This window comes from Narcine bancroftii, chromosome 14 (assembly GCF_036971445.1).
Source record: "Narcine bancroftii isolate sNarBan1 chromosome 14, sNarBan1.hap1, whole genome shotgun sequence".
NCBI classification, from domain to species: domain Eukaryota; kingdom Metazoa; phylum Chordata; class Chondrichthyes; order Torpediniformes; family Narcinidae; genus Narcine; species Narcine bancroftii.
This window is the reverse complement of record NC_091482.1, coordinates 55,754,865-55,826,953: the sequence shown is the minus strand read 5'-3', so window position 1 is coordinate 55,826,953 and position 72,089 is coordinate 55,754,865. Positions and strand designations below refer to the sequence as shown.

The following is a 72,089-nucleotide window of genomic DNA, read 5'->3' as shown; positions in this document are numbered from 1 at the left end:
CAGGGCTTTTTTCGAAGGTTAAGGTCATGGCATATTTCTTGGGAGTGTGAAGGAGTTCTAATCTGTCACTGATCTTCACTTTACCTGATACGTCACTTCTCATGGCTAATGTCACTTTGTCACATAAAATCTACCCATGAAAGTACAAAGTAAAACAGTCCAAAGAAATAACAGAAATGGAAATCAGTGAAGGGCAAAAGATAGGGGAGGAAGCTACATAAATGCTCCAACTTTAAAAAAAAAATAAAAAATATAGTAACAAGTCAAAAGATTTTCCACAGATATTTTTGATATTTAAACTCAACAGTCCATGGCAATTGGTGTTAATCTCACACAATTTATATGGTTCTCCGTGACAAGGAATCGACTGTGATGTTGGACAGTGTAACACAGACGCATATTGGTTGGATTTTTAAAAAGAAGTTGCAGGTGAATAGTTTTGCTGTAAAATATAATCCTTTAAATGTTTTAATATTCTCTTTGCTAATATTAAAATTTAAGCTGTACAAATTAGTCACTACGTCTGCATTTGGCAAAAATATTTAAAAAAATGAATTGAATAATCGAGAAAAATGATGATTAAAAAAACAGCATTACTTTTATTAATGATCTGAATAAACTGAAAAAGGAAATAAAGTACCAAACTTATAGCATATTAAGTGACATAGTGCAGAACTGGTCATTAAAAATTAATTAAATTTAATAAAGGAAATCTAAATTGTTAGAATGATTAAGATCCTGTGTAAGTTTCCAATTGTTTTTATTCAATTGGGGTTGTGAGACAGACCCACAGTCCAGAATGTACACTGAGCAAAATATAACACAGTTTAGACTTGCACAATAAATTTGGAGAATACAAAAATGTGATGTTTTTGATCTACAGGCATTTTATTAATGTTCGTATTATATGAGCCTCGAGGTTGGTCATAAATTAAAGCATAGAATGGAGATATAAATGTTTATGAAAAAGAACCATATATTATGTGCTTAAAAATGAAAGAATTACTACGATTCCAGTCGGCTCAAGAATTGTTTAAAATCCATATTTATTCAAGATGGTTAAATGTAGGTTTCTACTGTGTTGCAAGAAGAGAGCTGTACTTCTCAAGCCAATGGGGAGCTTTCATCTAAGCTACAAGCTGACACAGATAACCTGCTGAATCTAATCAATGAATCAGCACAGGCTGCTTTTGTATTCATTCCTGGGCAGTATTCTCATTGTGCATTGGGAAACACTACTAACCCAGACAGCAGAAGGAAGGGAAAGCTTCGAAATGCATTGCTTACTATTCCATAGAGAGTTTTCCATGAGGAATTAACAAGATGGAAATTAGGGACCGAGTTAAGTTGTCTCCTTTGCTTCGGTCAGACTTCGGCTTAAAACACTTTTGATGTCAAGATCATCCAAAAATAGCTCACTCCCTTTGAATATTTGAAGGGCCAAGGCTGACTCTATTGCTTTGCCTTTGACAACTAGGTGAGGTCTCAATTAAAGTGAACAAAGCTTACAATTTAGGTTATTTCTGGTACACAGAGAACCCAGCGGAAGTGCGATTGAATCTTGAATCGCTGCAGAAAGGCCAGCTGAAATATTCTGGTTTGTTCCTCCCACAGTCCACAAGCAGTTTAGAAATGGCATTAAAAGGGTCATGAACTGTTTGTGTTAAAAGGGCAGTGATATTTTAAAAAAAGAAGTACAAAAAAAAAAGAGAACCCATCAAAACTAATAAAAATTAAGTAGGTGCATTTTGTTGTCACTTTGAACTACTTTGGCACCTTTGGACACTACAGCAGATTACAGTTCAGAGATAATTAACAAAATCTGGCTGTTGCAAATGAATATACTGTAATGGGTAAAAATATTAGTCTGCTGATCTTTACTATATTTAGTGAATGAGTTATAACCATACATTTTCTTTGTAATTATAATCTAAGAGTCTAGAGAGTTGCCTGGGAGAATATGTGCATTGTTTTGTTGAACTGAGTGCAAAGTTTGTTTTATTGAAATAATGCTAGGCCAATTATTGCTATAGTTTTGTGGAGCACGCAATAATCACATCAACGTGATGGAGTGATTAAACGGCTTTAAAATTACCAAAAACCTGAGCATTACTGCTACACTTCTTAGCTAAGTTCCAGGAGCAAGAGCAAGGGGGTTGCAAGTCCGGGCATGCCAGCCTTTATTGGGAAATCCGAGGAGGAACCAAGGGAGGTTCGGACTGGCCAGTCCATACATCTATGCAAATGCCTTTCACCACAAGTTTCTTAATGAGTTGTGCCGATTGAGATGAGGAATGTCAATACTTACATGCCAATTTTTCAGCTTTCTGCTTCTCGGACATCTGAATAATATGCAGTTTGAATTAGGTGCTACTACACCTCACTTTATTAGGCCTTTGGAGCCCAGTCTCAGGATATGGGCTCAGATGAGAAGGAAAAGGCGGTCCTTTATTCAGAAGGTTGTAAACCTTTGAAATTCCTTACCCTCAGGGATTTGGATGCACAGATCGAAGTAAACGTATAGATGAGGTTGATAGATTGTTGGACATTAAAGGTCGTCAAGTAATATGAGGTTTACAACAGGGTTAGTGGCACGCTGGTTTAGAAGAACCATTGAACCAGACATGATTTTGGATCCTCCCATGTTAGCTGGGGAATTTAATTTAAGTAATTAATTGAATCTGAAATTTAATAAAGATCTGGTGTCAGTTACCATGAACCTACTGGATTGTCATAAAAACCCATGTGATTCACCAATGTCCGTCAGCAAAGGAAATCCATTATTCATACTCCATACCCACCTTAACCACCAATGGAAAATACTAGAAGCATCACAGGGACAATGCAGAGGTAAAAAGACAATGCTGGAAAAACTCAGCAGGTCAAAGAGTGTACTTTATCTTCTTTGGCTTGGCTTCGCGGACGAAGATTTATGGAGGGGGTAAATGTCCACGTCAGCTGCAGGCTCATTTGTGGCTGACAAGTCCGATGCGGGACAGGCAGACACGGTTGCAGGGGAAAATTGGTTGGTTGGGGTTGGGTGTTGGGTTTTTCCTCCTTTGCCTTTTGTCAGTGAGCTGGGCTCTGCGGTCTTCTTCAAAGGAGGTTGCTGCCCGCCGAACTGTGAGGCGCCAAGATGCACGGTTTGAGGCGATATCAGAATGTTTTGGACTTGAACCCTTTTAAAGCTTAAAGCAGGAGCAGGAGTCTTGAGTTGGGGGAGAGTGGACAGTCCTGGCTGTGGAAATAGGCATGGAGATGGAGGTGCCAAAAGATGAGTTTGGCATCGTGGCGTGCACAGAACTCATTGTGGTGTGGGCGGAAGGGGACGAAGGTAAGGCCTCTACTGAGGGGAAGGTCAGAAGGAATGGTAAAGACCAAGCAGGAGTCAGTGAGGTGAAGGGTGTTGGGGTGAGGTGGAGTGGAGCGATTGGGAGGTGGTGGGTAGGCGAAGTCTGAGGGGGAGGTCATAGGGTAGAGATGGATGACAAGGTAGGTCAGGAGGGGGAGGTACAGTGGAACAAGGACATTTTTAGAGATTTCTCCTTCTGACTGGATAGTTAGGAATAGATCCAGTCCCAATCAGCTGCAGTTTATTGTCACATTATATACCTGGTTCAATGAAAACCGTAGTTTGTGATGTGAGCAGTCAAGAAAATCAGCTCTAACCTGATACAGAAATACCAAGTAGAAGAGCAAGAGCACATTGATATTCGGTATTGGACATTTTGGCACTGGACATTTTGGCAAAAAAAAAGACCTGTAGGGCTTCGGACATTTTGGTGCTTCCCCAGCAACCCCCAGCATTGCAGCATTTCAGAAATATTTTAGGATTCATTGTTATAGCCCAGCTCGCCGTGGTTTGTTTGGTGCTGGCCCTTTTCCCTGCATCATTGCGATGTTTCCGAAATATTTTGGGATTTATTGCTACTTTTATTAAATATTCACTCATTATAAAAACACAAAGAACCTCACCCTCCTCCTGCAAACATTTCAGGATTTATTGTTAAATGCTTAAGTTCATATTTGGCGCTGGGCCGGCTCCCCGCGGTGTTGCAGCAATGCTTGAACCCCCGGTGTTTCTGAAACCCCAGATTTTAATGAGTGTTTTATTATTTTTTAGGATTTTAAATTCAATTAATTCCATCATATGTAATTGCACTTAAAACAAATATAATAAATATATCACTGCAATTTACCAAAAGCCCTTGTTTTTGATTTTTTCCCCCGACTGTTTTTAATAATTTAAGTATATCGCTATAAAGCTACGAAAAGCCCTTTTTTTCTGGGGGAATGATTTCCTGGGGGGGGGGAGGGAGTTCATGCAATATAGGTGGATCAGGGAGTGCTGCAAAGCTGAGGTTTCAGGCAGAGTGGCGGGATGGAGTCGGCTAGCAGACAGTAGGTGGGGCAGTGGGTGAAAATAACCAGCGCCAAAATGTCTGGTACCAAATTGTGGGCGCCAAACTGTGAGGGTCAAAATGTCCGTCACCAAAAAGTGGGTGCTGAAATGTCCTAGAACCATTAACCATAAGTAGCATTACAGTGAAAGGATGAATTAGCAAGGAAAGCATGAGTTCACTACTGTGAGGTTCATTGAAGAGATTGATGGCTGCAAGGATGTGTTGAAATGCATTCAGCATGTTCTGATCTTGGGAGATGCAGCTCCTGTACCCCATTGTGATGCATCCAGCTAGGATGCTTTTGGAGTGCATCTGTAGAAGTTGTTAAGGGACATGGGGACATAGTAAACTTCTCAGGAAGTAGAGACAACGTGATTGTCACGTTGATGTGGTCAGGTCACAGGAAATATTTACTCCCAAGAACCTGAAGCTCTACTTCAGCACTGTTGATGTGGACAGCAGAATGAACTGTACCCATCCTCATGAAGTTAATAACCAGTTCCTTTATCAGGCTAACTGTGAGAGAAAAAATGCTATCTTGGCATCAGGCACTAGACTGTTTTATGCTTCATTTTTATTTGATATCTGGCAGATGATTGTGGTGTTGTTGGTAAACTTAAAGATGGACAATGGTGAAAGGTGTTGGGGAGTATGTCATGCTTCCTGTGTCAAAGACCAAAGGTAAATCTATACCTTTGTCACAATCTCATTCCATTTATTGGAGCTTTTGTGAAACGAAAAACTGATTCTTGGATACAGACAACTTTTAGGAAAAAAATCTCAGGCAGATTTCAGAAGGCTACAAAAGTTTCGAAGACTTGAGGGAAAAAAAAAATTTTGAAATTGGGTGATAGTTTACAGGGACAGTGGGGTTAAATGTTGTTCTTTGAGGAGTTTGAAGATCAGTATTTCAGAAGAAAGATTAATAATATCAGCTAACACAGGATCCAGGAAGGAAAATTGGATGGCTTTCAATTTTGTGGGAATTTTACCAACAAACATAAAAAGCAGGGAAGATTAATAGATAAATACCAACAACATTGTTTGAGGGAGTTTCATAATTCCAGTGATAATTGTTTCCACTCAGACAGACTGTTCAGGTTCAAGTCCCAATGTTGACTGATGTTCACGTAACAGTGTCTTTGATAAGTATTGGAATGTAAATATTGAAACAGTGCAGTGTTCTATCTCTGAAATCAAATCACTGTGGGTCAGTTTAAGTGCTTTAAATTTGTTTGCTAAATTTTAGTACTCTTTTGGGGGAAATTTATGCTTTGGAATGACCCTCTCTCAGTTACAAGTCATCAAAATATAGCAGAAAAATAATATGAATTTATCAGTTTAAAAAAAACCACCAAACTATTATTTCCTTATCTGCTTTGTGAATGCAGAAAAGAAAGTGAGAATTGGAGGGCAGAAAAAAAATAAGAAGGTAGAGAAATTAAAGCAAAAGATGATAATTGAACAAAACAGGAAGAAACAAATTCCAAACATGAGAGAAGGGCAACTGTGCTGCAGCTAGAAGGGCCACTGCCTCACATCTCCAGAGACGTAGGTTCGATCCTGAGCAGTGGTGCTGTCTGCGTGGAGTTTGCATGTTTTCCCTGAGACTGCAGGGTTCCTCCTGGCGCCCAGATTTTCTTCCACATTCCAAAGACGTGCAAGTTGGAAAGTTAATTTGCTGCTGTAAATGACTCCTTGTGCATAGTTGAGTGGTGTTATCTGGGAATGGTTGATCAAAATCTGGAGTGATAAACAAAATGGGACTCATATGGTTGATAGTTGTCATGAACTTGGAAGGCCATAGGAGGCTACTAGAGTGTTGCGTCTCTCTTGTCTCTGACATTTAATTGTACTGTAAACCCCCTGTATCCGGCACCAATGGGGGAATTAGTAGATGTTGGATAAGTGAATTTTCTGGTTGCTTGAGATTAGGTGTTGTGCGGATTAGTGAACTAACCATTAAGGGAACACCAATGTTAAACATTGGGATTTTGTACCTATTTATTTTCTGTGCTTTTGTTTTGCCAGTTGCTTGAGGCTTACGGATAACAGGGATTTTTACTGGATATGTACGTTGAACTTATGTATATGACAGTGAACACATTACCATCATTAACACTCAACTTGCATCTTGACATCCACTGTGCAGGAATAAGGCATGCCAGAGAGCACTGCACACACATGATCAGGAAGGGAGTTGGCAGCGAAATGGGGGGGAGGGGGGGCGGGTGGCATTGGAAGTAACCGTAAGGATACATGATGACAACAGGGTTTTCATAGTATCCAAGTAGTGGCTTGAATTTCCACCTCAAGAAGTAAGTATTTTTAAGGTTGTCCACTATTTGGGGAGGTTGCTTCAGAGATATTGTGACACGAGAGGTTTCTTTCTTACAGTTTTACCACAAAAGGCTCCCTCCCTGTTTTACTATAATAGCCTATTTCACTGGTATATGATATTTGTACCATGGGAATATACATTCGATTTGCCTGATTGTGAATCAGCAATAATACTAAATTAAGCAAGTGCCCACATGTAACTAGTTATTGGAAAGGTTGGTATTTCCTTTTCATATGATCAGTCTGTGTGGCATCCTCCTGTTTAATTGTGATTTATTGCTATGTTACGAGGAGAAAATTTGAACCAGTCAGATACAACACCAATATAGACTCCACACATCAGACATGTTCCATCTGAAAGGTGACACTGGAAGCCTGAAGCTGGAGTTTGCTGGAAGGCAGGTGCTCGTGTGTTTGTGCAATATTATTGGTGGTGAGGCTGAAGATAAGGGGCAATACTTAGCTGATTTGTTTTGATTTTTTTCTGCTAAAATTGGCCATAGAAGTGCCAACCATTTAAAATTTTAAACGAGTTATGTCAAGTGTAAATTAAGTTTGCACAATATTTATGACTGACTCACATACTGACTTGCCTGAAGGTGGCCTGTCCATGTACCTGGCTGTGTCCCGGAATAATATCTGAAGTGTGGCAGACATCCCTGGGTAAATAAGATCAGAAATTCAATATACAGGAAATGTGAGAATAACCTGCATTCACATTATTAGTGAATATCCCATGGTATTTCTGACAAAGAGTCTGAACTAATCCTATTTCATAACTAAATATTGTCCAGGTTGTTGATTTACAATGACCTAGTAACACAAACTATTTTCATTGTATAAGTGTTATGGAACTTTCTCAGATGTTTAGCAGTTTTCATGAAACTGTCCTTGTTTCTCAAAATTTGTGTTTTTATTTGTCATTCTACTTGAGGTCCAGAGACTTATTAGATTTAGTGTAAAAACACAATACTGGAGAAACACAGCAGGTCAAACAGTGTGATTTATAGAACAAAGATAAAGATGCATAACCAATGTTTTGGACTTGAGCCCTTCCTCAACATATTTTTCCATATTCATTTTCCATATCTTTTCTTTGCTCTATAAAGAACATCAAGTGGTGCAACTGAAGAATATAGTGGGTTGCCTTTATAAAGGAAAAAAATTATACAGAAAACGAAATGGCTCAATGTTTTTTTTTCTGAACAAGGGCTAACAGGAAATATATTTTTTTTTGTATTATCGATAGCAACAGGAACTTTCTAAGCTCCATAGAAACTAAGATTATTCACACAGTGCAGTGATGTAATGTATTATGCTGACTGCTTGCTATTGGTTTTGATTATAGATTGGCTCCACTCAGATGATGCAACTTATCCCACTGGTCAGTAGAGGTGGCTTCTTCTGTTAATAAAAGCCTATAGAATGATACAAGTCTGGTCCTTGCTTATGGCATATCACACAGCAGTGATGAAATTGCATCAGTTACATTTCATTCAATATAATCTGTGTTATATTTATCACAAATTATTGATTTCTATTGGGAAATGGCCATATGATATGGACACTACACGATGAAAAAAATCAGCTGGGCATTAATCTTCAAGCTATATCCAGAAAAATACCTATTGGTGGACTATTTTCTATTATTACCCATTCAGCTCATGAGACAAGCTTTAAGACAGAGATCCCAACATTTTATTTGATTGAACATGTAGCTCCAATCTTACCCGATAGGATCAGCATGTTAAGTACCAGACTGGATATATTGATATCACCAGCAGACTTGAATCGAGTGGTTCTCAACAGAAATTCTGCAAAGGATACTCTTCACTCTTTGCTGGAGAAGCATCACATTACTGGTTCTTCTCCAAGCCTCCCATAGAATCACCTGCTGCTCTCATTGATGCAAGTAGCAGACTTCAGGGGCTTATCCTTTTTTTTTGGAAACTAGGTGAAATTAATGTGTATTTTTTTCTACATTGGCAAACAGCCTGCTGAAATATCGGGTATAGAAGTCCAGAAATTCAGATGCCAGAATTCTGGACCACCTGAAAATCCGGACTTTTCAAAAGCTCAATTAAAAAAAAAATTCAGTGGGCTATTGTGTGCACGTTTAAGTGCCACAGGTACACACGGCAACAAGTGACCACTTTATTTTTCTTTAAAATCACCCATGGTTTGATATATGAAGCCTTCTGTATTTGCAAATGAATGAACTATCAAAATTTACCTGTTCATCTCTTCTTCATTCCTCCTTAAATTTGAATTTTAAAAGTACTGCCGGAGAACCTGGAAAATCCACATATCTGGACTGACCCAATCTCTGAGCAATCTAGATTTTCAGACTTGTACTGTAGTAGATAATTAATACTGAATTCAGTGTTTCATTTCAGAAAACACGAAGATCAGTTATTTTTAAGACCAACAGGCATAGAAATGAAGAAATAATATTTAATATTGGGGTTTAAGCAATCCTTCCATAGTATTACAATCTAATATTTATTCTGAGATATTGTTTTAGCATTTTATTAAAGTTCATTGATAAAGTGTTATAAATAATTTTGGAAGTTATGTCTCATGTATGGAAAATGATAAACATGAATGGAGAATATACAGAAAAACTCATTGAATTTTATTAGAATGGATGTACTTTTTAAAGATATGAATGAAGAACCACCAAAATAATCATGAGGACTTAGATTGTCCAGAGATAAATATCACATCACATGTGCTCTCTCATTTCTAATTTTTTTTAAGAAAACAGTTAATCTCAAAATGCTTAAGGGCAGTATTATAAGTAGTCTTGTACCAAAGAATTCATAATAAACTTAGAATCTGGAAAAATTAAATTGTTAAGCAAAATCCTGCATCTGTCTTGAGTTAATACATTTTTGAAATCTGCAATAAGCTTTTATTAACCCTATTCTCCCATTCTAAGTGGTGACTTCAATGTTAATAAGATAAATTTAATCTTGGTTGGGTGGCCTCATTTAGATCACATTTAAAGCTGTTCTGTTTTATTTAAAGATTTTATTGGTACCTTTGGAACTGAATTAGTACAATTTTACATTTGATTATTTAACCTGACACATGTAAATGTAATTCTATATAAGAACATGTTTTAACTGATGCAGTTTTTAATAATCCTTCGTGGGATGTTATGAGTATGAATGAATAATAAAATAACGTGAAAATTCACAACTGCAGTTGCTCATGTAAGTTTTCTTTCTCATTTAGGTCTTAACATGTCACCTACAAAAAGAAATCTGTGCTTTAGGATGCAGCAAGCCATTTGATTCTGTTTTTTTTTACAGCTTGTAGCTACTTACTGATTAATTGGAAAGTACAATTACTGGTAATGGACCACTGATTCTTTACTCCTTATTTTAATTCCCTTTGATGAAAACTAGGCCTGAAACAGGTAATGACTTTATGGATTGACTGCTTGAGAGATGAACGCATTAAGACACTCCCCTTCCATGCTAATGTTATAACACCATAAAATTAAAAGGATGCTTATCCAAGTATAAGTCCATTTTAAACCCGTTGCTGATCTGTGCAAGAATTTGCAGCTTTGGTTATTCATGTTAATTCAAGCAGCCATGACTGAAATAGATTATTGGCATAAAAAAGCAAAGCTATTTGCAGAGATTAGCAAATAGTTTAAAGTGAACTTAGACTTGGATAAACATCCTTTTTAATTTTGTGGTGTTTAAAAATTAGCACTGAAGGGGAGTGTCTTTGCATTACCCAAGCAGTCAATTCATATTTCCTCAATGAGATTCCACAGTAAAACTCCTTCCAGCTGCTTTTTGTTTATTGTGATGACTGATTTCAGTTTAAAAATATAATTATTTAAGATTGGGTGAGGGTGTGTCTTGAGCTCTCCACACATTCTGCTGTGCACTCTTAGTAAGGCAAATGTGATAATGTGATGCTGAACCTAGTACTCCTGCAGCAGTACCACACAATGCTCTCAAAATAGGGTCAGACTGCTAAAGTGTTTGATCCAAAGCAAACAGAAATACAGCTACAAAAGCAAATTTCTTTAATCAATTTGCAAAGCCTAAGAACTCCGTTACAGCGAGAAGCACAGCCACGAGCTGCTAACTTAGTACAAAGAAGGCTAACTCATGGATTATAAAATCACCTAATTTATAGTTTCTAATCTATAGTTTTTGGAACAGACTGATTCATACAAGTACAAACTTTGTAAAATTCCCTCGGAATTCGTCAGCTAGCCTTCCACCACTCTACCAAATAAGGAGCTACTTATCAGCTCCCAAGTTGATAACAAGAAAGGAATGCAGCACCCAAATGCAGCCTCCTTTTTCTCCTTCAGTCACCATTTTAAAAATTACATTTTTATTATATTCTAAATCCACTTTGTCATGACTGAAACATAGTAGCGGTATCCTCAGCACACTTTGGCAGTCTAACAAGTTAGACACTTAAAAATAACTGCAACAATCTGATGTTAAGATTTGGTATCCTGTGATGTTAAAGTAACATTATTTTACTGTCATTTCCATAATACACAATGTTTCTGGCGTATTATGATGGCTACTTGTTGTCACTAAAAGCCTAGTTTCTGGACCAAACATCAGCTGATACGGTCCAGTGGTTTATTCTTATTTAACATCCTTGCTCATATTTTGTTCTTGCTTCTCCTGAAGATACTGACTCACCAATGGAGGACTGTAGCACTGTGACTTCCACTCCAGTTCTTCTTTTCTGTGGTCATTAATAACGTATGAACTGTGCTGACGTATCAGCCATCTTGTTGACCTTGTAAGGTATCATGACTGGGTTTAATTGTACCTTTGCCTAAGTATCAGAATTGAAGCAGGATGCAGTGAAAAAGCAGCCATGCTATTTCTTCAATACTGTGGGGATTAGCAAACTAATTTGAGCATCTATACCATTGTCTACATTGGTGTATGTTAATTTTGTACTAGTAGAGGATTAAAACTCATTGGGACTTTATGATATTACTTTCCTGGAATGTTACTTTATTTTCTTAAATACAGTGAAATTTCAGATTTATTGTCAGAGTACATACATGACATCAGATACAACCCTGAGATTCCTTTTTTCCTGCGGGCCAGGCAGAATGACCACTTACTGGCAGTGCAAATATTAACTGTACCTAGCGTACACATGGAAACAGATAAAGTAATGTAAACAATGACTGTGCAATACCGAGAAAAAAAATCAATAAAGTGGCAAAGTAAGAATCTTGCATATGAGCAATTCCGATTGTCTTTATACTTGCTTTACTTTGAGTTCTAGAAAATGCTGTAAACATTTCAGCAATTTGGGTGGTATATGTGAAAAGCAAAGTTAAGGATGTAGAAATATATCCCAGTGAGGAGTCAACGTGTACAGGTAAACAGCAGTCTCAGGCTGGTTTCTCTTTCTGGAGATGTTTCCTCACCTGCTGGATGTTTTCCATCTTCTAATTTCCAGCAGCTACAGTTTTTTTTTTCTATTCCTTTATTTAGTGTCATAGAAGCCAAACAAGGCCCTTCAGCCCAACTTACCCACACTCAACCAAAATGTCCCACCCACACTTGCCCACCTGCCTGCATTTCACCTGAAGCCCTCTAAACCCATTCTATCCATTTGTCTGGCCAATTTAATGAATAACACTACCTGTCCCAGTGACCTCCAAGACCGCCCATACTAACTTGTGTGTGTAAAAAAGCCCTCAGGTTCCTGTTAAATCTCTCTATCCTCACCTTAAACCAATGTCCTCTAGTTACCAATTCCCCTAATCTGGGCAAAAGACTATTTGCTTTAATGTTCTTTAAACAAAATGATAGCACAAATGCCATGTTTGTAAGATTCTGGTAGTGAATGAATATAGTTGTGCTTGGATATGTTTTTAATTTCAATCAATTTTATTTTAAAACAACAATATCTTTTAGTATATCACACCTTCGATGTATTTTTCCAAAGCCTTTCACAACTAGACATTTAAGATGAGCTGGAAAGAAGAGATTTGGAGTAAGGACAGAAAGTTTGGTTGAAGAAATGAAGTGGTTAGGAGTGAGATGCCAAGATGTTTACGGGGATACTTTTAGAGTTAGAACCACTTGTTAAGGAACACAAAAATAAGATGTTAAAGGAAATTTTAATTAAATGCTAAGCAAATTGAGGTTCCAAGTAATACTAGCTAGCTCATTTAATTTATTAATGCATTTTGCTGTTTCCTTGAAATTTTAGTGTATTTACTTATTGAATGATGTGCACATTGAATAATATAGGTTTTACAGGACTACAATCTGGTAATTAATTTAAAACAATGATGAAAAGAAAAGCCATTTCTTACATTAACAACTCATTTCACATTGTACAAAAACAACCCGTAGAAGGAAATTTGATTAAAGAACTACTTTTTAATGGACTGATTTTTTTTTTCATCAGAGCTCCACAACTTATACTCGGGCAATGATTCTTTCATAATCCTTTTCAATTGTAAATGAATCAATAGATTTTCAAATTCTTACAAAAACACAGGGTGATTAAGTTGTTCAACACCAGCTGCTTACGCCTGTCAGGTCCATCCATCTATCAGCCTAATTTAGTGGTGTCTGCTTATCTCAGGTGCGCAATGTGTTGAAAGAGCATAACGGCAGTCTGTGACAGTTAATAAACTCTAACATTAAAATCACCATGCTTGTCATTTCCAGTGCATCCTTTGTGATAATGCTTTATGACACCGCCTTGGAGATGGGCATGAGATGCCAAGGCCTTTTGGCCTGTTTTATTTTGATGTGCAAAAAAGATAAATGGCGGGAAGTAATGGCACTCGAGCTGCAACCCATTCCTCCATTGCAGCTTCTCACAGAGAATAATACAGACACTTTTTATGTATAATTAAATCGAGCTGGCTTTCTGTAGGTATGCAGATTCTGAGAAATGATGTATGGTGCAATAGTCTGGTAGGGGCTGATTTGATGTAAATGAAACTAATTAAGGAAATGTCAAACATAATTAATAAAACAGGTTTAAGTTGCAAAACACTGTCAGCTGAATGAATGAGGATGCAATCCTTCCCATTGTTTCTGCTTTATTTAGAGCATTCAATTAGGTCACATATCTCTCTGAAGTACTTTTTCCACCTCACCTCCTCTTAGCCTATTCCCAGAGTGGGGGAAAATAAATTTGCCTGTCTGTCTGGTGACTGAAAAAAATTAATTGCCAAAACCTCATCCTGTCCAAGAATTACATTCTAGTTGCAGGACATTAACATAACCAATTTGCGTGAACTAACTGGTGACTACTTAATAGAGCGCCTGACCGCTGATAAGGCTCAGCTGCAGCACATTAGCATTTTCATAATATAAAAATATTATAGTTGTATGATTTGGCAATGGCCATTCATTATTGATAAGAACAAAGGTTTTATAAATTACAAAGGAGTGCATGACCTATAATTACGGTGAGCAAATTAGGGTGTGCTGTGAAGTCACTTACATTTCCCTAGAAGTAATGATGCTGGAGACCTTTCCCTCCCTTGGGATTATAAAAATAATGGATTCCCCTACTGCTGCAGATGGGGTTGTGAATGAGCCAAGGCTGTCATCTTGGACAGTGTTTATACAGGCTACAGCTCCTGGTTCCAAGCCCCACTGTGCTCCAATCCTTCACCCAGTTTGTTGTAGGGGGAGTGCAGAACACATATGCCCCTCTATTTAATTTAAATAGGAATATCTGCACATAATTTATTATACTCAAAAGCCAATGTAATTGCAGGCAAATTAACAAGAGCAGACTACTGTAAAAATGAAGTATCTTAGCATTAAAGGATTTCACTATTCATGAGGAGGGCTGCAAAGTGCTATTGACTGTTGCAATCTGCAGTTTTACTGTATTACCATTAAGTACCAATAGATTCAAAAATGAAAAGCAGTCAGCGGTTGAATTATTTCATCTTTCAGTAATACGTACAAATGAATTAATAAGAAAGCATGCAGCATTTCTGAAAAATGTTAATGAAATTCCTACCTTGTTAAGTTGTAGGTGTCGGACTCAGCAAAACTGTGGCTTGCGGGCATCAGCAAACAATTTTGTCAGGCTGAATCCCAGATATCACCCACCGTTTACCCAAATATGTGTAATTTAACAAGGCACAGCTTAATGAGGGATCGCCTATTGGATAGGGTGTGAGACACAGTTTCTCGGTAATGAGACCTTCAACAAAGTCATTCTCGCCTCAAATTAACTACCACAAAGTGACAAAAATACTTTTGCTACTTTGTGCTGTGACTCTTGTATGGAACTGAACAGTGCCCTTCTCTCCAGCTAGCAGAATTTTTCAAATTCACCAGGTGCCATTTCAATTAAAAAGCAACACGTGCACAATCTTTGCTTTGTTTTTAAGTGGGACAAATCAAGCATCTCATACACTCTCAGCTCTAATTTGACAGTATGTTTGCTCCTGCCAAGTCTGGAATGGCCATCCATACAGAAGATTGAGATCATGCTTCCGATAGTCGTCTCATAGGGCACTGATATCATGTGGAGTGGACGCTGAAGAATATTTGCAATTAACAGCTTAGTTTTAATCCTGACCCTGAAGTGAATATTTAAACCGCTGTGAATATCTTTTCAAAATATTTCACAGAATTTGTCAGTTTTCAACCCTTCTACCAGATAAAATGTTGTATGTTTAGCTTTAATTATTAAGATCTACAACAAATATTTCAATTTAAATATTAATTCAATTACTTTTAAAGCTTCAGGAAACAATAATCCAGATATAAGTTCAGCTCTTAGGAACAGTGACTTAAAAACACTTGCAGGGTTACGCTGAGAAACTGTAACACACTGGTGAATTCAAAGACATTGAACTTAAATTTAAACTTAGATTTTAAGTTAAAAAGTAATCTGTTTGTTATAATAGTTGACTAAGAAACTCAACTACATTGTTGACTCAACAATATTCCAGTAAAGCTTAGTTTGATGTTAGTCTTGGGCTTTGTTGACATTTATAATCTAAAATACCATCATTAAAAGAAAACAATTAAATTAAGAGACTCATTAGATAGCAACTGTATCAATTATTCTGTAAATATTCAAATTACCCATCTTATTGGAATAACACAAGGAATGATCAGTGCAACATATTTATGGACCCAAATTGTATTCTCTACAGTCCAACCCACTTGTTATATATCAATGTATCAGACACTGTTGGTCAGGTGCTCTTTTATACAGCCTAAGACTAATCCAAATAATAATCTGTCTCTTTTTCAATTTTTCAATCCCATTATTGTTTAAAGTGAAAGATCCTACACTATAAAAGGGGGACAGTTGAGTTAATTTATTAAGATCCGTCTTAGCCATAGGTGACAGAGCTGTTGGTCATTTATCTAATTGTGCTGTGCAGATAAGAATTAATTAGTCTTATTATTTTTCTCATTTTAGATGGCTTTCCCATCTGGATGGTATAAATTCCTCTGTGCAGGTGATTAATTACTTGGACTCTGGCTGGCTGATGTGTATGTTTATACATATTCACACTGAATTGACAAAAGTTTGATCGAGAATAACCATCAGGATAATAAGAACGAGCAGAATATCTTGAAAAAGTATCGATATTACTTTTATGGTGTACTTAATTTGGTTAATTTAAGTTTCACTAAAGCTGGCAATGCTTGAACACAAGTGAAATCTAACAAGTATGACAATACTGGCCAACTAAATGCCAGAGGTTTATCTTTAGCTGCTAATAGGATTAGATCTCTCCATCTAAAGAACCACATATTATAACTGAAGTGTAGCTTTCTGACTGGACATTGAAGCCACACCACACATTTTAATGAATGATTTTAATGTTAAATTACTTTACAAACATTAGGTTGGGATACATTTGGTTTGATTAGTAGCCGTTAGGAAGTATGCCCAAGCAGTTCTGGGTGCCAGTCACCTTTGTACCTCTTATGCTTGTCAACCAATGATGTCCTCTGGTACAAAAAATATCCAAGGGAAATTAGCTATTGGAGACACAATCTACAACCTATGTTTTTCATTCAAAACGATGAGCAAAATTTAAACTAAATTAAGAAAGGAATGAAAGCTAAATAGCTCTCAGTTGGACATTGATGTTTCACTCACATGCCCTTCCAGAATCCTGTTTTTTGGAAGAATTATGTGTTTCAATGTAACCTCCTACTAACACTGACCCTGTGGTACCCTGCAATGGCTTGGGGCCACACATACTGATGTACACCAGGTTATGGTTGTGTGGCTCGGGACATACGACAGTAATGTGTTCCCTCACCATCCCACATCTATAAAGCTTGTAACATGTTGTACTATGGTAGTCATGGAACATGTTCTTTAATGTTGCCCACACTTTCCGATTGCGGGAAGTGTAAACTCTGCAGGTTGCTGCAAGGAAGAATATAGATAAAGTTTATGCACAGGGTTTAGGGTATTTCACTCATATATAGCTTTTGGCAGGCAAATAATTGGGTAGTAGAGGTGCATGCCACCTTAATGAAGGATAGATACCAAATTCTTCACAAAATGAAAAATAAAAACCTGCAGATGCTGCAAAACTAAAATATGAACAAAAAATGTGAAAAAATTCAGGTAGTATCATTCAGGTAGAAACATTAAATAAAAAGGCTCAAAAGGAAAAAAAGAGTTTTTAAGCACGGTGACCATGAGGGTGGACCAGTGAGGGGCTCTGTGGCTGATGGACACACACACACACACACACACACACACACACACACACACACACACACACACACACACACACACACACACACACACACACACACCCTCCAAGGTGTTGTACTTGTTAGAACTATGCACTGGATGGATTCAAAGAAGAGCTCCCAAAGGGCTCTGGGAACTAAAGGCTTCCCCTCATCATGGATTTACTAAAAATCCAATCATAAGATCAAAAAATTCATAGGCCTGGAGGCAGCCAAATGATCAGGACCCCGTGGCCTGCAATCAGACTTTTAAAAGTAAGTGGGTGCAGAGATAGTTGGTTGAAGTTTCTAAAAATTCGCTGAATTTCAGAATGATATGGGGTAAACAGCAGAACTGACTCCCTAGTTCATGAATGGATAAAGGAAAAAGGCAGGAAACTCTCGGTCAGTTTGTTTAAAATTTACTGGCGTGATCCAAGAGTCGATAATCACCGATGAAAACATAATCTTGTCAAACCAAGTCAACTTGGTTTCAAAGTTCAGATTTATTGTCAGAGAACATACATGACATCACATCGGATTCTTTTTCCTGTGGAAAAAGCTGAATTACCACTTGTAATGTACACAATGTAGACATGTAAATAAAGAAATGTAAACAAACTGTGCAATAGACAGAGGAAAATAATCAATAAATGCAAAAGTAAATGAGTTCCTAATTGAGTTGTAGTTGAGGAATCTGATGGGGCGGTGGGTTGGGGGGGGGGGGGGATGGGACTGATAACCTGGTGGTGTGGATCTTGTGGCACTTGTACCTCCTTCCTGATGGTCGTGAGGGAAATCATGTTTTAAAAATGTACTTCAATTCTTCGAGGATTTAACAAACAGATTTGAAAAATGGGAACTTAGATGAGATGTGTCTAGATTTCCAAAAGACTTTGGACATGATGTTATGAGCTCAGAGGACCCATAAACCCAACAGTAGTAGATATTCACCAGGACAAATGGTTACTTCAACAAAAGTTGCTTTTAATTATATTTAAACATGAAAATAGTATCAAACTTTAACTTAACACTATTGACTTACTTAACCTAACTTAACCCCCTTCTATTTGCACCTGTATGTAATTGTGTGTAAGTTCAGAAAAGTTCACAATCCAATCTCACATCTCATTCCTCCAAGTTCACTGGTTGCAGGCAATTCTTATCCTGTGCACAGAATTTAACATTTATAAAGTTCACCAGGCTTTGGTGCTTGAAAAGTAAATGGTTACCGCTCAGGAATGTTCTTGTTGGTTTTCAGAGAGATATTTGTTTTACGATGGACACCCAACCACCTCAGTGCCTTGCTGACGAAACTTGCCCCTTCCAGGGTTCTCCAGATGATAGCCTCTTTCTTTCAGGTCACCACAGAGTTCCTTCTTGTTTCCCTTATTCCAAGTGAAACATTAGACAGCCAGTCCTCTCCTCTTGCATGAGCCACAATGGCTTTGACTAGGCTGAATCAAGCACTTACAAGTTATCTTCCACATAGGGTTTTCCACAAGCTTGCCAGTTTGTCCTGTTCCAGTCCCAGCTGCTGTTGCCGACTATAACACTGTAGAAGTGATCTCTGTCTCTCTCTCTCTCTCTCTCACACACACACACACACACACACACACACACAAGCCTGTTTGACTCTCTCTGCTTGCCAAACCACATGACACCCCCCCCCCCAGAACAGCTCCAGACAGAAGCTCTTTCATCTGTTGCCTTTTTATAAACCACAATCCCTTAGTGAAGTTGCTTGAGCACTCTCCAAAGCTCTTGCAAAAGCTGTGGAGCTGATATGTCTAGCATTAGCAGAGCTTCAAATAAGATCTGTTTTAAAGTGTTTGTATGTGACCTACTCTAACAAACCTTTCCCAATTTATCTTCCAAAAACCTATCTATATACTCTGTCACATGACCAAACATGAGAAATTGGTGCACATGTTAAGAACTCATGGTGTTGGTGGGTGTTAACTTAGATTGGAAGCTGGTAATCGTGGAGAACTGGAATAAATGGGTTTTTTTCAGTTTGGATGAATGAAATGATTGGAGCATCACAAGAATAATTTATTGGTTCTCAGATAGTTAGTATGTATGTTAATGTTAATAATCTAGATAAAAATATCCAAGTTTGCTGAAGGTAGAAAAATAAATGGAAAGACATGTTACAATGAGGATATTTTGTCTCTGCAATAGAGTAGACATAGATTGAGAGGGTGGGTGAAAACATGGCAAATGAGGTTTAATCTGGAAAAGTTTTAGGAAAGCACTGCAGTCATAAGGGAACAGGCAAACTCCACACAGCACCTGAGGTCAGGATTGAGCCTAGGTCACAGGAGCTGCAAGGCAGCAGCATTCCTAGCTGGGCCACTGTACTGCCCTGTATGAACTGCTTTGTCACTGTATGGAACCACCAGGGCTTCCTTTGTGGCTGCACTATTCTGATAAACTGTGTAGCTGAACTTGTCTTCCTTGCCTCTTTCCCCCCCCCCCCCCCCCCCCCACCCACCCTAGCAACTTATGACGGGTTCCCACTCCTTATAGATCTTGGCCACATATTTTGGTTGTATTCTGATTTTGTCATCTGCCGCTAACTTCTTTCCAATTCTTAGCCTAACTTTTGAGTGCACATTGTTAACAGTTTGATAGCATCTGACGTGGAATCACCAGTGAACATGGGTTGATGGATCTAACTGCCTATTCAGAAAGGGTGATGTTTGAAGTGAGGGGTTACATCTATAACCTTCTGGTAGCTTGAGACCTTGAAATTGTTAGTGTCAAAGTTAAGATCAGGCACACAGCCTTGTTTCCAACTGTGGCAAATGGCAATTAGCATAAGGAGTTTGGGTTCATGAATCAGCCTCCATTGATTTGCCTTTGTCCAATTATCCATGATCATTGGACATTTTGTAACCCCAGTTAATACTGTGACTGTTAAAGTCAGAAATAACTGCTCGTGTGGCATTTGGGCTTGGATGCATCATGAACTCAGGAGATTCTTGTTGGCTGGTTACCAGTCTGAAATCTCTCTGATGCTTATTCAGGACTTCAGTCTCTCATTTGTTTACTAATGACGTCGGATTTCACAAAGTTTCTAATAAAAATAGAAAATGCCAGAAGAACTCAACCAGTCAAGCAGCATCTTTGCAAAGAGAAATGGTTTTGGGACAAAGCCCTTCCCTCAGAAGTGTTATTTTCAGATCCGAGGATGGGTCCCTGACTTGAACTGTGGTTTTTCTTTGCACTGATGGATTCTCTCATTCCCAGCTACTTGGTGCTTTTCACACCACTTGCAGATCCAGCAATCAGCCCTCACTCTCCATGCAGATATCAGCAAATGGTCCTGGCTCGATGGAAGTGAGGCCCTTGACATTGCTGGCTGTGACATTCAATGTTGACCCTTGATATTCTTTTTGTGATGGTCCTTTTATCTGAGCTGTTCTTTCAGCCTTTTTGGATATTTTGTGGATCTGTTAAGAAGGATAATGGGGTCAGTGTCAGAAAATCTCCCAAGGCCATCTTGTCCAAAACTAAATCACAAATATATTTCTGGAGCAATAGATAACAATGAACATTTTTACTATTATCAAGCTGCAGAGCTACAATTAATCAAGTAGGAGGTCATTATGTTAACTTCGATCAAATATTAAAGGTATAAAGTTAAAGGTCCCATTATTGTCACATAATATTGTCTCCCATAAGGCAGACAGAGAGTCGTCACTTTGTCCAGTGGCTCTCACAGAAACCTACAGCACCTGGTGCCCCTAGGTGGTTTCCCATCCAAGTACTGACCAGTCCTGAGCCTGCTTAGCTTCCGAGCTCAGACAATCTCAGACGGGTTCAGGCTGTGTTAAGAAGTGTATGATAAATAATGTGAGTACAGCGCAACTTTATTAGCTTCCGAGCTCAGACAATCTCAGACGGGTTCAGGCTGTGTTAAGAAGTGTATGATAAATAATGCGAGTACAGCGCAACTTTATTAGCTTTGCACGAGAAGACCTATTGTAACCTACAACAGGGTCTCTCAGCAAGAGAGGCCTTATGCAGGCCCTTTTATATGGTTTAGCTTCCCAGGCTGTAGCCTGTTCGCAACTATTCACGTGGCCTGTAATCTGAAGACTCCAGCACAAGTTTTGAGAACAGCACGGCCTTGGTGCTCACATCTTGCAGCTGTGCTTGTAAAAGAAAACAATTTTTTTTGCAGACTCATGAAAATATTCTTTTTAAGCCTTTACTTGCTGGTGAAATTTATAGAAAGGAAGCAAATCTATAAAATCTATTCTATAATCTATCAATTACAATTTTGATTGTGGATTAAAACTTTCATTGCAGCATTGCCATTTAACAATAGCCTCTACACACAACTGAACCGAGAATCTTTGCTGAAATCCATCTTGCCCTTGCCTCATTTGTCACCTACATGTCACATTACGTGGCTTTGAACTGGTTGGCAAGAGTGACATTTACAGTTTTAAAATGAAAGCACATCATTTTCACTAATTTGACGCACAAATGTAATAACTATTTACCTTGAGGAAGACAGAGAGTTAGCTTCTTGTGAATCTTGCCATTTGGCACTTATTTTCTCAGTCTGTCAAATAGGATGGGATTAATGGGACAGTTTGTTCAACAAATCACATTAGCTGAAAGCAGACAGGGCAAAGAAAAAGGAATGGCAGAAAGATCCTTGGAGCACTTTACTGATTTAGAGAAGCAGTATGACTGAAGATCTGTGTAAATAAAACATACTTACATGTGACATTTACAGAAGTATATTGTGCAGAGAGAACTGTAATTGCATCCTGCAGCTCAGACTTTTTTTTTAGAAGAACACTTTTAGTCAGTAGGGATTGAAACAAAGTTACAAAACGAAAACCATTGTAACTTTGTTTTCTTGATTATATTTATATAAAGAGCCACTGGTTGAATTTTGAGTCCTTCTTTCTCAGTAGCTACAAAAGTCAGGCTGAAATAGCTTTGTTTTTGATTTATAAAATTAATGGAACCACACTGTTAGATTCAAAATGAAGATAAAAGTGAAAGGAAAATAAGCTGAGACATGCAGTATATTTTTCCTGTAAAACACACACAGAACGCTGGAGGAAGTCAGCTGGTCTCTCAGCGTCCATAGGAGGTAAAGACATATTACCGACGTTTTGGGCCTGAGCCCTTCTTCGAGGAATAAGAAAAGAACAGAAAGGTGTCGGAATAGACTGGCAGGGGGAGGAATCCAGTCCAACTAAAGGCATTAATTGGATATGATAAGAGGAGAGGTGAGAATTCATTTTGGCTCTGTGAAAGGAGAGAGGGGAAAAAAGGAAGAGAGAGAGAGGGAGAGAGAGAGAGAGAGAGAGAGAGAGTGAGCTGGGGTAAAGGCAACAGGGGGAAGAAGAGAGGGTGTGTGGTTTAACAGAAAATGGAGAAGTTGATGTTAATGGCATCTGGGTGTTCAGATGGAAGATGAGGTGTTGTTCCTCCAATTTGCAGGTAGTCTCAGTCTGGTAGTGCATGAGGAGTCCTAGGGATGCTGCATGTCTGGCCGAGCTCCTCCAGCATTTCTGTGTGTTTTTACTACAATCCCAGCATCTGCAGACTTTTGTGTTTCACTTTTGTATATTTTTCCTGTCCCATGTACCTGCTATTTTGGATCTGAACAGGAAATGCACAGTTGAAGATGAGGCCCAGCATGGTTGAGATTTACATCTATCATTCATTAAATCCAATTTTTAATATTCAAAGGGAAATTGGGAGTGTGTGCTCCCATGCAAGGAATTGCATTTAACATTACCACCAAGCAATCTGTGTACCACAGATCCAGCAGTCTGTACAACTGACTTCCACCTGTCATCGCCATCAATGAATTGACTGAATCTTTTCCACATAGAGCTAGATCTGAAGATTAGACATCTTCCACCGAGAGGGTCTTTCGAGCAACCCAAATTATAACTGAGGTAGAAAGCATTGTCACTGACTAACTTAGAATTAAATTTAGCACTGGCCAATGAGAACCTTGCATGGCCACTGGATGCTATTATCCATAATAAACTAACTGTGTATTGTAATGCTCAAGAGACATGCCCATGAATGGTAGTGCTCAACACCAAAGAATGGTCATAGCAGGAAGCCCCTTCACTCTGTGTTCTTAGCAGCTACCAGATGGACCCTCTGGTTATTTAAGATCAGCAGGTCAGAGTGTTTGCCAGTCTAAGCGTCATTGCAATGGAGAGGAAGTCATCGTGAAATAGTACTCACCTCTGCAAGTTTGATTTGCCTCTTTGCACCGTCTTTCTCTCATTCACACCATGCCAGCCACTTAGCTATTTTTCAATTTTTAAAAAAAAGTGCAAACTTGGGATTAGTTTTAATAAGTGATCACTGAAGGAACCTCGGGGAAAAACAAACTTCCAATATTGTGTTGTTCAAAGTTACCAGCTCAGAATATCAAACACTTCCCCATTTTGTAATCTGTAGCAGTTTTTCACCTTTAATCCTGCTGCAAAACAACAAATTTTGTGACTCGTATTCATGGCAATAAATTCTAATTTTGATTTGTTAAACTTCTGGATTAAACTACAATCAAATTCCGAATGATCCTTTAATTCTTAACTTATTTCTGTATCCTCCTAGTAATCTTATTCCTGCCTTTATAAAACAGTGCATTGCAATTTAGAACAGAGCTCAGGAACCTCAAAATTCAAATTCACAAATGGACATGTGAAATGATTACCACTGGGATGACTGTTGGAAAAGTTCTGTCCCATGAAACTCATGCTGCCCAATTACACCGATTTCTCCTCCCAACCCTGAATATTTTGGAGGAGAGGAGAAAACTGGATCACCTGGAGAAAATGCACACAGGTCGAGGAGAAAACTGGATCACCTGGAGAAAATGCACACAGGTCGAGGAGAAAACTGGATCACCTGGAGAAAATGCACACAGGTCGAGGAGAAAACTGGATCACCTGGAGAAAATCCACACAGGTCGAGGAGAAAACTGGATCACCTGAAGAAAATCCACACAGGTCGAGGAGAAAACTGGATCACCTGGAGAAAATCCACACAGGTCGAGGAGAAAACTGGATCACCTGGAGAAAATCCACACAGGTCGAGGAGAAAACTGGATCACCTGGAGAAAATGCACACAGGTCGAGGAGAAAACTGGATCACCTGGAGAAAATCCACACAGGTCGAGGAGAAAACTGGATCACCTGGAGAAAATCCACACAGGTCGAGGAGAAAACTGGATCACCTGAAGAAAATCCACACAGGTCGAGGAGAAAACGAATAAACTTCTTACAGGTTTTGCTGGATTTGAACCCGTGTTGCTGCTGTTGTAATGGCGTTACACTAAACATGTTTCCAAGAACAGAGGCCATAAACTAAAGATCAGGTCTTTGGGCCATTGCTGGGGGATAGATCAGCATGCTATTCAGTGCCTGGGTTGAGATGTTAATGGCATCTCGGTTCAGATGTTGTGGAGGTCATAATCTCTGGTGTGAGCCCAAATCAAGTGGGCCTTGGATGGGCCTTGCATGATCTTTGGGCCTAAAGTGAGCCTGGTGCAAGGGTGAAAGGAATCTCTTTCCAGCACAATGCTGATCTATCCCCAGCATTGGCCCAAAGACCTGATCTTTAGTTTATGGCCTCGACCTCCTAAAGTCAAAGGAACTTCACTAAGATTACTGCATAGTGGATCAGTCAGTGCCATTGACATGAGAGATAACAGCTTCAGAGCAAAGTATTGTCCTTAGTTTGCAGTGGTTAAAATCCCAGGCTTTGTAGTGAAGTCATTGGTCCCAGAAGTGCCCATCAATGGCAACTCTTGGGATAACTTGGTCCAATTTTTCCTCCAATACTTCACATGCAATGATCCATCAAGGAATGTCAACATTCTGTCCAAGACAATTGCAAGAATTGTTCAGGTTTAAATCTCTTGAACATCTTGATTTTTTTGGAGTGTTGTGGTTCATTGAGGAAATCATCCCAAATCTCTTTAATGTCTGAAAAAAAAATCAGAAACATTGTGCTGGAAAGAGATTCCTTCCACCCTTGCACCCGACAGGTTCTAATTACCTTCCAATTTCTAAAACACGACTTTATTGATAGAAAATAAGGTTTGATTTCTGAAACCTGGTTTAGTCGTGGTTTCAGTTGCAGTGCAAAGATGCAAGGGCTGTGGGGATGGCTAATCACTCTAAAGTGGTTTCTTCATGAATAAGGGAAAGCATCGGGGATTATTTATTTACACAAGCTGTGCATGGAACAAAGATAATTGTCAGAGGATAGAGTGAGATAAGTTCTTCAGGTGCTGGAGAAAAGCATAGAAATTGGCAGATGCTGTGATTTCAGTGAAATGCTGGAGGAACTCAGCAGTTCTTGCAGTGTCCAGAGGAGACAAAGCATATTACCAATATTTTGAGCCTGAGACCTTCCTCAGGATATGAACAATACTTCACTTGAGAATCTCCAGGGGTCATCTACTGCATCCGGAGCTCCCATTGTGGTTTCCTCTACATCAGAGAGATTGGACGTAGACTGGGAGATCACTTAATTGAGCGCCTCGGCTCTGTCCACTGCAATAGCGTGGATCTCCCAGTGGCCACCCATTTCAATTCCCCATCCCATTCCCTTGCCGACACATGAGCTGCTAGACTGACACCGCTAGCAAATTGGAGGAACAGCACCTCACATGCCATCTGGGCACCCTCCAACCAGATGGCATTTACATCAACTTCTCTGGTTTCTGATAACCCACCCCTCTATCTTCTCCTTGTTTCCTCTAGCTCTCTCTCTCTCTCCCCTCTTCCCTCTGTCTCCTTTCACAGAGCCAAAAAACTACCCCCTTCCCATCAATTCTCACCTTTCCTCACTCCTGTCCTCTTAACATATCGAATTAACACCATTTGTCTTTTGGTCCAGACACCTCCCCCACCCATTCTCCCCTTGCTTGCTTTTTGTTCACACCTTGAAGAAGAGCTCTGGCCCAAGCCGTCACTAATATTTCTTTACCTTACGTGGATATCTGCTGAGATCCTCCAGCATTTCTGTGTTTTAACTTCAGATGCTGGAACCTTGTGTAAACAATGAAGCACTGAGGAACTCGTCAAGATGCTGCATGACCTGCTGAGCCCTTTTCAGCTTCTCATAAATTAAGACAAGCCATTTGCAGAGTAGGCTGAATTATCTTGATAAAATGATACAAAGAGGGAGAAAGCTTGTCGAATTCGTTCTGGACCCACGTCACCACTTTTAAGAAAATCTGCATAGAACCGCACCAGCAATCATCAAGGATCCAAACCTCCAAGCACAGACTCTTTCCTTGGTGCTGCCATCAGGAAAGAAGTATAGATGGCACAAGACTCACACCGCTAGGTTCAGGGACAGTTTCTACCCCTCTACTATCAGATTCCTAAGCAACAAATTCAATCAGAGACTCTTCTTAGAACTCTTACTTGTCAAATTAATTAATTATTGAATATTTCTGTATTGCACAGTCAGTTTGTTTACATTTCTTTCCATGTTTACATTCTCTTTTTTGTATATGCATCTTTTCTTGAGTACAGTCTGATCAGTAGTAATTCTGCCTGGCCTGCAGGGAAAAAAAGGATCTCAGGGTGATGTCATATATGTACTCCGACAATAAATCTGAACTTTGAGCTTTTGATTAAGCTGGTATTTGACATGAAAAGTTCAATGACCTGCTTTAATAATTTTATTTTGGTTGCTTTTATATATTTACAGCCACGTACTTGTGATCTTAAAGGAACAAGTCACGTAAAAGTGGCTGGGGGGTCAGAATTTGTGTGGGATGACTTAATGTTCTCCCTGGTCCCTATTCTACATCCCTCCTTTCAAATATTCCCATTTCTAAAATATATAATTGACCTGCTTCTATCTCCACAGATGGTCCTGATCTGATAAGAATTTCTAGTACATTTTGCTTTTATTGTAGATTTCGAGCATCTCCAATTTCTCTGGTTCTCTCTGTTGCTCTATGGAACTCCTTCACCTGTTGATCCTGCCTTATTCCTTCCTGGAGTCAATCATCAATAGAAAACAGAATGGCAGACAATGCAAGATAAAGCATATCAAGTCAAGTACAACACAACAAAACAGCGTTCTTCGGTATAAAACATGCAGACATAGCACGGAATACATATGCAGGACAAGTATTTTATCTATACCAAATAAATAAATATTTCTCTGTGTAAATGAGAGTCTCGGGTGGTTAACATGAACGGTACCTTCGGTCGTTCACCATTCTCACTGCCCATGAGAAGAAGATGTTCCTCAGCTGGCTCTGATACTCCTATATCTCTTTTCCAATGGGAGCAGCCGAAAGATGCTGTTTTCTGGGTGGAAGGGGTCCTCGATGAGTTTGGACACCCTCTTCAGACAACAAACCCAGTAGATCATGTCGATGGGAAGGTGGAGGTGGAGGAAGAATCCACTCTAATGGTCCTGTGGATTGACCTCCAGTCCGTTTCTCTGCAGCCACTGTATCACACTGTGAGGCAGCCAGCCAAGATGCTCTCAATAGAGCTCCTACAGAAGATTGACATAACGCTGGCTGGTAGCCTTGCTCTCTTCATTCTTCTCAGGATGTGCAGTCACTGTTGCACCTTCCTGACAGGTGAACAGAGATTGAGTGTTCACAGTAGGTCACTAGTTAAGTGAATTCCAAGGAACTTGGTGCTCTCCACTATCTCTACTACAGAGTTGTGGATGTGTAGTAGAGGGTGGTCATTCCTCATCCTCTTGAGTCTATGATCATCTCCTTCGTCATGCACAATGAGACTCAGGTTGTTACCCTTGCACTATTTCATGAGATTTTCCACCTCTTCTCTTAGTGCGACTCATCATTGTAGCTGATGAGGCCAGCTACACTCTTGTGTCATCTGCAAACTTGATAACACTGTTGGAGCTGGATCTGGTGATGCAGTCATGGGTCAGTAGCATGAACAGGAGCCGACTGAGATGCACCAGAGCTCAGCATGACGGTGCTCGACATTCTGCCACCGACCCATACAGCCTGTGGTCTTTCCATTAGGAAGTCTAGGATCCAATTACAGAGAGGGGTGTTCAGTCCCAGTGAGGACAGCTTCTCCACCAGACTCTGGGGAATGATCATATTAAACGCTGAGCTGAAGTTAATAAACATCAGCCTGACGTTTGAGACATCATTCTCCAGGTGGCTAGGTTCAGCCAGGACAGAGTGAGGAAACAAGGCTATGTCTGTGGAATGGTTCCTTCTATAGGCACATTGAAATGGGTCCAGCATCTCTGGGAGGTGTGCTTTGATGCATTTGATCACCAGGTGCTTAAAGCATAATGGCAAAGGTCAATGCCAAAGGGCAGTAGTTATTGTGCCTGTTATTCTCGTTCAGAAATATATTCTCCAAAAAAAAAGACCTGTCAACTTGCCAGTTTGATTAAAATCATCCACTTATTACAGGTGATACAGCTTTAAATAGTCATGGAGATACCCTTGTAATTCTCAGCCTGTTCAGTATTCACCAAGGTAAATGCAGTTCACAAATAAATTACTGGTATTTGACTACACTCTGCAGACTTTAATAGAACTCTGATAAGGTAGAGGTTTTGAGAAAGCATACCTTGAACAAAATGGTGTCAGGAGGACCAACCACTTGACATGGGCTGCTCGGTGTTAATTTTCTGTCACTTCCCTTCCACTGAAAACCGGAAATAAAATGTCGCCCCTAATCTGGATCTTCGAGACACAACATAAACTGGAACAATGATTTGACGTGATAAATGTAATAATGAAATTGGAATTTATTTTGTATTCAAACAATATATATATATTAAAAAAATTTGGACAAGGAAGTCACTTCTGATGCCAGGGAAATAATTTGTTTTCTTGGAAACTTATCACGACATGGAACAGATTACTATTAAATGTGACAAAGAGGAGTATGTTATAATTACCTAATAATGGAATAAGAGAGTGTCAGCCACAGGGCTAGTTAAGTTCCTGATGTGCTTTGCCATAACCAATAAATATATCCTGAAGTTTGCTTGATTGGGTTATGAAGTTGGGGAAGTATTTCCCAGAGCTGATAGTTATGTATTTTTCCCTATCTTGTTTTACATCCCAAAGGAGGTAGCTTTATTGGTATTTGATGTGTATGATGCATACTAATGGGTATGACCTTTCCCTGCCCTTTTTGTATATTCATAAGCTGAAAAAATATGGCCAGTGTAGATGGAAGCAGGTTATTTAACTTGGATGGTGATCACAGAAATAAAGGACATTAGCTCCAAATGAACAAGTTGTAGTGGCGATGTGAAAATAAACCAGTTAACGCTTTGCGAATTATGTCCTTGGAACCAAAACTGAACCATTATATACAAAAATGCATTGTGGAATATAAATAATAAGGGTTGATGGGAATATGTTGGCTGACAGGCATGTAATTTTGTCCAGCTCTATTGTCTGGGAAGCTATACCTGCAGTCGGTTGATTACTTTGTGACATTGAATAAGCTCAATGTAATTAATCATATGGTAAATCATACTTTCTGGAATAGTTGGTCTAGCTCAATTTCTGGAAAATCTTTCTTGTGCCACACCCTTGATTTGAGGTGATTCGGGTAGAGTGAGGCAAGATTCTGATGAAATATTCAACATTATTAATATTTCTTCTCGATAAAGCCTTGGATAATCTCACCTTGGGTTAACCGGTGTGCTCAGTACTATTGATAGCAAAAAAAAACTGGCTGCATCCAGAAATACAGCATTTGAAAGGAATGGTTCCCTTTTATTTTGCACTCCATTTACTATATTCATTTTCTAAATGTATATGATGTACTTCAAGTTCAATAATGTTTTGCATTCAGTATTCTGTAACCAATACAAAAAAGAATGTCCACAAGACTGCGAGTTTTCAATGGAAAAAGACTTTCCATCAAAATTCAGAATTATAAAGTTGTGCGACAGCCACCACAAGAAAGCACAATCTTTATCTTCCATCGCAGAACTTCCCTTGTGTGAGTGTGGGAGTTTCTATGTCATTGATTGAATATTGCAGTGGGACTCAAGACCGCTGACAGGAAACCTGGATTACCAGCCCATTAAAACACTTCTTTTGAGAGCAGCACACAAGCAGTGTGCTGATGGCCTTTTCATAGGTGCCGTGCATACAGCCACCGGCTCCTATCTCTTCCTGTACACAGCAGCAGTAAAAGTTGTGACCTTGCCTCCTCAGGAAACTGTCTCTGCACTTTGCAGTGGCAAAAAACATTTGTCGGAGGGCCGTTGCCTGACACGTGCTCATATTGCGCTGAAAAAACAAAAGAGGGATGTCTGATTCAAATATAAGGAAATGAATTTGCGAGGCGCAGCCACGACTGGGACTAGGACTCTGTTGCTCAGCCTATTGTTAGAAGAGGAAAAACATGAAATCCTACACATCCTGAGCCTTTCTGTCAGCGGATCGACAAGAAAAATAAACACCAGTGCAATATGAAAGCTGCTTCACTTTTGTTTGGTACAATATTTTTACAAAACCTGTCAGTATTTTAATGGATGAGAGTTGGGGGAGTTAGTCCAGTGTTACAGTTGTTGGATCATCTGGAATTATTTTTCTTTCACACCCTATAATAGGAAGGATTATGTTATGGTTTTAGAAAAGTTGTGGTAAACATCCATCCAGAATCCCCCAGAAAGCTCTCCTTATTTCAGCTTGCTTCTGCAAGTTTTTCAGCTTATTAAAAATAATCTTGCACAATGTTCTTATTGACCTTTATCGGGCTAGTTAGAAAATCCGATAGTTTTTTTTTCCTGGGTGTTTGAAAAATATATTAATCAGATGCTGCATTACTTTAGTTTTTATAACTAAGCTTGCCGCTTTAAAAAATGCCTGGCTGTCGGAATTTTACAGTATCTTCACCACTGTCGGCCATCTGTAAACCTTCTTTCAGCTGCTTGAGCTATTTATTTCTAATTTATTTGCTTCCTTTAAAGGTAAGTAAAAGAATTTGAGAACGTGAAGTTTTATTATAGTTCTAACCTATTAAAAAAATCTAAAGGGTGGAAAAAAGGTTTGGAGCTCTTTTTTTAATCATAGAACATGCAAACGGAAAAAAAAAACCCAAAAAAGTACCTGAACAATACAGTCATTGAGACAGAAAGAGAAATGAGTCAGAGTTTAATGGCACCAGGTGTGTCGCAGAAGGGGGAACTTGTGAGCAACTTTGGCAAATTACCTAACTTCATAATGCTTCACCCCGAGCTTCACCTGACCACGTATGGACCCTTGCCACAGTACTTTGTTTCCCTTCCGCTCCTTTTGTGTGGCCTTTTGTCTGAGTGGTGGATGCAGAGCATGGGAAAATGCACTTAAGAGGGTGGGTAAAAAGAAAGGAAAGCAACAAAACAAGGAGGGAGGGAAAATGAGTCCGATACTGTTTGACCTGAGGTGTTGTGGTTCTCAGAGAAAAAGTGAAACCAGATAGCAGGCATGGCTATGATGTAATTCACAAGAAAGACTATGAAATCCTCTGATAACGTTTAGTTTAGTTTAACCCTCAGGTCATGCACCTGGTAGGTCAATGTTATAGGTTTGTCTTGTTTTGGCTTTCAAACACACATTATTTGTAATCACTTTACCGATAATAATATTTTTGGAAATTCTAATAAAAGTCAGTCATGGTTTTATTTAGCATCTAAATAGGATATCCTAAACTTAGTTTAGTATTAGTGTGAACACACAACAGATGATTACTTTTTTAAAGTCAGATCCATTTGAAGGCTCAGTGAGCAACCCTACATATTGTGCTACCGATACATTTTACAGATTTAATGCTGTGTCCTCTGACTAACAGCCCTTGCTTGTGACTGCAGACCTCATACATTCTGCATTTGCCTTTAATTGGCATTTCACACTGCAACAGCAGTCTGTTTTAAATCCTCCCACTTTTCAACCTTCATCAAGGTCTGGTCATACATCTTGTGATAAAGTTTGTGCTTATTTTCTGATGTGTAACACTTTTGTTCGTCATATTAAATATTGTTCCCCTTCACACCACTACTGCATCCATTTCTGAAAGGTATGAGCACCATTTGTACGTTTCTACAATCTGCTATTTACTGTAAATTTAGAAATTCACCAACATTCTCTAACCTAGATTGCTCAGGTAGATTAGAGATCAGTAGAACTTCAGAGACTTATCTCTGGGGAGCTCCATTCATCAACTTTACAAACGTTAATCCCGATTTTGTTCAACTGAGAAATATGTGTACTTCATTAACAGTAACAGATTGCAAAATGAAACGACACCTTTTTAAAAATATTTTCATTTTCTCAGTTCCCATTCTTCTTCAAAGTTAGTCTATTGGGAATCAAGGATCCTTTGCTTCAACCCCAGTTTAGTGCATTTTGCACTGACAGGTATGGGAAATGTGGAGCTTCATGACAAGAACTGGTGCAGCCATCCAAATGATTTCTTTAAAAGTGACTCTTCCATGCATTATCTCATGCTTTGATCGCTTTGCCCTCAAATCAATAAGCCGGGCCACGGTGAATTTCATCGTGCATATTTTAATTTTCCCTTAAAAAATGAAAAATCCATTTGTGTAATACAAGAACATAACCAGTAAGAGCAGGAAAAAAGCCATTCATGCCTTTGAGCACTTCCGATTTAAGAGGATTATTGCTAATTTTTAACATCAAAATTCATTTTCCTTCCCAGTCCCCACTTCTTTTAATTCAATCCAAAGATCTATCAATCTCTGTTTGGCACACAATTGATGACAGAACATCCACACTCCTCTAGGGTGGAGAATTCCAAAGGTTCATGGTCCTTTGAGAAAAGTAAGTTCTTGTCATTTCATTCCTAAATGGTCTTTGCCTAATTTTGAAATTGCAACCCATGCACTTCTCACCCAAGAGGAACAACCTCCCAGCAAGAACTCTACCAATCCACCCATCTTTGGCATGTATGAAGAAACTAGAGCTGCGCAATGACAAGGAAAACATGCAAACTCCGCATAGATAGTATTCAAGATCAGGATTGAGCCTGGAGTGTTGGAAATGCAAGACAGCAACACTATAAACTGTGATTCTTCCGCACTTGAATTATGGAATGCTTATCCAAGGAACATCTTCACTTCATGGATTAAAGTTGATCACCACCATGTCACGGAAATTGACCGTAAATTATCATATTATCAAAGAAGTTCATAAATTAAAAGTGATTTTAAAAATATATTATTGTTTGAGTCAAAAAAGACTGAAGTTGATGGAATCTGGTGCAACAAAAATAAAACAATGCTGGAAGAACTTAGCAGGTCAAACCTCATCTAATGAGATCATCCTTAGTCCTGATGAAGGATCTAGACCTGCAATATTGTCTACACCTCCATGTCCACAGATGGTGGCTGAGCAATTTGATTCAAAAAAATATTGTTGGTAACCTCAGCATAAAAAATTTCAGACTTTGTCTGAAATATTGGCACAAGTTCTGCCACAAGATTGTTCGTTGGATATATGGGTTGGCACCACATCATGGGCTGAAGGGCCTGTACTGTGCTGTAATGTTCTATGAAAAGAAATTACAAGTTTCTAGACAGTTAAATTATGGATATGATTTTATATATGCCCTCAAGAGGAGAGCGCAGTTGAGTTGTTAATAATATATGTATTTTGTAAGTTAAATCTAAATAAAAAAAATTCCTTTCATTGAGGAATCAGGATGGAGGAAAATTATTATAAATTTGCAGATAAGCCAATGCTAACAAGAAACTGCAAAGTTATTTTTCATGCCAAGATTAGAAAAAAGGTCTCTTCTTTCCCAGTCATGGTTGATCTATTTTCATTGCAATAGAGTAGTCGGAATAGCTGATGAACTGATCTGTATATTTAAGGCAGCAAATCTCTCTCCCATCCAGTCTAACCAATGAATGAATCTAGACAATTCCATGTGGCTAATTTTTAATACTGGAGCTTTTCTAGAACCATCCCTAATCATAAAACTTCACCATCACCTCCCTCAGATAAAGTTGAGCAACCTCACCATATCAACTGTTGACTTTGACCAAGTATATTTTAAAACATAATTTGAGACATAATCTTCACAAAGTAAGCCCAGAATAGAATCTTCCTTTTGTAAATCTACATTGATTATAATGTATTGGATAAGTACCTTAGAGATAAATCCAATGTGGTAATAATTATTCTTTGATAGGACCAAATACTGTTGTTAAACAGAAGAATTTGTAATTTTCCATTTTAGAAATGTCACAATTTTAGTATCAAAAAGTCACAGCTTTAATGATTCATTGCATTTTATGATAACCGTCAGAATTACACACAAACCATTCTGTGCTGTGGAATAAATTCCATTGCAATAGCATGCTATTTGAATATCTTTACAAAACCCATTTGAATCAAGCACAGATTTACTTCAGCCCCATTAACCCAGTGTGACTCAGCATGAGAGAGTCTGTTTTATCCAAATTGTTACAAGCAGTACTACTTATGAACCGAGGAGTGTAAGAATTACATTGAAGAAAGTGTTTTCATAATATTTTTGGAGTAGAATTCACTCAACTGTGAGACACCTTTGGCAATTGTTGGACTGGGGTTAGAAGGACTTCTCAAAGGAATGATAAAACGGGAATTGTGAATGACGCTGACAAGAGTCTCAAATGACAGCTAATCGCTGAATGATTAAAATCTTCCAGTTGTACCATGGGCTTTGTGGTATTTGCTTGCCTTGTTTGTTCATGTTGAAAACAACGAGTCCCCTTGTTTTAAATGGATTGTGTTCCATGTAGCAGTTGGTGGTTCAAATGTTATGTTGCATGTCCAATATCAGGCTGCAAGGGATAGTTTCAGATACCTAATCTCGGGGTGTTAATGCAACAGTGAAAGATTAATGAAGGAGATTAAAATGTCCTTGTGAACTGCACGGCTCTTTCCAGAGCAGGTGGTCTTTTTATAGTTCAATAAAGTTACTCATGGTGGGTTCCTTTTGTTGAAATAAATAATGGAACGACGTTGGTGAAGCAATGAAGTTTTAGTCTCGGAACTTGCACATTTGAAATGTGTTTGAATGGAAGCAGAGAGCACAGGTGGGAATCTAGCTTACTGCCTGCCTTTTGGAACAAATGCACATTCCCTGCAACGAAGACTGCAGAAGACCCATTCTTTATACCCACAGCTGGAGTTTCATGATGACAGAATTAAAATGCTACAGAGAGAAAAAAAATCAAGCAGAAAAATGTAAAAACTGTTTTATTTTGTATTAGAGCAAGCTTCATTCAGTAGTTCAACAAACAAAAGTTTGAGGTTCACTTGCGCCTATGATTATCCGTAAGAATGCGAGTTAGATGAAGGTTCAGGAAAGAAATTCCGCTTCCTGGATGACTTATTCCCCACACCATCTTGAGGAACTGAGTGTATCAGCTGCAGAGGATGATAGGAACTGGGGTGAGGGCTGATCTGAAAAAAATACCTTGGAGAATTTCACTACCAAGTCACAGTTACTTGAAGTTTTAGAAACTAGCCTTAAAACTGTGTGTATGATATTTAAAAAAAACTCCATTCCTACAGATAATAAAAATGATAGCAAGATTATAATTATATACATTACATTCATGTGCCTATGCACTGAAATTCTTCCATGATGCGCGTTTAGAGGTTTGCTGTTGGATTAAGGTGCCTTGGCAAGTCAGTGTGTCTCAGTTCTCTGGGGTTTTGACATACACCATTCAGTCTAAGGAGAGGCTGGGAGGGAAGCAGCAAATCAGGCAGTGTCAATGGGGCAAAATGGTCAGTCAACGTTTCTGGATGGAGCCCGCTCTCAAGACTAAATTGGGAAGGGAAAGAGAATGGGGGAGGGAGTGGGGAGGGACCAAGAGCCAATAGGATACTGAACAAATGAAGGTGGAGCAATTGCGAGTAGGACACTGCCAGGGTAGAAAAAGTCAGAACTGGAGCAAGTAAAGGACAGATAGAAAGACTGAAACCTGATCAGGGTGTGGATTATATCAAAATGGAGAATATAATGTTCATGCCATGGGGTTTTAGGCCACACAGGCAGATATAATATGTTTTTCTTTAATTTCATATTTGGTCTCACCCTGATAATGGATAAGGCTTAGAACTGATATACCTGTGAGGAAGTAGTGAGTTCAAAATGGGTGGCCTGAGTGTAAAGCCCTGCAAAAGGTAGTGGACACAGCCCAGGACATCACAGGGAGCCTTCACTACTATCGAGAACATCTACAGGAATATAGATGACATTCTCCTTTTTCTAATATATTCTCATTTCAAAGTGTCATCTTCCAAAGCGGGAGCTGGAAAATCCCAATTTTCTATCTCTTTAATCCAACAATCAAACTTTGTGGCTGTTAATTTATGTAGTTTTAACTTGTTGATAAAACAGATAAACATTTTTCATAGCTTTGCTATGACTTTCATAATGTTGAATAACAAAGCATTTATGTATGCAGAGATATAAAATACTAAGAGATACAAACGCCTATAGAGATACAAAAATTCAAAGCAAAATTTCTCGTGCTCACGCTTTCCTCACATCTTGTAGAATGCGAGAGCAAACGCTTAGCCTAGGTGAATATTATGACATGTTACATCATAGTCACTATGGTAACACTACAAACAATAGTTCCCTTGAAGAGACAGGCACAAAATTAACTAAGAATTAAAACCACAAGTTTTTAACCTTTACAAGGAATCATCAAGGATCCACACCGCCCAGCACATGCTGCCACCATCGGCAAAGAGGTCTAGGTGGCACAAGACTCGCACCATCAGGTTCAGGAACAGCTGCTATCCCGGCACCATCAGACTCCTCAACGACAAACCCAATCAGGGACTCATTTAAGGACTCTTACTTGTGCACTTTATTGATCATTTTCCTCTCTGTGTTGCACAGTCAGTTTGTTTGCATTTCTTTGTTTGTTTATTTGTGTACATTGAGTACAATTTATTTTTGAGCAACCAATAAGTGCTAATTCTGCCTGGCCCGCAGGAAAAAGAATCTCAGGGTTGTTTGTGATGTCATGTATCCACTCTGACGATCAATCTGAATATCTGAATCTGAATGTGGCAACTGTAAGTTGCAGCTTCGCTCTACAGCCTGCTGCTCATTCTGTGGAAGTCATATCCCATGTTATAAATGTTCAGCGGACACCAAAGGCACTTTCCATCCATATCGATTTTTTACCCAAACTAAATACAAGTCAGGTGTTTGTGAACCAGCCCAGTAGAATCAATGAGGGAAAATATGATCTCATGGGCTCTCTGGTTCAAGATACAAAACAAAAATGTGCTCAGGATGAAAATAAATAAGACTGAAATTCGATTGATTGCATGTGATTTTCCTCATTCATGCAATATCCTTTGTAACTGAAGACAAGGCAGCCTTGTTGCAGTTGTAGTTACTGGAAGATTATAGTTTACTTACCAGTCATTATCTAAAAGAGGATTATTATTCCCCACTCAGGGTCCACTCTTGGAGGTTTCTAGTTCCCCATCCCCAGTGCTCATGTGGAGGTTAAATATTCCCATCCTAGTCATTGATCATGTTTCCCCATGCGTGGTTCTCCTGTAGTGGGTTATGGTTCCCCAAATTTAGTCTTCCCGTCCTTCTCACCATCTTGCAATATATCCAGTGGTTGCATTCATTGAATGAAATATTTATTGTCATGGGTAACAAGATGCAGTGAAAAACTTTATTTCAATACTCTGCAAGTAAGCCAAGCTGTACATACAGTATTATAGATGGTAATGCAAGAATAGGAACAACAGTGTAGGGAATAGTGTTGAAGAGAAAATTAGAGATAAACAGTGCAAGCCATCATTGTTTTACCAGTAGGAGGTCCATTCAAGGGCCTGATAAGAGCAGGAAAGAAACTGTCCTTGATTTTGGAAGTTCATGTTTTCAGGCTTATGGAGGAGGCAGTAGGAGAGAGTGTAACTGGGAGGGATGTGTTATTTAAAATGCCCCTATCTTTGCTGTTTGATAGGCTGAGTTTCTCCACCATTTTTACTTCAACCACGATGTCTGCAGACTTTTGTGTTTTACTTCCATTATTTAAAATGTTGGCTGCTTTTTCCTTGGCAGCGGGAGATAAGATAGAGTTGATGGAATGGAGGTTGGTTTTGCATTATGGTCTGAGCTCCATTCCAGATTGTCAGAGTATATACATGACATCACACATAAGCCTACGATTCTTTTCCCTCCGGGCGAAGGCAGGATGACCACTTACTGGAAGGGCAAAATAAACTGTACTCGACGTGCACATGTAACAAATAAAGAAATCTAAACAGACTGGGCACTAGACAAAAAGAGAAAAATCAAAAAGTAAGTGTCCTTGAATGGGTCCCTGATTTGGTTTATTGTTGGGTTAGGGTTAGGGTTAATGTCTGATGGTGGAGGGGTAGTCATTTTTTTTTCTTGCAAACTGGCTGCATTTTCTTTGGTGCATCTAAAAAAAAATTGGTAAGGATCACTGGCAACTTGCCGAACTTCCTAAGTCTTCTGAGGAAGTAGAGGCGTTTTTGTGGTTCCTTGATGTCTTCAGAAGATCTGAGGATACAGACCATGCTTATGCTCCTCTAATATACTGTGTGAAAGCACATTCCTTACATGAAATAACGTTGTTTACTATTAATTTTAAAAAACTGATCAATGTAACTTTGCCAGGTAGTAACCAAGCTTCATGTTGGCTTAAGGTTTACAGTGTTTTTATATTATAGATATTGTTTTTTAATATAAAATAATGGTATTTGTTTACAATTTGTCAAATTTTGTTAAATAATGCTTCTATAAATTGCTTTGAAATTTTTTGGTGTGTTAGTGGCATCATTATTACTGTAGTATGAATTGAAAGATTTGCAGTAAAGAGATTCAATTTTGACTGTATCTGTGGTCCTCTGTCCAAATACCAGACATTTGGTGATTTGGCTTTGTGCTTGGGATTCTCGATATAAAATGGGCAGCAGTTTGTATTCCTCTGCCAAAACCTGTTGGAATTCATTTTCAATCCATCTTATGTAAATAGAATATGTGAGATGATATTTCCTGCAATTTTATGAAGATATCTGTAAATGTTGTACTTGCTCTGATCACTAGCCGTTCTCTGAATCTAAATCCTGCAATTCTCTGCTCAATCATATTGTAGATGCGTCTTCAACAGAACGACTGCAGCAGTTCAAGAAGGGGGCTTCATTTCATTCTATTAAATTTTTGTTGTGTCAAACATAGCTGATGTAAAAAAAATATATATTGAACTAATCTATACCTTACATTCATAATATTTGTCATGCAATCTCGATGTAGATCTGACCATCTTTTCTCATCAATTGTAATATTCAAATCCAGCTTCCACCTCTGTCTAGATTTATAGGTTCTGTTTAATAGTTCCTGTTTGTAATTGCAAAAGTAAATTTCTTAGTATTTCCATTCCTAATAAGAATTTCCACCTCAGTACAAGTTGGTAACAGCATCAATGAACCTAACTTTTCCCTCAAATATCCTCTCAGATGAAAATAACAAAAAAAGATCATTATTAGTTATTCCATATTTTTTATTAGTTGTTCAAAAGACAGCAGTTCACCTTGTTCATAACAATCTTCAATGCTTTAATGCCTTTATGAAACCAAATAGCTGTACATTGATTATCCTTTGAAAAAGGTACCAGATAATTTTGCATCAGTGGCATCTTGGGTGATATACTTCCTTTTATTCCAATTTCATCATTTATCTTGTTCCAAACAGTAATCAAATGTTTCAACAATGATATTTATTTAACACCAATCATTAATTTTGAATCCCAGTTGTATATAAATTCCTCGACTAATCTCTCTCCTATTTTATCCAATTCTATTTTAACCCATCAAAGAAAGATATGAGAAATCCCATTTGAGCCACTTGATAATAATTCTAAAAGTTAGGAAGTTGTGGGCCTCCCAATTCACAATTCCATGATCAATGTTTTAGATGTGGTGAAGAGACCAGAACTTTCTTGCATTCAACTTGGCTATGTCCCAAGGTTATGGCTTTTTGGATGGACTTGGGGAAATTTTTAGAACAAGTTATAGGCATTATATTTCCACAAAGCCCAGATTTATTTCTATTGGGAAATATAGAAGGAACAAATATAAGTTGAAACTATCAATATACCAAATGAAATTTGTTAAAATAACATTAACGGTGGCGAGCAAGTGTTTTGCAGTGACTTAGAAGTTAGATTCACATTTGGGTATGGGAAGATGGAATGTAGAAATTCAAAAGTGTAACCACGGAGAAAATTGCATATGATTTGAGAAATAAATATGATATATATTTGCAAATTTGGAGCTTGTATATGCTAATATGTAATGGTGTTCTTCCAGCCTCTTGAGACCTGTGTTAATCTTCATCCCGAAATTGATCATATAAATCTTAGTGGAGTCCTGTGTGTTGGAAAGTGATCCTCTGAGCAATCCATGAAGTTATTTTTTTTTTTTTTTGTATTACTATATATCCTTTTTTTATATATACATTTCTTTGGGGTTGGCGGAGTTTAGGGAGGGGGAGAAGGGGAGGAGTTATATCCATCAGGTAACAATTGAAAGTCTCTTAAATTTAAATTCTTATTGTTTTATACTATTGTACATGTATGGAAAAAAAATGAAATAAAATATTTAAAAAAAAATGGAGGCTTCACACCACATTCTCAAAGGTAATTATGTTGACCTTGTCAGGAATGCCCAGTTTCCAGAAAATGAACAAATTAAAAAATAAAGTTAAATAAACATGAGGCAGCAGGTCGGTGTAGCGGTTTGCGCAACTCCTTTATAGCTTATTACGTGCTCTAAAGTCATTTTGCTTGCATCACCTTCGGCTCCTGTTAGTATTATAACTGTGTTAAGGCACAGCAGGAAACTATTTGGCCCATTCAACCTGTGCCAGCTCTTTACCTGAGTAATCCAGTCAGTGCCGTTTCACATTGTTTTTATCTCGGTCTTGCATTATTATCTTCCCTCGAGTACCAATCCAATTACCTCTCAAAAGACAGAATTTAATCTACCTTGCCCACCCTTTCATTCTGCGTGTGAACACTTGCTATGTGAAAAATAATTTTTTCTTCAATCATCCCAGTTCACAAGGCAACCTTCCCCATTGGTCCCTTCTAAGCTGCATATTTTGTTTGATTAGCTGTAGTTGATTATTAAATAATTAAAAAATTAATTATATAATCATTTTTATGCATTTATCTCCCTTTTTCCCAGCAGGATGAAAACATTAAAATCTTGCCAATTCCTCTGTGCCTGGCAAAGCTGGATCTTGGGCTTGAAAGCAGCTGCTCCGTGTCAAAAGGAAACCGTTATCATCTGCGCAAACTCAGGTATCCTTGCCATTCCTTTTATTTTGGTAATCCTTTGGGGTTGAGAATAACTTTTTTTCTGCTCCAGTACTGTGGATTCTGAATTGGGTGAAGAGTCCAGAAGAAAGTCTGCAGAATTTGCCTCCAGTGGGGTAAGAGAAGTATCATTTGAAGATGTTTCTTCCACTATTTGAACACAACCTTGTTCGGGGAGGGAAATATTCCCTCCCCTGGATGCTGATTCAGAATTTATGATAGACATCTTCCCTAGAGAAATTAATCCCCAATTTAGGGTGAGACCAACTGGCTTTCATTTTTTTTTTCTCCTTAAATCTAATTTTAATCAAAATTCTGGAACACTGAATTTCATGGCATGTTCATGTCAATAAATCCTGATTTTATTCCACTCTAACTTTGTTCAGTGGTGTCCATGTGAATAATTAAACTTTTACATTTAATTTAGACTTGGAACATGGTAACAGACCTTCCCGACCCATGAGCCTGTGATGCTCAATTACACCCTATTGAGTTACAACCTCCATATGTTCTTTGAAGGGTGTGAGGAACCCAGAGCACCCAGAAAAACCTCACGTAGACAAACTCCTTACAGACAGCACCTGGTAGCTGCCGTTGTAACAGCGTTGCACTAACCGCTACGTTAATCTTGCCATCCCTAGAAATGCTTTTTCTCGTATTATTTTAAAATGTTTTTATTAATATTTTATAGTATAAACAATTAAAACAGTATAATTATACAATGTGCTACGAGATTCAAAAAAATTAAAAATATTCTCATAATAAGGAAATTCAGAGCACACTCATGGCAATGAAGTAAAATTTAGAAGCAACCAAAAAGACAAAATAAAAAATAAAAACCTCTTCCGCTAAGCAAGTTTGAAAATTGACACGTATGAATTAAGTAACACCTTCTTGGGAAAACACAGTGCCAAAATTCCAGAAAAACACTAATTCTTGAGTTTATGATAATAGTCCACAATTGCTCCCCATGTCTTTTGGAAATTAAGGGTTGAATCCTTGATAGCATATCTAATTTTTCTCTCAAGTTAAACGAGACATAATATCCCTTAGCCGTTGTGCATGTGTAGGTGGAGTATTATCTTTTCCATTTAATCAGGCTATCAACGAACAAAAAGATAACATTCGGCTTTGAATTGAAGTCAGTAATACATCATCATGTTGATACATTGAGGTGATCCAAAAAGAGCAATTAAAGGGCAAGGTTCCAATTTTAACAAGAATTACCGCTAGTGTTTCAAAAACTTCTTTCCAAAATTCTGCTAAGCTAGGGCAAGTCCAAAGAGGCATCTCCTATTTGTCACATTAAAGATTTATGTCTGAATAAAAATGAGACAATTTAACTTTAGACATATGTGCTCTATGGAAAAATAGATATGTAGTTTTCTAACTTTGCTTTTCACTAATCTATGAATAAGAGAGTTTATTGTCATATACCTAAGTACAATGTACAAATACACACAAATTCTTACTTGCTGCAGTAGCACAAGGTAACATCAACAATAGTTTGAACTAAAATTGCCACAATATTCCATGAAACAGAAACAGAGACAATAAATATTCTCAGTTGCAGTTAGTGCAAAAATAGCAATGTTTCACTAGTACAGACAGATTTTGTTTTCAGTGGTTTCAGCATCATTTATGATCAGTGTTATGGTAGTCTGAGAAGGATCAAGAGCCTGATAGCCATTGGGGAAAAAAATCTGTTTATGAATAAACAGATGCCAGAATTCAGACTTCTGTACCTTCTGCCAGGAGATGGCAATGAGAAAAGATTGTGACCTGGTTGAAATTAAGTCAAGTTCAAGTTCAGATTTATTGTCAGAATACATACATGGCATCACATACAAGCCCGAGATTCTTTCTTCCTGTGGGCGAGGCAGAATTACCACTTAGTAGCAATGCAAAAAAAGTTGTACTCAATGTGTACATGTAAGCAAACTGACGGTGAAATACAGAGAGAAAAAAAATCAATAAAGTGCAAAAGTAAGAGTCCTTAAATTAGTTCATGATTGAGAAGCCGGAATGGTATGCCTTATGTTGCTGGCTGCCTTCTTGAGACAGTGCCTTTGCTGGATAGGAGGTCAGTGTCTGTGATGGACTTGGCTAGGTTTGCCTCCTTCTGTAGATCTCTGCATTCCCAAGCACTTGAGTTCCCATTCAGGCCACGATGCAATCAGCGTACTTTCCACAGTACACCTGTAGAAGTTGAATAGAGTATTCAATGACATGTCAAATATCAAATTTCTTGAAAAGTACAGGCACTGGTGTGCCGCCTTCATGGTTGCCTCTATGTGTTGGCTCCAGCCGAGGTCCTCTGATGTGTGTACTTACCCTCTTCACTGTCATCCCTATATTCTACAGTAACCTCCTTGTTCTTACCATCATTAAGAGCAAGATTATTTTTCTTGCATTGCACAACCAGATTCTCCATCTCCATCTTATATTTTGGATCATCATTATCCATTCATTGGTCAATGACAGTCATGGTACTTGTGAATTTATAGATTCCATTGAACCGAATTTACATAAGAAATAGGAGCAGGTGTAAAGCCTATCGATCCTACTGCACCATTCAATGTGATCGTGGCTGATCTGTTGATAAGCTCATCTCCACCTACGTGCTGTTTCCCTTACTCTGTGCAGATCAGTCACTGTGCTCCAGTATATCCGTGTTACTTGAGCTCTGGGAATTCTTTATGCTGGCGTACTCCAGTGGCCATGTTCTGTTACTTTGCATCCTTGATGTGTATAGTTAATAAATTAAATTTGAAGTTGCTTTCATTTATCTAAACTCATAACATTGTCAGAAGTGAGATGTCTCTGACTTCTCAAGGTTAATGTTTTTTTGTCCGGGAATTGTTATTTTTTTCTGAGTGAGGACATCACAGCTAAATAGTGAATATGGCGGATGGATTCCGGAGGCCTAACATATTTGTCTTTGATGGTATCATCACCGAAAACTAGTAGATCTTTGATCAAGAACATGATATTTTTGTTGACAAGCTAGTCCATACTCGATCATACCTTCTCCACAATCTAGGAGGACTGGAGGCCATTGAATGTGAATGGTCTTTCGTGTATGCGAAAGAAGTGAGAGATCTCGGCGAGAAAGGACCAATCCTCATTCCCGCAGAATCCAAAGAGGATTCTGAATGTCCCAAGAGAAAATTTAGAAAGGTGTGCAACACGCAAACCAACGTTACTATGGAAAGACACAAGTTCAACACATGACATCAGAAAGCTGGTGAGACATTTGACTCATATATCAGTGATTTAAGAATCAAAGCAAAATGCTGCAGCTTTGGAGTTCTCTGTGAGGAGCTTATTAGCGATGGACTAGTTTGTGGTATTAATAATGACTATATGAGAAAGGTGCTACTGTGTGATAGTGATTTGACATTAGCTAAGGCTAACGCCATCTGTCACACTCATGAGGTGATCGAAGAGAACAAAACACTGGCTTCTCCACAGCACCCGGCCACAAATGTTGATGAGGTCCAGGCTAAGTTCATAAGAAAACAAAAGAATGAGACAAAAATTAAGATACAGCCAGAAAAATTGTAACACCGTTTATTGCTAACTGCAATAACTGTGGAGATGAACATGCACCAAAAAAAAACCAGATGTCCAGCGTTTGGTCAACAGCGCCATGTCTGTAACAAATGGAATCATTTTTTAAAATGCTACAAGTCCAAACAACAGAGCTACAATAGGCGGGGACCTAGGAGAACTGTTCACCAGAAAGAACCGGACCAAGCTGATAGCGATACAGATGAGGCATGTTATATCGATGGTATCATTCTGCAAATGGCTGTTGATTCAACTGATGCACAGGTAAAAGAAAATGATGAAGCTTTTGCCTCTGTGAAAGTTAATGACATTTTAGTTAAAAAATGAAAGTCGACGCAGGTGCCAAGTGTAATGTCTTGTCAAAAAAGCCATTTGAGCGAGTAAAGAGTGAAGAACAAATAAGAGCATGTATTAAATCCACAAGCCTTATTGCATATGGGGGTAGCAAAATCCAAACAGTTGGTATGGTTAAGTTGCAGTGCTACCTAGAGGGACGCCTACACACAATGCCATTTTTCGTTGTTCATGAGGATGTTCTGCTACTGTTTGGGCTAAGTGCATTCATTCATATTCAGCAAATCATTCATCAGCTAAGCCACACTGAAGATGATCTGTCACATCAAATTTAAGCTGAATACAGCGACCTTTTCTCTTTGCGAGTTTCAAAAGCTACCTGTAACCTAATCCATGAGACTTGACCCAGAAATGAGACCAGTTGTTCGTCCTGCACGTCGCATTGCTGTGGCTATGAAGGACAGAGTCAAAGCTGAGCTAAAGAGGAAGCAGGAATTGAGTGTCATCATTTCGGTTTCTGAGCCAACTGATTGGGTATCTTCTATGGTTGCCATCAACAAAAAGGGAAAACAAGAAATCAGAAAATGCATCAATCCAAGTGACCTGAACGCTGGTCTGAAAAGGCCACCCTATGCTTACTGTGGAAGAAGTGGCCACACAAATATTGAATGCAACTGTGTCTTCAGTCTTAGATACGAGGAACCCCTTTTGGCAGATTTCACTTGACCACAAACCGTCATTGCTAACTACCTTCAGCATTTGATTTGGTCACTACAGATGCCATTCGGACTCAACTCTGCTTGTGAAATGTTCCAGCGCTCCATGGAACAGTTTTTTGCTGGATATCCCTGTGCAATCATAGTCGACAACATTGGAGGAAAAAATGTTGAAGAGTACAGAGCCAACTTGAGAAAGGTGCTCAACTGTGCTAGAGAAGTGAACTTAAGGCTTAATCCCTTCAAGTGCAGGTTCCGGTTGAACCAGGTCAGCTATGTTGGTCACCTTTTCACAAGTGAAGGCCTCAAAGCCAACCTCTCTAAAACAAAAGCAATCAGTGAGATGTCAGTACCAGGAGATGTCCCAGCTCTGCAAACATTCCTGGGGATGGTCAACTATCTTGGAAAATTTATGCCATTTTCCAGTTATCAGGAAAGATATACAGGAGGAATTGCCGACACATTCTACCTGTTGCTGATCCCGCACCAGCCCAGCCCAGTCTAAGTGACACTGACTATCAGGATACTGGACCTGGGTCAAAAGACTACAACACTCCCACAAGTGCAGGACCGGAAAGGATGGACATTGAGTGGATTCAGGTTGACGTGCTTCCAGCTGAGTCACCCTGAAACACAACTGAAATCTGGATGGAACCCACTCAAGTTGTGATAGTAAACCAAATCCCAAATACAGAAACTGAATCATGTTTTACAGCATATGTATTTGTCTGGCCATAGGAATTGATATTCATATTGTTTACATGTAGCAGAGTGTTTTCTTATGTTTCTCACTTAATATGGTCGTCATTTCACTTAATGAAAGTGCCTGCTAAATATTGGTCATTCTGTGACACTTTGTAAGCACTGAAGCTTAACAAGGTAATTTTGTCATGGTAGCATGAGTTAAGGAAAGGGGATGTAGATCAGACACTGTGTTTATATCTTGTATACCCGGGTTACTAGGGTTCCGGGTGTGATCATGCTTGCATGGCCACTAGCAAGGCCTTGATTATAGTTCCTGTTTTATTAGACTTGGCTATCAGCAGGGGGCAGAGACAGAGATTGCAGTATGTAAGATCTGTAATGGAGGCTTGCAGCCTCATTATATGCCTCATAGGCTGTTTATAACAACTTTAAAGTAAAGAATCTTTTTCGTCATCCATGTGCTGTCTAAGAATCACACATCACAAGATGAAACGCCAGGAGATCCTTTATGCTGGCGCACTCCAGTGGCCATGTTCTGTTACTTTGCATAAACTAGGTTTGAAGTCAATCCACTTACTTTCATTTATCCAAACTCGCAAATCTATCCAATCTTGTCTTAAATATATTTACTGAGGTGGCCTCCATTGCCTCAATAGGCAGCGAATTTCATAGATTCACCATCCTTTGGGAAAACCAGTTCCTCCTCAACTCTGTCATAAATATAGAACATTAAATTTTGAGACAATGTCCCCTGGTTGTCGTCTTACCTACCAATATAAAAAACTTACCTACCTCCATTCCATAGATTCACCACCCTCTGTAAGAAGAAGTTCCTCCTCTACTCTGCATTATATTTACGACCCTGGATTTTAGACTGTCCCTTAATTCTAGTCCCCTCACTAAGGGGAACAACTTACCTACCTCTATCTTATCAATGCCTTTCATATTTTATACGCTTTCATAAGATTGCTCTAAATTCAAGTGAGTGCAATCCCAGACGACTCTATCTCTCCTCATCCCTGGAATCAACTTGGTGTGCCTCCTCTGCACTTCCTCCAAAGCCAGAACATCCTTCCTCAAGTAAGGAGACCAGACTGTATGCAACACTCCAGATGTGGTCTTGGCAGTACCTCATACAATTGAAGCATAACCACCCTGCTCTTAAATTCAATCCCTCTGGAAATGAAGGCCAACATTCTGTTTGCCATCTTGATAGCCTGCTGCACCTGCAAGCCAACTTTTTGCAATTCATGCACAAGCACTCTCAAGTCCTGTATGGCAGCATGCTGCAATCGCTTGCCATTTAAATAATATTCTGATCTTCCATTTTTCCTTTCAAAGTGGATAACCTCACATTTGGCAATATTGTACTCCATCTGCCAAACCCTTCCCTACTCACATAGCTATGCAATTGTGAGTAGACAGGGAATAAGCATGCAGTCTTGAGATATCCTTGTGTTGATGGTAATCGAGGAAGAAGTTATGTTGCCAGTCCACACTGACTGGGGGCTACCAATGAAGAAGTCACTCTGGAGTTCCTTTATTCCACATGTGCATTTTACATTATCTTACACAAATACTCAATTTGCTTTAGTTTCAAATGGACTTATCGTGCAAAGTCCTTGTTTCTCTTTTAATTCTTTCTTATTTCAGTTTATTTCAATGTGATTATCAAACTGACCAATTTCCCTCATCTGTATCTGTGATATGGTAAGAATATTTAATCACACAGGATAACAAAGTTTTTCAGGTTTGCTTCCTGAAAAAAAAATAGGGATTTTGATAGACAACTTCAAGCTGAACTCAAGATAATTTCAGATTTTCTGTATCACTTAGGAATTTGAAGAAACATTAATTTAACTTTTATTGAATTTAGCAAAATAATGCCGACACATTGCTGCTTTACTGGTGAATTTTGTTTGTACTCAGCATCTGATGCCTCTCATTGTCAATGTCCAACAATAGTCGGCCAGCATTGATGGATTCCAGTTGCCCTGATTCCACTTTTCCATGGTTGCAATGTCCTGGTGAAGCTTTCCACCGTGTTCAACACTGACTGCACCAAGATCAGTCCAAGTGTGAATTCAGAAAATGAATTTGCAATGACATGTTCTTTACGCTAAGGGTGGTGGGGATGTGGAATGAGCTTCCGGCAGACGTGGTCGACGCGGGATCATTGGTTACATTTAAGGAATGACTGGATCGTTACATGGAGAGGAGAGGACTGGAGGGGTATGGACCGGGTGCTGGTCAGTGGGACTAGGAGGGTGGGGATTTGTTACGGCATGGACTAGGAGGGTCGAACTGGCCTGTTCTGTGCTGTAAGTGGTTATATGTTGCACTTGGTTTTGAATGCTTGAAGTAGACTTAAAATATGACAGGAAATTACAAAAATAGGTAATATCTAAAAATAATGATACTTGATAGGAATTTTTAAGGTGATCAGCAGCCAAAAAATGCACCCAAAATCTTTGTTATCTCGTGTCACTGACACCAAATTAGCCAGGTAGCAAATGGAGCTTGCAAACTGTGCTGGTTTACAAGAGGGTAAAAGTAAATTTGGCTTTGATAAATAGTACACCACATTGTGAAATGCACATCTGAACTATTTCAGAAGAATGTGAGGGGAACCCGAAGAGGTAGAAGGCAGCAGTTCTACTGAATGTATGAGGAATGGAACGCTTAAATAGTGCTTTACAATTCTCGGACTAAGTAAAAAGTCAGATAATAGTAAATTCAGTGCTTTGAGTGAATTCATGATTTTACCGAACTCACGACATCTGACTTTCTTCTCCCCTTTTACTTCACTCACCTCACTGACAAAGAGTTTGCAGATTTGTGTGTTTAAACTGACTGCACGGCATAACCAACTTAGTCTTAATGTTGGTAAATGACTTGGAAACCAAGTGCATCTTTCTTTGGATCAAAGTTCCTGACATTGAGTTAAACGTAATTTTCCACACCCTTTTTAAGTTGTCAGGCATTGCTAAATTGCAAGTTAATAATTGTGATGGAACCTTTCAGATGACGGCCCTATTCTGTAACTGTAACAAATGTAAGTCCATATGCTTTGGGTAATGGCACTGGTAATCAACGTATTGGCTCAGGCAAATGCTAGCAGCCAGCCAATAATGTTGTTGTTTCTTTTTAATCATTTGAGCTCAGAATTCTTTTTGAGAGCATAAGCAACAGCTGTCGGATTTCCTGTGTGGTGTTGGATCTTACTGAGTTACAGAAATCTACACTGAAATACTTGGAACACATGAATATCAAATGGAGTTTTGAAAATGGCAAATGAGTACCTTTTAAACTGGTGACATTTTCAAACAGCATATGGTTGCAGGCTCAAGGGAGAGTGCGTTTTTTGATGAATGTATCCCATTGAAGACTGAAGCTGGTGGTGGCCAGATGTCACCTTACGCTCTTTCTTATGAAATGATAATGTAAACCCTTTAGCGTTGATGTTACAGTAGGAAGCATAGATTCTTCCTGATCTACTCATCTTGGATATCAATGAAGCTATATATGGTAATACTACAATAAATGTTGGGTGTAAAAGAAAACCTGAATGTTATGGCTGTTTTGTATTTCGTTGATCGCTTTTCACCAAGGGTGCACTCTGTGATTAATCAAGTTCTATTTCCACATTATAAAAGTAGTAAGAAAGCAGTGGTCTAAACATATTAATGGTTCAAGAACATTTAGTTTCTATTGCTATCAAGATTTAGTACTTGGCTGTTAGGTTTTCAACAAAAATTACTTGCATTGTGTTTTCTTTTCCATCAGAATGCAAGGAGATTGCTCCAAAATCTTTATTCACAAAATTCCTTTGATTTATTTTGTTTTTTAAGATTTTTTTTTCCAATGACCGGCGTACAAGTCATTTTACATTTGAGCGAGAAACCTTATTTCTTTCTCTAAAATGGTCATTATGACGCAAGCACGTTGAAGGATGAATTGATTTGCAATTTAGATTTTCATTGGACGCACAGTTTTCTCAAAAGTAAGCTCTCTACAAACGTCTCAAACTACCATTAGGTTTGCCCTTGAGGCAAATGTTAGTGGAGTGAAATTGGAGGCTGACATGTATCTGTTACGCACCCAAAAAAAATTGTGATTTCTCAACGCATAATCAGCATTGTTCTCATATAGATTTATGGAACTATTCCTTAAAGTTTCTTTAGGTTCAGTGTTGGTTCAGTGTTAATGAGGAATCCATGAATCAGGCTTTGCCTTTTTATTTGCATAAAGTAATAAAACAAATGTACATGGTTTGCTGCCTATATGAAAGGATGACATAACAGTTAAAATTTAAAGGCCATGCTGCCCAGTTAGATCCGATTAACCTACAAAATCGATACATTTTTGGAAGGTGGGAGGAAGCCGGAGCATCCAGAGGAATCCCACACAGACACGAGGTGAACGTACAACTCCTTACAGACAGCGTGGGATCCAAGCCAAGGGCGCTGGCTCTGTAACAGTGTGTCTCCCTTAATGTCAGGCAAAATCTTTGTAAAAAAAAATAATTTTTGTTTTCTTAGAAAATAATTATATTACACATGATTTGAACATGACATTTATTGTAAACTGACAAATCAATGAAGTTCTCTTTTTAAAAAAATGTATATTATGATGGCAGTCTACAAGGTTTGAACTGTTAGTGAAAGATATTGTGTTCATAAATTAAATTATAGAATTAAACTTGCATTTATTCATGAGGGGATCAAACCATGATGAGAAAATAATTGATAACTAATATCATGTATTCTTTATAAATTCTTTGACTAGGTATGTTTTTGACCATTTACAAAGGAGTTCATTCACAGTTTCTGCTTATTTGTCACATTGATTAAGCTGCACTCACATATTTTGAGACCCTGGAGTTACTCATGGTCAATATATATTTTTTGGATATTAAAACCTCTTCCACGAAGGAAGTCAAAGGCTTTGATTTGCAATGAGATTTTCTGACTTTTAGAACTTTAGAACAGCACAAAAGAAACAACTGCATGAAAAATTCTGTTTGTGAAGGGGCAAAATATTCTGACCAAATGACATAAAAGCATCTTGTGAGGCGCCGGGCCAGTGTATTGGTACAAACTTGTCTCTGTGCCTTTTCTTCCAAAACACTATGTCAACAGTTCTCCTTCATATCTCCAGCAGTTAATTGCTCACTGGGACAAATTGTCATTCTCCTGGGTTTTCCCAGTTGGGAATTCAGCTTTCTGAGTCCCTCATTTCAATGCATAAAGCTTGACATTACAGAAGGAATAAAAAAAAAACTACTGAAAGGCTTAAAACTGAAGCATTTTAAACCCTTTTTTTGTAACTGTGAGGTTCCTTTCATAACTGGCAGGTTTACCTTCAAATGTTAATCTGAAGCAAGTTGATGTCTGTTAAATCACAGGCTGTTCTTGGATTAAACAGTGAAATAAAAGTTATTTCCGCAAATATGGTCAAATAAATATGGGTCACAAATGGGAGCACAAGTATATCCCGCTTTACGAATACTCCCTTTGCGCAAATTCACTCTGTTCGTTTTTAGGAAAGGATTTTTGCTTTTACGAGAAAATGTGGCGAAAGCAGCAAGCCACGCGCGGGACCTGAGCAGCTCCTTCCCCGGGAACTACGATGAGATGTGTGACGAATGTGCTATGATTAATCTTTAGTTTAATATTAAAACTATATTTCATCCAGATATGGGTTAATAAGTTAGTTTGGGAGGACAGGGCTCGTTTACATGCTACAGACATTCTTCAGCACTAAGACAACACATTAGCATTTTAAAAACACATGGTTCTTTGAGATAGAAGAAAGAAGCCAGTTTGAGACAAAAAAAAGACTGCTGATTGAAGTTAGAACCAGAAGATGAAAGGATTTATGATGGTTTTTTGTGATACTGAAAACAATCAGTGTTATCTGTGTAAAAGCACTGCCATTTTGTGACCAAGTGGGCAGACAGGCTGGAACCAGAAGGGAACCAGTCAACAAAGTTAATTACTTTGATTCTGTCAGTAAGTGGACAGAAATGCACACATGTGTCAAAAGATCTTATGAACGTCACAGACAGAAATGATGTCACATACCATGTGACATGAGCGATTTTCCAAAAATATATAATTGAAATAGGAGACCAAGAGGTCAATTGAAGGAAACTCAAAGTTCTGGTAAGTTGCAGAACTGACCAACAACTATATTCCTAACAGAAGGGGGAAAGCTGCCTACGTGTAACTTCTAACAAAAGGGGAACACAGAGTAAGTAGATTTCAAAATAAAAAACCTACTTCTGACTAATTTGTATTTGGTCGATCGCTTTTCACCAAGAGTGCACTCCGTGACGGTTTCTTTAAGATAAAGAGGACAGTCTTATCGTTTGGAAAACATATTCCAAAGTCTTCATTCAAGGGAAGGAAAAAAATAGATGACCTGGAAAGGCAGGTATTGTCCATTTGATAATTAATTTATATCAATTGTTTACTTCCTTTTTGGTATTTTATGATGCTCTTGGACTCTCATCTTTAAGGATCCTCATCACCCAGTCTGTTCTCACTGCTACCATCTGGAAAGATGCCACAAGACTCACACCACCAGGTTCAGGATGAGCTGCTCCCCCTCCACCGTCAGACTCCTCAACAACATTCCTCAATCAGAGACTCATTTAAGTTCTCTTACTTTTGTACTTTATTGATTTTTTAAAAATCTCTCTCTATGGCACAGTCAGTTTGTTTACTTTTCATTATTTGTGTAATTTTTTTTGCACTACCAATAAATGGTAATTTTGCCTCACCCGCAGGATAAAGAATCTCAGGGTTATATGTGATGTCATGTGTGTGCTCTGACAATAAATCTGAAATCTGATTTTCCTTGGAAAGTCCAGCCTTTCTAATGATAATTACATGTGCAAGAGAAATTTGTTTACTTGAGAAATGCTTGGTCCAAATACATGTATATTTATTAACAGAAATGTAGCTTGCTGTTGCATGGTTACTATGCATGTCCAAGCGTAAAAGTATACAAGCAATTAATTATAAGATATATATCATTTGTAGCGGCAGCTACTCTGCTCCTGCAATAACACACACAACCAGACGGATTGAGCTCAGCGAGCAGACTAGTTTATTGCATGCTGCTGGGCTGCACTTATACTCCCAGCCCGGACCTGGCTGAGAACCATGCTGGAGGGTGCTGACGTCAGCCGGGCATCACATGGTCCCCCAGCGTGGGCTTCCGAGCCCCGTGCTGGAAGGAAGGGAAAACCCCCGATAGTGCCATTTTGGCCGGCTGCCCCACGGCGTGGCTTACAAGCAGGGTTGGTTTGCCTGCCTAGTGGTGAACCGCCACACAGCCGTCCCCCCAGAACCGGCACCAATGTCCTTCTTCACCGGGTGGCCTCGGTTCTTGGGCTAGGCTACGACCACGGGCTCGGTGGCTTCAACTTGTCCACGATAAACAGCTCCCGCCTGCCGCCAATGTCCAGTGTGAACATAGAGCTGGAACACTACAACCCTTTTCGGCCCCTCATACGGTCGCTGCAGAGGTGCCGCAGTCTGGTCCCGCTGAACAAAAACGTACTCCGCGGAAAGCAGTTCGTTGGGAACGTGAGATGGGCGGGTGCCATGCCTGGGTGGCGGTGAGGGTTCGAATGAGTCCAAACATGCCTTGAGGTGAGGAAGTAGTTCGTGTGGTGACCGCTGGGGATTGAGGTGCGCTGACTAACTCACCAGGTAGTACCAGCGGCGCACCGTAGACCAGCTCAGCTGATGACACCTGCAGATCTTCCTTGGGAGTGGAGCGGATGCCCAGGAGCACCCAAGGCAGTTCATCCGCCCAGTTGGGACCAGTGAGGTGGGCCATGAGTGCCGACTTAAGGTGGCGGTGCAGACGTTCAACCGTTCCATTGGCCTGTGGGTGGTAGGCCGTGGTGCAGTGTAGCTGGATTCCCAACCTGATGGCGAGCTGTGCCTAGAGTGCAGATGTGAACTGGGTGCCCCAATCGCTGGTGAGGTGACCCGGGTCGCTGAACCAGGCGACCCAACCATGCAACAGTGTTCGGGAGCAGGAGTCGGTGGAGTCGTCTGGCATCGGGATCACCTCGGGCCAGTGAGTGGTGTGGTCCACCATCGTAAACAGGTAACAGTTGTCCCGGGCAATGGGTAAAGGCCTGACGATGTCCACGTGAATGTGTCTGAACCATTCCTGGACATTCTCAAACTCCTGTACGGGCACCCTGGTGTGCCTGTGCACCTTGGATGTCTGGCAATGGGTGCATGGTCTGGCCCAGCTCGCGATCTGCTTCCGTAGCCCATGCCATACGAACCATTCTGACACCATCTGGAAGTTGGACCTGATGGACGGATGTGAAAGGTCGTGGATGTGACGGAAGACCTGCCTGCGCCACTGCTGTGGAACCACTGGCCACAGGGTGCTCATGGAGATATCGCGCAGGATGGTGTATTCGCCGCTTGGAGTCGGGAGGTCTCCGAACCGCAGGCCCATGATGGCGGTCTTGAAGGTCCTTGTCTCCTCATCAGACTTCTGGTCTCAGGTGAACTGGTCAAAGTCGAGGCTAGGCGTCAGCGGGTAGATGGAAGGTCACGACAGTGCATTGACAACCACATTGTCCTTCCCCGCCTTGTGCTAAATGTCGATGGTAAATTCCGACACGAAGGAGAGGTGACGCTGCTGGCGGGCTGACCGGGAATCCTTTGCATCGCGAGTGCCTGGGTGAGGGGTTTGTGGTCGGTAAAGATGGTAAAACTCCTCCCCTCTAAAAAATAGTGGAAATGCTGCACCGCCAGGTACATGCCAAGTAACTCATGGTCGAAGGCACTATACTTTCATTCCGGTGGCCAGAAAAGGCAGCTGAAGAATGGCAGTGGCTTCCAATGTCCATTTATCTGCTGCTCCAGGATGGTACCAATGGCTGTGACAGAGGAATTGACAGAGAGTGCCATATGCAGGTCGGTGTGCGGGTGGGCGGGCATGGTGGCCTTTGCAAGGACATCCTTGGTGGCCTCGAATGCATTGCAGGCTTCCGGGTTCCATGCGAGCATTTTGTGCTTGCCTGCGATGAGGGCGAATAGCGGCTGCGTGATGCGTGTAGCTCCCAGGATGAAGCGGTTGTAAAAGTTGACCATACCCGCAAACTCCTGCAGTCCCTTGAGGATGTCCGGGTGTGGGAACTCCCTGATAGCGGCAACCTTCACAGTGGCAGGCGTGGCTCCTTTGGCTGTGATGCTATGGCCCAGGACTGCCTCTTGGCCGGGTTGATGGTAAATCTGAAGTCAGCCAGCTGGGAGAAAAGGGCATGTAGGTGCGCCTTGTGTTGCGCCTGGTCCTTGCTGGCAACGAAGATGTCATCCAAATAAATAAAGACGAAATCCAAGTCCCTGCCCACAAAGTCCATGAAGTGCTGGAAGGTCTGAGTGGTGTTCTTGAGCCCGAACTACATGCGCAGGAATTCAAACAAGCCAAAAGGGGTGATGATGGCGATCTTGGGTATGTCTTCAGGGTGCAGCAGGATCTGGTGATATCCGCGCACCAGGTCAACCTTGGAGAAAACCCTCGCACTATGCAGAATGGCTGTTAAGTCTTGGATGTGAGGGATGGGGAACGGTCAGGAACTGTTGCCTCATTGAGCCGTCGATAGTCTCCGCAGGTACGCCAGCAACCGGGAGGCTTTCAGGACCAGGTGAAGCGGCAAGGCTCACGGGCTGTCGGACCGCCAAATGATCCCCAGTTCCAACAGGTGTGAAAACTCCTCCTTCACCACGTGGAGCTTGTCAGGAAGGAGCCGGCGTGTCTTGGGGTGAACCAGTGGGCCCTGGGTGGGGATGTGGTGGAACACCCCATGGTGCGGCAAGGCAGTGGAGAACTGTGGCTTGAGGAGTGTCGGGAATTCATCCAGGATTCGCTGGAACTTGTCTCTGGGTGTGCTGATCATGGCCATCTGTGGTTGCTCTGAGTGTGAGGCGTCGAGGTGAATGGCCTGGAAGGTATGGGCGTCCACCAGGTGCCTACCTCAAATGTCCACCGGAAGCCCGTGTGCGAGGAAGAAATCTGCACCCAGGATGGTGGTTGGGAGGGACGAGACGGTGAACCTCCACATGAGATTTCGTTGGCCGATCTGGAAGTGGACTGTCTTGTCTCCATATGTCCGGATTTCTGTTGCATTGGCTGCACGGAGGGGAGGTCCACGGGGTTGGTTCCTGGACTCGATGGCCATGGCCGGGATGATGCTGATCTGGGCTCCAGTGTCAATGTGGAACCGCTGGCTGCTGACTGAGTCCCACAGGTAGAGGAGGCTGTGTCGTTGGCTAGCCATCACAGCCATTAACAGCGGCTGGCCTGGTCATTTCTCTGGAACGAGTAGGGCTGACGACACTTCTGAGCCTTGGCTCCCCAGCACTGGTGGTAGAAGCAGAGGCCGAGAGCGGATGCTGTGACCTTGGTTATGAACTTGGGGGTCCCTGTAGGGGCTGGATGCTCTACCGCAGCGCTAGGGGCAGGCTTGACGTGGTCGTGCCCGTGCCTTCCGAGAATCGTGCAAGCCATAGCTCTTGGGCCTTCTGGATGACCTTCCTCTGGTCGGTGAAGCTCTCCTGGACCAGCAGTGGCCGGATGTCCCCAGCCATATGGTCGAGGAAAATGCACTCAAAGAATGGGAAGTTGGTGTGATCACCCATGAGCGCGAGCATCTCATCCATTAGCTCCATCGGGGACCTGTCCCCCAGGGAGTCGAGGTGCGGCATCCGATTGGCACGCTGGTGCCTGGATAGTCTGAGGGATCCGGTAAGCACTCGATCGATGGTCTCATTTTTGTCTTCAGCGGGTGGGTGCTGAACAAGGTGCAGCACGCATCTGGTGTTGGCCTGGTACAGGGCAGTGACCACATGGTAGAATTTGGTCATGTCGGATGAAATCTGGCAGAGTTGAAACTGAGCCTCTGTGTGGCCGAACCAGGTCTCCGGCTCCTGAACCCAGAATTCAGGCAGTTTCACGGCTATAGCGCTGATGCCAGGCTCGCTCATGATAGGTTCAAAGACGTTTGAACTAGTCAGGGGTCACCAATTGTAATGGCGGCTACACTGGTCCTGACACAACCAGACGGGTTGAGCTCAGTGAGCAGACTTGTTTATTGCACTTATACTCCTGGCTGAGAACCGCGCTAGAGGGCGCTGACGTCACCCGGGCGTCACCTGAATCCCCCAGCGTGGGCTTCTGAGCCCCATGCTGGAAGGAAGGGAAAATCCCAACGGCGCAATTTTGGCCAGCTGTCCCGCCGCGTGGCTTATAAGTGGGGTCATTTCGCCTGCCTAGTGGTGAGCTGCCATACATTATTAATTATAAATGAGTCAACATGAAAATTTCACAGCAGAATTAATATTTTGGTTTGGGGCAATTAAAAGCTGCTTTAAGCTTGATTAACTACAATTGATTAATTGAATAATCAGAATATTCATTATACACTCATTTTCTGTATATATTTTAATTTTTTTTCCAGCAGGGTGTCCATATATTTTGGAAATTCCTTGAAGAGTGTTGAGGAAGAATTTTTTTAGAGTTAGATTTTCTTCAGTTCAAATAAATTCTTACATATCTTTGAAAGATATGGTCAAGGATGCATTTCTTCACGCAATTTTTGGAATGTTCTTTTAGTGGAGGCAATAGGTCTCAAGTCCAGATTGATGAGGGGATGAACATCTTCAATGGAAGAATGAAATGCCCTACATAGCTAAGAAACAAGATTTTTTTTTGTTAGTAGCAGTTTTGCAGGAAGTCACATGATCCTTTGCATTTACATCGGTTTTTAATTTTTAAGCCATGCAGACAATGTTTCCCAAATACATCCAATTAACCTACCAAACCCATAGGTTTGGGAGGACGGGAAGAAATCCAAGCAAGTTGCAGGGAGAATGTACAGACTGTGGCAGATTTGAACCCGGGTTGCTCTTGCTGTAATAGGATTGCGCAAATGTTTTAAAATGTTTATCTGTTTATGAAAGTCATCATGTTACCTTCTGACAGGCAATTCCCAATCCTAACCATCAGTTTTAAAAAATAAATCTCCAAACTTTTTCTTCCATTGCAGAGTGTAACATCTGAATGTTTTCTGGAAGTATGTTTATGTCAGAAAGTGAATTGCAGATGGATGATACAAATTGTTTGTAAAGAGATGTAGAAAAATTAAGATTAACAAGAATGGGATATATGAAGTGTGATGGTGAAAAATGTGGAGATTATTCACTTTAGAAAAATTGAGGAAGTGGTAAATTTTGACATACTAAAAAGTTCTAGTGTACATGGTCATGAGGGCAAATATACACAAGAAGGAATAAGCAGTGGAGACAATGTGTTGGACTTTATTACAAGGAGGTTGGAGCAGAAAAGGATCAAAGTCTGGGAGTCAGAGCAGTGCAGACTCTGAGGAACTGAGATCCACTGTTACACCATGATTGGCTGCTATCGGCCAGACACGCCTCCTGAGACTGATCCAACCCATAGCCCCTTCCAGGGCTGCCCCTTTCTTTTTGCTCTGATCAGTTAAGGAGGTGGATGGTTGTTTGACAGTGTCCTGGTCTTTAGCTATTAAAAGCCTGATTGTTTCACTACTCAGCCATTTGTGAATTATTGATGGCACATCAATCCCTTTGCAGAGTCATTTTATTTTTAACAATCATTTCCTTTTTCATTCCAAGCTGGATAGCCTCACATTTTCTCACATTGTAATTCCATCTGGCGACTTCAAGCTCGTTCATTTAATCTGTCTTTATCCCTTTTCAGACTCTTTATATCTATCTTACAAATTGCTAACTCTTTATAATTGACATGTCAGTTGATTTGGCAATGGTACACTTGTTCTCTTCTTCCAGCTCTTCATTACAGATTGTATATAGTTGAGGCACTCCATTAGTTCCTGATGCCCAACATGAAAATGACCTGTTCAATTTGACTCTTTAATCAGCTGTACCCAAATTTATTCCAGTATATGACCCATGAACCTATCCAGTTTTATCCTGCGAACTTTTCTGTGACACATTCTTAAATGCCACCTGGAAATCCAAATATGCTGTTATACATTCGCTACTTCCTCTCATCCAATCTGTTATTGTAACTTAAAGAACCCTCGTATGTTTGTCAAACATAGCTATGGTTTCATAATTTCTGCAAAAATAGGATTTCAACCATTTCAAGAACAAACACTGCCAGTCTGGTTAAAGGTGTAGATATTATGTGAAAACAAATTCAGCCAAGCAATGGATGGTAATGATGGAGAGAAACTGACTAAATACCTGCTCAAAATACCTGGCTATCCTGCTGGGGACTGAGTGTGGAGGGATTGGATGGCCACAGTAGCAAGTGTATGTTGGTTCTAGGACACTGGAAACTTTTAATGTAGTGGAAGGTGCAGATTTCAGTGAGATGAGACTGACGTGGAGAAAATACAGTCAAAGTAACAAGATCAATATTTATGGGACAAGAGCTTACTGTGTAATGACATGTCTACTGAGACATTTCTGTTTGTGGTTCTAGTGGGAAGAGAGAAACAGGCAGTGTCCAGTTGGTGACAATAATTTTGATGTTATGAAGGGAAGTTCTCCAGGGGAAATTAGATCATTGCACTCTTGATCTACTCTAATGCAAGATTTCCAAGTAAGTCCAAGAAGTATTTGCATGATAGATGAAACAGGCTACAAAAGTGGGTAATGCAATCAACATAAATTTATGACAATGTTTGACATGTACTGAATTAAATGTCAGAGAGAAAAAAACACGACATTTGATATAGATTTGCTTGAACTCTCACAACAATTTACTATTAATTAAATATTCAAATAATTTTTGCAGCTCTTGTAGCCAGTAAAAAAAAGTTCATGAACATTGCATAAAATGGTGCTTTACATTTCCAAGTTGTTAATGTTTTTGAAAAATCAGGAAAACTAATTGCGTATGGAACCAGGGTTAAGAAGTAATGTAACAGTCTATTAACTTTAATATAGATATGTGAGTTAAGCATATGCAGAAAACTATTAGCATAAATTCTTGTTACAGAAGAATAACCCAATGTCGGGCACATAAAATCACTCAGCAATGAGTAATGTATGTGTTTTGGTCATGGAGATTCCTCTTGGCTCGTCAATTTTTTTTTAGAAAGCAGCCAGCCGTAGGCAGAAGATTAGTCAATTTTAAATAATAGCATAGCATGCGACAGAAATGCGTAGATGTGGCAGCATCTACAAACTGTGAAGAAAGTGGAGATCTTGAACTGAAGACAGATTGTTGAGAGTTGGGGATCTTCTTTCGAAAGTGCAGCAAAGTAAGGGAACGGCAGCAGCCCCTAACAGAAGGAACTCTCAGTTACTGAAACGTAAATCAAACCTGGAACGTTGGCTACCATTTCTACCCATGGATGTTGTCTGACCTTTTCAGTTCCTCCAGCAATATTTTGCTCAAGGTTCCAAAGGGAAATTCCTGGGTTTCCAGAGGTGTAGTCAAGGAACAGCTAAAATGTAGAGATCAGAATCAGAAATTATTATCGTGAACAGGTCACTAAATTTGGTGTTTTGTGGGAGCATTGTAGTGCAAACATTCATATTATGAAGCGTCTACAACATTGATATATATCTAAAAAATAAACAGAGTAGAGGATGAAAAGTAAGGCCGTGTCTCTCGTTCCTATTGAATGTTTTCTCTGAGATGTTGCTGCAAAACACTGAACATTGTGACTCATGACAATAACCTGGTTCATTGATCATTCAGGAATCTGATGGCAGCGGGGAAGAAGCTGACCTTTGTTAGGTCTGCTTTGTTCATGAATGAGTGAGACAAACACCAGGCTGAGTCGAAATCAGGGTTCTTTGTTCTTTATTACCGGATTGTAACACTTGCGACTAACAATGTTAGTCGGAGAATGCATTCTGCCGTTATCAGCAAAATGGTGATTTTTTATACCCTTGGATACATGCTTAGAACATCATCATATCATTACTTGTCCAATGACTAAAACTGTTGCTATCCTTTCCCTGCTAGCTTCCTGCCTCTCAATCCATCAATGTCTCTCTTATCTTGTAAGTACAAGGATGCATTCACATCTTGTTACAGCCCTGTACATTCCCATCTCATGATGTTTTACCTAACAGGAGTACAAGGACACCTCCCCTTCTTGTTACTGCCCTGTACAGGGTAACTCCCTACACATTCCCATCTCATGATGTTTTACCTTACACCTTGTGCCGCTGAGTGCTCGTCCTTAGGCTCCAGTACCTCCTTCCCGACGGTAGCGGTGTGAAGAGGGCATGGCCTGGGTGGTGGGGGTCTTTGAGGACATTGCCTCGTGTAGATGTCATAGAGATGACATCAGAGTGAAGTCTGGTGCCTGTGATGTCACAGGCCATGTTAACAACCCTCTGGAGTTTTTTCTTGTCCTGAGATTTGGCGCCTCCATACCAGGCAGTGATGCCACCAGCCAGAATGATTACCTGTCTCTGTTGGACTAAAAACCAATCACAGGGGCTTTTCCTTTGCAGATATTGTTGGATTTGCTGAGTGTTCCCAGCATTTATTTCTGTTTTATTGTTTGCTGCATCTGGAGTGAATTAAAACATCAGTGATAAGAGGAAGAACTTCATGGATATACTCCAAGAAGATATACTTGGAGGAACGCTGACCTGTTTTTGCCGCAGGTACTTGATAAAAGTTAACAGCAGTACTTAGTTCACGGCATTGAAACACTCAATCAGTCAGTCATAACTTCATGGGTTTTTGTAGCCAATTGATGCTGTGCTTTCCTCCATTCTAACAGCGGTTAGTGCCACACTGTTACCGCTGCAGCGATCGGAACCGGGGTTCAAATCCAGCACTCTCTTTAAGGAGTTTGTACATTCTCCCTGTGTCTGTGTGGGTTTTCCCCGGGGGCTCCAGTTTCTTCCCACCCTTCAAAATGTACCGGGGGTTGTAGGCCCATTGGCTGTAATTGGGCGGCAAGGACTCATGAGCTGAAAGGGCCTGTTGCCATGCTGTATGTCTACATTTAATAAATTAAAAATTAAAAGAAAAACAGCTTTGAAATTCTGTGTCACAATTACAGTGTTCAGCTAGATCCCAGATTTCCCATTGTCACTCCGGCAATCATCGATAGAGTCATGTCACATGAGCAGGCCCGTTAGGCTATTACATCTGTGCTGACCCCCTCATTTACACGCACGGCAATTAAATTCCACTTTATTCTCCCCACATTCCAGTCAACCTACCACAAATTCTGCAACTTCCCTACACACTAGCAGCAATTTAAAGTGGACAATACACTTAATAACCCACACAGCTTTGAGATGTAGGAGAGCACCAGAGCATGTGATAGAAACCCAGGCCATCACAAGAAGAAGGTTTAAACTGAACACAGACAGCACCAGAGATCAGGATTGAACCCTGGTCCCTGGAAATGGGAGCAGCAGCAGGCCCTCTGGCCTGTCGAGCCTGCTCCACCATTTAAGAAGATTATACATAGCTGTTCTGGCAGAGGACACAACTTCAACCACCTAACTTTTCCCCGTTGCTCTTAATTCCCCTACTATGCAAAATCCTCTCTGTGTCTTCAATATATTCAATAAGGAAGCCTCTGATGTTTTAATGAGCAGGTAATTCCATTGATTCACTACTCTCCGGCAAAGCATTTTCTTCTCATCTCCTTCCTAAATCTACTCCCCCGAATCTTGAGTCTATGCGCCCTAACTCTAGTCTCAAACAACTTCCCTGCCTTTCTCTCATCATAATTTTGTACGTTTCTATAAGATCCCCTCTCATCTTGTTCAAATCCTGTGGTTATATTTCCAGGCGATTCACTCTCTCCTCATGTTAACCCCTTCATTTCTGGAATCAATCTGATGAAGTGCCTCCAAAACAAGTATTACCTTTTTCAAGTACAGCATCACCAGTATCGCAGGAAAAATCTCCCAGCTCCATTAGCTGGACCACTGTATTGCTCATACTTTCTGTTTGTTCTACTGAACACAAGTAAAAGAAAACATGTAAGAGCAGTTCTAATGGCTGACAAAGTTGAGTCCTCTGCCAAAAAAAAATGTTTTTCTTATTCCATTATCCTCATTTTTTCTGTATTTACATGATCGTATTTCTGCTGGGCTGCTCAGTTAACATAGTGTGGTGCTCTATTGAACAGAAGCAAACGCACAAAACATTAGGGTTAGGGTTAGGGTTAAATCTGTTCAACAGGCTTTATTCAACATAAACTTCCACAGAGCTCGCTGTGAGAATGCTCCTGCAAGCTCTGAGACTGGCCTCGAGGGGCCAGATCTAGCTTATCCCAGAGGGTGATTGGCAGCTGACTGGTTGGAGCTTGGTCCATTCAGGTCGGCTGATTGACAGCCGGCCAGGTGTTGCCTTGTCATCCAGTGCTCTTCCTGCAGGTATACAGGTCGCCTCCCTGCAGTCGACTAGCGGTGATTCACCACCCATAGCATTTGGCACAAAGCAATTACTGCACCAGCGACTTGGCTTCAAATCCAACGCTGTCTGTATGTGGGTTTCCTCTGGGTGTTCCAGTTTTCTGTCACCCTCCAAAAACGTGCAAGTATATTTGGGTCGCACCGGCTCATGGGCTGGAGGGGCCTGCTTCCCTGCTGGAACACTAAACTAATTCTTAAAAAATTCTTAAATGTCCTTGTGTATTCCTTAAATTTCTCCAAATTTTAAAGAGGACGGTACTTTTACAGTTTTTTTTTCTTGCAGCAAGGGAAAGCCACACATTGAGTCACCCAGGGTCCGGTTGAACTGTTTACTGTTTGAACCGGTGCACACTTAAGTACCTGCTCCCTGCAACCTTTGCGCTTTGCAAGGCAAAAGTGACGTCGGCTTCCAGGCCGAGGTCTGTCCTGCACTCGGAGCCCTCCCATTCGTCGCTGGCTGCGGACTCGCCCTCAACATCTGGGGCCAGCTCGCTTGCCACGTGCGTGAGCCGCCACAGCAGTCAATGTGGTATATCACTCAGATTTGAGCGTAGAGCATTGAGTTGAGCGAAGAACCCTTCATTTGGTATCTTCAACCAGCAGTTTGTGGCATACAGTCTTTGACTTGTCTGTTCATTAACTTGATTTCAATCGAGGGTTTGCCAAAGTGAGAATAACATCTGATGTAATAGATTTATAATTCCAGCGACATCATCAAAATAAGTGATCCAAGAAGGAGCTGCACAGTGGCTTCTATCTAAAGATGCAATTCATTTTAAAATGAAATGCTATTCCGTAAAATGACTGGTAATGAATTGAAAGCTGAATGCAAAACATGTTCTTATCTTAGTTCATTCAAAAATTACAAATTACAAAGGATTGAGAAGTGGTCCATTTCAAACGTCTGCAGCACATCATTTTTGCAAGGGAATAAATAAAGAAAACATACACTTTTGCTCGCCAAAAAGTTAAAGGGCATGAATAATGGAACCAATGTGAGAGTTTGCACTCCTATTCTAACAGGCATCAGACCTAAACAAGACCCTATTCAAAATGTTCTTATAGGTCCCAGTCATGGTGACCTGCTGGTGGCATAAGCTGAGTTTTTCTACTTTCATTTGCACACATAAAATATGCATGTCGTACTTAACATTTATGATCTGACAATTTGTATGTTCCATCTCTGCACATTAGAAGAGTTAATATACATATATAATATATAGAGAATTAAATGATATTGTTTAATAAATTGACTTTGAAGATCAGCAACTTACACTGCAAAATCCCAGCTCATATGTTTGTTTTAAACATTGACTCTAATAGCAACATTTACTTTATTGAGATCCACACTGTAATTAATTGTGAATGGCAATGAAATGAATACTAAGCTCAGCAATCCGTACATTGATACGAGGCTAGGGTGCAAACTAGATGCACCCCCAGTGGCTCCGAGAATATTTATCTGTGATCTACAAGGTGGCAGCAAGTAATAGGTTAAATTAGATTAGTAGCATATGTTTCATGACCCAAACATGGTTCATCAAACTCATTCATTAGAGTTGAGCAAGCAAATGAGTACTTGTGAACTGTGTTTATGTGCTACTGGGATTCTGCACATATACCTAATGGGGCTCAAGTATTTAAATTTTGAGTTTGGTAATGAGTTTTGACATGTTTCATTTCCTAGGAGGAAGCGCATAAGACCCCCGAAACTAAATGTTGCTAAGAAGTCATCAAGACAGAATATTAAAATGCCATCAAATAAATATTTCACTAATGCAATCAGGCTTTCACTTCAGGTATTCCAGCAAAAGGGAAGGTCAGGGGTTGACGGTTCTTAGTGAAACACTATTTGTTCCTCTTCAGTGACTATCACAGCAATAAATTATTTACAGTCTTCGCTTGCACATGGACCTTCTAAAGTTCAGAGATTCATTCAGGATGGGGAAATGAATGCAATAGCAATGAATTCACTGTACTTTAGGAATTTAGATTTGCCATCCAGATGGCCTAAACATCCAGACAAAAATAAATTTTTAATTGAATCCAAACTTGTGCATTCAAGCTTTAATGTAACTTAAAAAAATATGGTGTAACCTTCTTCGCCTTTCACATCTGAGGTCAATTTAATATTAAGGTCAATTATGCAATAGTAATAATCATGGATGATACAGCAATTAATAATTAAGAGCCCGTGTTAGTAAATGTTGTTTTATTCATTAAAAATTGTGTTCCATCCTCAGCTGCTCAGTGAGTAAATGAACAGATGAGAGGTTCCGTGAGAAACAAGGAGCTGTTAGGTCCTGATCTATGCTGAGTTCGTTGGGATTGCAGTCAAGCTGTTAAAATTGGCCTCAATTTGCGGAACTGGTGAATAGTTGTTATCGGCCTGTTCTTAACTACCATTCATGTCTTACTGCAGGAAATACAGGGAGTAGCTACTCAGCTCTAATGTTCAAATAGCCAACTAACCTATGGTGAATTAAGCACATGATCAAATGGCTTCATGACTTTCTCATGGCGCTTACATATTCAGGAACAACAAGCCTGTGGTCAAATAATCAACCGGCCCAGGTCAAAAGATCCAGTGCCCCTGATGCAAGGAATGGATTGGCTCAGAACTAAGTGATATACTCCCCAAAATGAAACACTCCTTCAGCACAAGATTGAATAACCCATTGGTAAAATGGACCACTACCCTGAGACAACTGTCTCACCATCCATCAGAGTTAAATTCCTCACCATTCCAGCATCACCTGAAGAGCCACTGGTAGTAGAACTGCTGCCTCACTGCTCCAGTGACCTGGATTCAATCTGATGTTCTATGGAGTTTGTATGTTCTCATTCTGACCACTAGTTCACCTTGTGCTCTGTTGCCTCCCATGTTCCATTGATACCTTGATGAAGGGCTCGAGCCTGAAATGTTGGTTATGTACCTTATGTTTGACCTCCTGACGTTCTGCAGCATTGTATTTTTACTTTTTATTCCATAGATACATGGATTGGTAGGTTGATTGGCTACTATAAATTGTCCTTCATGTGTCAATGGGTGTCAGAAATGAGGAGGAGTTGATGGAAATTTGGGGAGAATCAGTGTACAAAGAATGTTTGATAGACAGTAGCTAAAGTTTCTATGATATATAACTGGCCAACAAGTCCATAGAGAAATGGCTTACTGTTCTAGGATTGGACTAGGTCCTAGCCCCAAGGCCAAGTGGCCCACCAACTCAGTTCCAACTGGATCTCAGCCCCAAGGCCAAGTGACCCACCAACTCGTGCTCAACTGTGTCTCAGCCCCAAGACCCAGTGACCCACCAACTCCAGCTCAGCCAGGTCCCAGCCTCAAGGCCAAGAGGACTATCAAATTAGGGTTGTCCCTCACATTCACTGATGACCTTGAATGTATAAACTAAGAGTCAGTTCATGGCACTTGCTGAAGAGTCATTAATAGCTGGGAATCAGTGACTTCAAGAGAAGGGTAAAAGCTGGAAAAAAATGTTCCATTTACCATTCTGTTTTCTCAATAATAAAATAAAATTATTTTTATTGTTAAAACTAATGGAAAGGGTAAAAATATATTAATTTGTGAAAAGGCATCATTGAGCTTAGGGAAAGTCAACACATTTTAAAAACAAGGAAAACAAAACATAATTTGAAAATTGTGATTCAAATTGTAAACCATTTGCAGATGGCAATCCTCCACTGGTTCACTAGAGGGTTCTTTCTCTTTGTCCATGCCTCTAAGTCAGAATATATGTGGTACTGACGATGAGTAAATCATTCAGAAAGCTGGGTGTGACCTTGTGGGAAATCATAAACTAAATTGACCTGGAATTTAAGATGAAAACAATAATGAGATTTTTCGTCCTTGTAGTAACAATGGAGGAAATCTGCCAGTACCTGTAACTTTGGAAGTGAGATATATATTTAAAAAAAACCACTTCATAACGGAGCACTCTTTCACCCGTTTCAGGGTAATTGGCAGAAAGCAATGGTTTAACAAGAAAGTCAATTATTCATGAACTATTCAGATTGTAAAAAAAAATTAAAATTTGTTGAATGAGACATTTTCATAACAGACTAAGCTATAATTAGTGCCAACTCCTATAAATGAATTAATTATTAATTTATGTTTTAAAGTTTATGATATATCAACACTAAATACCATAATTTTGTTCTCATTAAATCATGAAAAATAACTGGCTTGCTATTCGAGAGAGTACCACAGCATCACCAGTTTCCCATCCTGCCGAATGGCTCCGCTGCCACAGAACCCTAAGATCACCCGATGAAATCAGCTGACATCAAAAGACAAAATTTAAAAAAACCCAAATCAGGGCGAATTCTATGATTCATGGACAGCTTTCCTCAAAGTCTTGGAGCGCTGTTGTTTCACTGTTGACTCTGTGTCTATGACTGCAAGGAGAAATTTGGTGATGTATTCGGCGAAACCAGTGATTCAAGATAACCGCCCAAACAAGGAGTCTTCTTACAATTGATTTAAAATCACAGTTTGTATGTTAATGTTCCCCATTTTTCTTCTCCCGTAGTGTTAGGTATACAAATGGCATGATCCTAGTTGATGTCCTCCTACTTATATGACAACCTAAGGTGGCCATGGTACAATGTTCAATTCTGATCAATCACTCAATGTTGAACTATTATTGACACAGAAGCCCTCTTTGACCCAGTAATTAACTGCCAATCTTCCGGTTAACGTGCCAGTGTGAATGCTAGTGAACCGGCCCACAGGCGTCAAGTCGTTCGATATGGTTTGAGCTGTTTTTGGCTGCACAATCATGGGTCAGCAGAGAGAACAGCAGTGGAATCAGCACGCAGCCCTGGGGGTCCCCGTGCTCAGTGTGATAGTCTTGGAGGTGCTGTTTCCGATCAGGACTACCTGAGGTCTCCCTGTCAGGAAGTTGAGAATCCAATTGTATTTAGCATTAGGTGTTGCGTAATTGAGAGTGAACGGTAGGACGCAGAAGGAGGATGATTGATCGAGGAAGAAACAGGTACCTTAATGTCCTTAATAACGCTCAGCATGGGTGGGGTGGGCACTGCCGCCCAGAGCCATGAGGTGCCAGAGTGGCGCTCCAGTGAGCTCTGGCAGCACTACACTGTTGGAACCCACCACCAGACTATGTGCCCTCCCTCCCTCATCCTGGAGGCCTCTGATCCTCCCCCTGGCCCTACCTCCCACCATTTTATTCAGGCACCTGCCTATATTTTGCTAATATCTGGATGAAGGGCTCAGGCCCAAACATTGATTATGTGTCATTATCTTTGCTATATTTGCCCTGCTGAGTTGCTCCAGCTTTTTGTTTTTACTTCATTCATGGTTTCTGCAGATTTTCATGTTTTTCTCCTGTCACCTCTGGCTATCTTCCCTCTTCACATTCAGTTTGAAGCAGGATCTGAACCCAAAACCCGAACAAATCTTCCTCCCCACAGATGCTGCTCAAATATCTGAATTTTGCATTTTTTCCCATTTGTAGCCTCTTGTGTTAAAAGTCAATGAAAAAGGCTGATACCATCTGGGATATATTGAGAGTGCCCCAACATATATCTGGAATATATCGAGAGTGCCCCAACATATATCTGGGATATATCGAGAGTGCCCCAACATATATCTGGGATATATCGAGAGTGCCCCAACATATATCTGGGATATATCGAGAGAGCCCCAACATATATCTGGAATATATCGAGAGTGCCCCAACATATATCTGGGATATATCGAGAGTGCCCCAACATATATCTGGGATATATCGAGAGTGCCGCAACATATATCTGGGATATATCGAGAGTGCCCCAACATATATCTGGGATATATGGAGAGTGCCCCAACATATATCCGGGATATATCGAGAGTGCCCCAACATATATCTGGGATATATCGAGAGTGCCCCAACATATATCTGGGATATATCGAGAGTGCCCCAACATATATCTGGGATATATGGAGAGTGCCCCAACATATATCTGGGATATATCGAGAGTGCCCCAACATATATCTGGGATATATCAAGAATGTCCCCAACATATATCTGGGATATATCGAGAGTGCCCCAACATATATCTGGGATATATCGAGAGTGCCCCAACATATATCTGGGATATATCGAGAGTGCCCCAACTTATATCTGGGATATATCGAGAGTGCCCCAACATATATCTGGGATATATCGAGAGTGCCCCAACATATATCTGGGATATATCGAGAGTGCCCCAACATATACCTCTGATGCAACTTTGTGCAAGGGTAAATGTTCTCAACATCTCTCTTAAAAAATATTTTACTTAAAATTTTCTCTCCATGTAATTATCATCTATCTATCTTTTTAATTTTTTTTTTATTTTTCACACTATGAAGCATATTAACCAAAATACACACATACATTTCCCTCTTGAATATACAGAGTCTTTTTCTCCCCTTTTCCCCCCTCCCTTCCCTCCCTCCTTCCCTCCCTCCTTCTCTCCCTCCTTCCCTCCCTCCTTCCCACTCCCCCTCCCTACCCACTAAACGTTCAACATAAACAGTACAATAAACCCATTAAACAATGTCATCACACAATGCAAATAAACAAGAAAATTGTGTCATCTACTTTTACACACTGGGTCAGTTCATTTCGTCTTCTTCTTATTCTGTCATGTTAGGGGGTGGAGGTCCACGGAGGGACCTTTCTGTTGTGTTCCATGTACGGTTCCAAAATTTGTTCGAATACTGTGATGTTATTTCTTAAATTATATGTTATTTTTTTTCCAATGGAATATATTTATTCATTTCTATTCTGTATTCTCAGGCTCTCTTCAGTTTTCCATGTTGACATTATACATTTTTTGCTACAGCTAAGGCTATCATAATAAATCTTTTTTGTGCTCCATCTAAATTGAGGCCTACTTCTTTACTTCTTATATTACTTAGAAGAAAGATCTCTGGATTTTTTGATATGGTGCTTTCTGTGATTTTATTTAATACCTAATTTAGATCTTCCCAAACTTTTCCACTTTCTCACATGCCCAAATTGCATGTCCTGTTGTTCCCGTTTCCTTCTTACAGCGAAAACATCTGATACCGTTGCGTCCCATTTATTTAAACTTGATGAAATCATTGCAATAAGGGAATATATTTCTTTTTTCCAATGTTTTAAAAGTTTTTCTTTTAGTTTTTGCTGATAATCGAATATGAGGATAAGGGAGACTTCAGTTCACTGGTTCTCAACCTTTTTCTTGCCATTCACATCCCACTTTAAGTAATCCCTATGCCATAGGTGCTCTGTGATCAGTAAGGGATTAAGGTGGGATGTGGGTGGCAAGAAAAAGTTTGAAACTCACTGTTTTAATCGTCCCTAATTGACTCGTCATGTGCACGGTTTCAGAACTCCAAAGGAAATGGGCCAATGACAATTTCTCTCAAGCAAAATATTTCAACATCTGGGTCTAGAGCAGTGATTCACAACCCTCCCTTCCCTCTTAAGCAATCCCTTACTAATC

At 39.9% G+C, this 72,089-nt stretch overlaps 1 long non-coding RNA gene across 1 annotated transcript; it reads left to right on the top strand.

Annotated features, from left to right (window-relative positions):
• The first annotated feature begins 22,574 nt into the window (after window positions 1–22,574).
• LOC138749201 (uncharacterized) lies at window positions 22,575–60,856 on the top strand. Its single transcript, XR_011348475.1, has 3 exons — window positions 22,575–22,722; window positions 41,715–41,830; window positions 60,667–60,856. It is a non-coding gene; the product is annotated as an uncharacterized lncRNA (long non-coding RNA).
• The last annotated feature ends 11,233 nt before the right edge of the window (window positions 60,857–72,089 follow it).